We start from the raw sequence: 64,624 nt of genomic DNA on the forward strand, positions 1-64,624 counted from the left end.
GATGATCTGTGGTTCTCTGTTGAAGGAGTGTCCTAAAAATCCTGTACTAATTTCCGTTTCTGTCAGCCCCGTTCTGATGATGAGTGATATGGGTTGGTTCCCAGGTCACAAACCAAGGGCGGGGAGCAGAAGTGCTTTTGGAGGAGCCTTTGCCATTGGAAACAGCAGGAGAACCACCGAGCTTCAAGCTGGAGCCAATGGAGACTGAGCGAAGCCCTGGCCCCAGGCTGCAGGAGCTGCTAAACCCCAGCCCCAAAAGGGACCCCCAGGCTGTAAAGGAGAGGGGTGAGGGACAGTTATCTGGGCAGGTGGGAGGGAGGAGTGGCTTTGGGGGTGCCCTTGACACTAGATAGAATTGTAGTACAGGTGCCAAGGAGAAAGAATTTCTGAAGTCAGAGTTCTCAGATGTGGCCGAAAAAAAACTAAAAATAGTGGTATGGGTTCTGCTGGGGGTGGTGGGTGGGAGGAAGAAGGGGAGTCTCTTAGAACAGCCTTTTTTTTTTTCTTTTGGAGACAGGGTCTTCCTGTAGTCCCAGCTGACCTGAACTCACTATGTAGACCAGGCTGGCCTTGAACTCACAAAGATCCACATGCCTCTGCCTCCCGAGTGCTGGAACTAAAGGCGTGCGCCACCACGCCCAGCTAGAACAGCCCTTTTTTGTGCAGAACTGGCAGTTTAGAGCTAGATCAATGATGAGAGGTTGGAATACTGTTGGCTAGGGTGAAAGACTGCTCACTTTCCTTTGCCATGACCCTGTCATTTTAGATATCACCTTATTATACCTTCTGCCATTTTTTGTTTAATGTTGATCCTAAAAGTTGAGACTGGGTGTTGGGGAATATATATTGTGTTGTAATAACCTGTGGGTTGCCAAGATTTAGGGTTACCGTTCTCATTATGATTTCTGTCACCTTCAGCATTATCTGCTCCCTGGCTCGCTCTCTTCCCTCCTGAAGGGAACATGGAAGACAAGGAGATGACTGGGTCCCAGGTGATGTGGAAGTTGTCATTTCTCTCCCCAGCATCCTCCTTTTTTCCCCTTTTTGGGGGGCAGGAAGGGCTCTTCCGTTGCTAGGAGGATCTTTCCTCCCTGATCAGATGTCTTCCTCACTTTCTTTGTCTCCTACACCCATCACTTAAATGCCTGGGACCCTTCTTCTCCCATGATATATGTCCTTGGTATCCCTGGGTTTTACCCCTTTAACCATGACTGCTTAAATTGTTTTTGTTGATGCTAAAGGAGATCTTGTGCTATTTCAGTTGCCCGAGAGCTTTGAGGACATGGCAATGTATATCTCCCAGGAGTGGGGGCATCAGGATCCTAGTAAGAGAGCTCTCTCAAGGGACACGGTGCAGGAGAATTATGAGAATGTGGGCACACTGGGTAAGAACTTCTTTTTCTGGGATCTTGACTACATTTATGTCCCTTGGACACATACACCTTCTGAACATGGGCTATGAGTTTGGCCAAGAAACCTCTCTTTGGTCTAAAGTTTCCCATACTTTAATCAGTTAAACATCTGCCAAGTGGCATAATTGACATACTTAAAGGCATCCCTAGACTATATCTCTGGTTGCTATAGTTGAACTGTAATGAACTTTTTTTTTTTTTTTTCATCTTTTTGAGACAGAATTTCCCTGTTGCCCCAGCTGACCTGGAACTTGCTATGTAGACCAAGCTGACCTTGAACTTACAGAGATCTGCCTTCCTCTGCCTCTCAAGTGCTGGGACTAAAGGCATGCACCCCCAGCTTGTAAGGGCATCACCATCACACACATTCAGTGTTCTTTTTTTTTTTTGAGACATGGTCTCCCTGTAGCCCCAGCTGGCCTTGAACTCACTATATAGACCAAGTTGACCTCAATTTCACAGAGATCTGCCTTCCTCTGTCTCCTGAGTCCTAGGGTATGCATTACCATACCCAGCTCCAAATTCTTAATCCATTGCACTAGAGATACTTACTCTTCTGAGCTCACTTATGTTTTCTGTGATCCTTTAGTGTTTCTAGGCTTTTTTGTCCAAAAACAAAGTTCAGGGGTACTGGCATCAACATACCAGTTTATTAACTGTCTCAGCCTATAGAAGTTCAGGAAAAGAAGAGGGACTTGTGGAAATTTGGAACAATATATACATGCAAAGTAGGCTAGGTAATATTTTTATTTTATGTGTATGAGTGTTTTGCCTGCATTTAAGTGTACCTGTGTCATGCACAGCCCACAGAAAGAAGAGGGCCTCAGATATACATGCAAAGTAGGCTAGATAATATTTTATTTTTATTTTATGTGTATGAGTGTTTTGCACTATATTTAAGTGTACCTGTGTCATGCAAAGGCCACAGAAACCAGAAGAGGGGATCAGATCCCCTGGAACTGGAGTTACAGATAGTTGTTAGCCACCATGTGGGTGCTGGGAATTGAACCCTCTGGAAGAAACCAGTGGTCTTAACCACTGAGCCATCTCCCCATTAATTGTAGCCCATCTGTGTATTGAACAATTACACAAAGATTAAAAAGGACGCAATGAAATATGACAAACCAATAGTTGAATTTAGGTGGAGAACATGTAGATATTAGTTCCTCAGCTTTTCTGTATATGTGAAAATTCTCTTAATGAAAAACTGGAAGTCTAAAGAATGTGCAGTGTGAATGGTTACATTGACGCATACACCAGTAAGAAATCATACCACAATTTGTTTTCATCCATCATGTTTGTGTAAAGAGAATGAGAGCTATGAACTCATTTGTACTGACTGTGCAGACTTAGTGCTTGCTTGTATTTCCACCTCCATATTTTCCATCATTTTTCGATTGCCTATGTTACCTAAAGTAGAACAACTCTTTTGGTGAGTGTCAGAAATGGAAAGATCCTATAAGTTTGTTGAAACTGAGCTTCTGTTTGAGTCTACTCATGTTTGCTGGAGATAGAGTGAGGTGTTCATTTTTCTTTTTAGCATAGCACAGAAAAATTTATAAGATTTTAATCTCATGGTTTTCTAAGAGTCCCTGGTTCTTTTCTGATTGTGTATCATATTATAATTTCCTTCTTCTGGAGTTCTCCACTTAAACTTAGTTCAGTTTCATATTCCTGTGTAGTCAAGGCTCTTCTGTTATAAATTGATTCTCAAAGAAGCGGCGACACGACCCAGAATATGTTTATTTTATTGTTCTTTGGATTACAAGAGTATACATTCTCATTGCAAAAAAATCAAATGCTTTGAAAATATTCAAAACCATAATCCTCCCTTAATTTCTTTTTCTAAAGTAACTACTGGGAATAGTTTAGTGTCTATTCCAAGTAATCAGTTAGACTTAAGGATTTATCTCTTCACTGCTGGCAGAAAACAAGACTGTTTCCCCTACCTGATAGAAGAATATAGTGATGCAGCAATCTGTTTCTTTCACTGTGAACAGAATCTTGCATTCCCAGTCAGGAGGTCCTAAGCACTGAGGTGGAACAAGGAGGGAAGCCATGGGATCCTAGTGTCCAGAGTTGCAAGGAAGGCGTGAGCCCCAGAAACCCAGTTCCAGGTAAGTAATAAAGATAATCAGTTGTTCAAGAAGGTCCTAAGGTGGTACATCTGAGGGTTTGGGCATATGGCCAGTGTACCATGGCTGTTACAGAGGTACAGTTTCCTATGTGTGTCTCCACTGCACATTCTCATCCCAGTGAGGCAAGTGAGGAGGGTTTAAACTGAGGCACTTCTCTTAGACCTACTTGACACTAGTGTCAGTTCTGCTCCCTCCCATCCATTCCAGAAGGATACAAGCCAACCAAAAAGCAGGTGTAGGCCTTAGGGAATTCCTAAGCTAGTCTGAAGATTGGTTTATTTTTATTTTATGTGTGTGTTTTGCCTGCATGTATGTGTACCTGGTGCCCTTGGATGCCAGAAGAAGGATGATGGAGCTGCCATGTGGGGTCTAAGAGAGCCAAACCCAGGTTTTCTGAAAGAGCAGCAAGTGCTCTTAACTGCAGAGCCATCTCTCAAGCCCCAGAGTTTTCTTTTTTCCTATGTAAAAATAATGTAGAAGTGTTTATTTCTTTCTCTACCAGGGGTAGAGAAGCTTGAGAACCCAGAAAGAAGTGCTCAGTCTGTTTCTCCTGAAAACACCCATCCTCCAGCACTGCTGCCTGGCCAGGCCAGACGGGAGGTACCCTGGAGTCCTGAGCAGGGAAGACCTGATGACAGAACAGAAGGACATTGGGAATCACCCCCAGAGGACCAAATGGAGGAGTCCTTAGTGGGAACTACAAGTTATAGAGGACTAGGACAACCAAAGGAACAGCCGAAGAAACTCCATTTGTGCCCCTTGTGTGGCAAAAATTTTTCTAATAACTCAAATCTAATTAGGCATCAGAGAATACATGCTGCAGAAAAACTATGTATGGATGTAGAGTGTGATGAAGTCTTTGGTGGGCACCCACATTTTCTGTCACTACACAGAACATATCTGGGAGAGGAAGCCCATAAGTGCCTTGAATGTGGAAAATGCTTCAGTCAAAATACTCACCTAACTCGCCATCAGCGCACACACACAGGCGAAAAGCCCTATCGGTGCAATGTTTGTGGAAAAAGCTTCTCTTGTAACTCTAACCTCCACAGGCACCAGAGGACACACACTGGGGAAAAGCCCTACAAGTGCCCTGAGTGTGGGGAGATCTTTGCTCACAGCTCCAACCTGCTTCGGCACCAGAGGATCCACACTGGAGAGAGGCCCTATAGGTGTGGTGAGTGTGGGAAAAGTTTCTCTCGGAGCTCACATCTTGTCATTCATGAAAGAACCCATGAGAAAGAGAAACTTGACCCCTTCCCTGAGTGTGGGGAAGGCATGAGTGACAGTGTCCCCTTTCTTACAAACCATGGAACCCACAGAGTAGAGAAGAAACTCTTTGAATGCTCAATTTGTGGGAAAAGCTTCCGGCAGGGCATGCACCTTACCAGACATCAGAGAACACACACAGGAGAAAAACCATATAAATGTACTCTTTGCGGGGAAAACTTCTCTCATAGATCCAACTTAATCAGGCACCAGAGAATTCACACAGGAGAAAAACCATATACCTGCCATGAGTGTGGAGACAGTTTTTCTCACAGTTCCAACCGGATCCGTCACCTGAGAACCCATACAGGAGAGAGACCATATAAATGTTCAGAATGTGGAGAAAGCTTCTCTCGGAGCTCACGCCTTACAAGTCATCAAAGAACTCACACAGGTTAGAAACAGTGGGATTTTTTTCCCCCCTCATTTTATGTGGCAGAAAGTTATCAAGAGCTGGTATTCTTTGCCCAGCTGGAGAAGTACTGTGTTTTGCAAATAATTAATATAAAGAGCAAATTGGACTTATTTCAAGGGAGGTGCAGAGGTAAAGAAGGACTAACTTAGAACTAAAGGAGTTCTGTCTGCAGTAGTAAGAATTCAAGTTTTATGAGGTAACCTTCTCAGGGCCACTTTTCTATTAAATCCATCTTGTCTCCAGGTACACTCACCTCTTGGTGTATTTAACCAAGGTGTGGTTGGGGTCCAGTGTTTATCCAACAATTTTGGGAATACATGTGATCTTATTTAGGACAGTCAACAGGAGTGTTTGGACTCCTGTGGCCCTGAGACCAAAGATGAGGGGCCAAGTCTGGGAAACCAGCTGATGGTTAACAGACTGATTGTAAGTTACATCTGTTTGAAAGATTGACTGGGGAGTCCTGGGAAGTCTAGGTCAACCATCACAGCACCCTTCTCAGTATTTTAGCAAGTGTATTTACTGGCATATAAGCCTGACCTCAGACAAAAAGGGAACTGGAGACCTAAGGGAAATCACAAGATAGAACTTTCATTTGAGTCCAGAACCTAACAGATTAAAAGTAGGTATGTGGCTATAGTCTACCTTTCCAGAGATTGAAACTTCCTTCTACCTGCCAGGAGTCAGGCGTTTCTAGGTGGAGGGTTCCATGATTCCTCAGGAAACATTAAAAACAGATCCTACAGAAATTAGGAATTATGTCTTTCCCTGTTAAAAATGTTTGGAAGATAATAAAATCTTCAGGAAATATGAGTATGTGTGACTCTTCATTGAGGACCTTTGTGTTGATATATTTTTCTTTGTGGGCTTCAAGGGTTAATCAGGAAGATTGAAACAAAGGTAGCAACAGATTGGCTGAGGCAGGGCATGGACTCTAGGTTGAACTGCTCTGTGCTAACAGGGTTAAGCTGAAATGAATGGTGGCTGGGATGGTCTAGGGTCTGCAAAAATTCTTCTTTCCTTCTCCCTTTATAACAGCAAAGATGTTTGCAACTCTGTTTAGAATGTTTATGTTTCTCTGAAGCAGGTCCCTTTTTTTTTTTTTAATGTTTTAGCTTAGCCTATAGAGTAATGGGTTTTATCATAGGATCTGTACAGATAAGGTTTGTTTGTTTGTTTATTTATTTATTTATTTAGGTCTTTTTGAGACAGGGTCTCCCTCTACCTCCAGCTGTCCTGGAACTTACTATGTAGCCCAGGCTGGCCTTGAACTCACAGAGATCTGCCTGCCTCTGCCTCCTGAGTGCTGGGATTAAAGGCATGTGCCACCATGCCTGGCTTTTTTTTTTTTTTTTTTTTTAAAGACAGGATAGTTTGGTGTTGCAACTGGTTCCCAGGAGGTCTTGATACAACATTATGTTGATCATTAATGGTGGGGAGATTAAAAAGGGCAGCATTATTAGGAGGAAAGCATTGTTGTAGAATGAGGAATTAGAATAGGAATACTAGGGATTGTCTTTGAGAAAGCGGTAGAATACCAGATGTTCTAAGAGTAGGGGATCAGATGCCAGGAGACTGTCCAGAGGAAGATATCTAACTAGCTGTTTGGAAAAGATGGTGGAACATCTAATAGCAACATTCTGTCAGTTTAGTTTGTGCAAAACTTGGTTTTCAGAGCCAAGTTTTAAGAGTCATTTTCTCATTTCTCTCCCTTTTTCTTATGGGCTATTTTCACAGGAGGAGAGCAGTGATAGTGTGAGGACTGAGGGGCAGAGAAGAAAGGTGAGGATAATTGAGATTAATGTAGGATCTACATGGAGCAGGTCCAGTGGGGTGAGGCAGGGTTGATATGACTGCTGGTGCCTTGAATTGGGTGGAGTGATGTGCAGTTGCTGTTCTACTACTAAGCACTCTGGTTAAGGTGGCAGTTCAGAGATTGTTACTCTGATTGTTATTCTCATCCCTCTTCCCCCTTAAGATCATCCATGTAGATGTTATGTGGTCCAACTATTTTATGGCATTGTTGGGTGACTTTTCCTGAACAGTGTGAACAGTTTATTCACCCTATATAGGGCACTAATGGCAGACCAAAGAAAGGATTCCACCCAGTCAAGCTTGTTCAGCCAGTGAGTTTATTGGAGTTACTTAGGGGAGCAGAACTTTCTGAGCTTGAGTTTCTTTAGCTTTGGGGGGGCGGGGCGGGGAGGGGCTCACCAGTTAGGCTAGGCAACCTCTAGGGGTCTGTCTGCCTCCCCTGTGCTGACATCACACCTGGCTTTTTATGAGTGCTGGAAGTCAAAGTTGGGTCCTGTGGTTATTTTTAGTCTTTCCTTAGCTTCTTAAGTCTTAATCAATTTCCATTCCCCTCCAGGACAGTGTTTCAGTAAGGAAATAGCTCCTTAACATGTTCTATTTTGAGCCTAAAGCTATAGCATCTTCAACTTCTTCCACAATTTCTTCTACTGACTTGAAAGTGAAGAGAGGGAAGCAAATTAGGGATAATTACTTGCTGTCATTCTAGACCGATCATAAAAACATCTTATCGAGCTAGCTTCCATAATGCTATAAACTGAGCCAAGCAAGTTGGAATTAAAGATGAAAAGAGCAGCCAGTGGTAATGTTATTTTTATTTTCTGTAAATTCTATATAAAAAGTCTAAAAAGCAAAATTCCCTACCCTCTTAACATTAAGACCCTGATTTCTTAGAGTGTGACCCAGTGACTTGTAAGGCCTTATACAAACAATTAGAGCCTAACTTCTCTCATGAAATTTGGGCTGACCTTGAACTTGATAGTAGCTTAAGGACTGAATTTTTCATCCTCCTGTCTCCACCTTTGAACTGCTGAGACTACAGGTATGCATCACCATGCCCAGTTTATGCCTAGGATTGAACCCAAGGCTTCAAACATGTTAGGCAACCACTCTACCAGCTGGGCTACATCCCTATCCTGGAAAATCTTTTCTGGAACTGCCTAGGAACTGAGAAAAGGGGTGGAGGGCTGATAGGTATTCCTAATCTGTTTATAGGTTAAAAGACTTTGTGGCTCCCTCAGAGTAAACTGTGCCAAGGAACTGAAGTTGAGACCAGGTGACTCCTGGCTGTATCTCTCAGGAGAGCCTTTGCTGCCTCCTGGGAAGCTTTTATTAGGAAGCGTAGTGTTTGGACATCACACAGAATTTACATATGATAAATGCTCAATCAGTGCAAAACAGTAATTTATCACTGTAATAAGGAAACAGCATGGTGTGCTCAAGACCATGGCAACTGGCCCAGTAACAGACCTCCCTTGCTGCATGTTTAAATAGGGTGAGGGTATTGGCAGCCTGATCCTAGCGTTCCAGGAGCCTATGTCTATCAGCCCATTCCCAGCAGGAGCAGGCATTCCTTCCCTTAAGTTTCTGTATCAGCAAAGCCCTAAGAAGTCTGTTAACTCTTAGTGAGCCAAGTACCATCCCCCTGAACGGACAAAAGAGGCGGCTACAAGGTTTAATTAAGCAGGATTCTGGAGATGGGAGGGTTTTATTAACATGGGATATTGAATAACATAACTTGATAGTAAAGAGGCCTTAAGTAGTGGGAGACAGGTGTACATGTTGATGGTAATAGTTGATATCCCTAAAACTACCATCTTGGAGCTTAACCTGTAATCTGGAAAAATAAATAGGGATCTCTTGAACACCCCCCAAGCCCACCAGGCTTGGATCTTCAACAAGAAGGACACTCAGGCAAAAGTCTGAAGTTATGCGAGGAATTTATTAAAGGGAAGGCAGGTACAGGTCAGAGAGAGATCTCCAGAAGGAACTGAACTGTGGGGTCCCACAAGTCCTTTTTGTCTGACTTGGAGTTGGGGTTACCTAGGTGATTTTTACTAACAGAAACAAGTTACTATGGATACAGCAGTAGCTGCATCTTCCAGAAGATCTAGTTTATCATACAGGAACAGCCTGTCAGCTCTGACCGCTGAAGCAGAGAGCTCGGAAGCTCTTAAAGTGGCACTCTTCTAATTTTCAATGTTCACGTCAAGCATGGCTCCCGACATTTCCCCCTTTCTTTTTATATTTTTCAAAGCTAATGTGCATGCCAAGACCAGGATGGAAAGACCGTGCCTGTTTTAGGTCGTCCTCTGCCAGAGTGAAAGCCGTTGGGGGCAGCTGGCGTCCCGCTTTCCTCTGTGAGGATCTTACTGGTCACTAGCTAACCGGCCTCTGGAAAGCTCCCGTCAGTTGGCCACGGCCTTGGGGAAGAAACAGGAAATAACGCACGGTGCCGCTGAGATAGAAATTTGAACTTTGGACCAAATTTGAATCGTTGGATTGCATTTTGAATCGATGAATTTTGGACCGAATTTGAATTGTTGGATCGCATTTTGAATCGAATTGTGAATCAGCATGCGGGCACTGCTGTGCTTACTGCTGAGCTTAGGCTGAGCTTAGGCTGCATAAGCCTAATTCCCCCCTCCAAGCGTAAAACAAAAGGACCCCAACGTGGTGAAGGGAAATGGAAGGAACTAACAACCTAAGGGCACATAGAGGAACGGGAAGACGGAGACAGGATCAGAACAGTGGTGCATAAATCACGGGAAAAATCGATCAAGGAGGGTAGTGAGGCATCATAGCCAAGGTCCGCAGAAAAGTCCAGGCGAAAAACAGTCCATAGGAAACGCGAACAGAGTCCAAAAAAAACCAGTCCAAGAAAATTGGGAACACAGGGTGCAATGTCAGTGGGTGCAATGCAATGACACAGGTGGCGTAGAGTCCGGAGAGTCCGCTAATTGAACGGGGCATTCAGGTACACAATGTGCAGTGTCAGCATCCTGTGGAAAAAACAGAAATATGCCCTCTCCCCATGCCACTACAGAGTGGCCATTAGCAACAGAGGAGGTACTGTCATTGGAAGAGCCAATAAGGCAGGGGGCTTTTGTCAACGATTACTGGAGAATGCCAGGAATACAGGCAATAGTGCCTCGTTGAAGGAAAGGTTGACGGATAGAGGGAAGGAAAACTTGATTAGGTCAGGGTATTGTGTCATGTCTGTAAGTTATTGTCTACTGTAGCTTAGGTTGTGATCTCAGCTATGCTAACCCGTAATCGCAGCAACGTTTTTCTTTTGAAAATGCAGAGCAGAAAAGATAATTGCGGCAGCCCGTTTGTGAGCCTGCTGCTGCAGACAACGAAAAACACAACAACCACCTACAAACAGTATGTAAAGAACAATCATCAAGGTAATCAAAGAAAATCCAGAACTATGTAAAATACTCTGAAACCATCTACGAGGATTGAGACCAGAGAGAGTATTTGCTAAAGAAGTAGCTATCTGATCAATAGAAGTAGCTGAAGGCAGTTCTTCCAAAAATGCTACAAAGGTTTCTTCCTGTAATTGCATCTCATTAAATGTTGCGTTATCCATTTTTTCCTGAATATACAGTTCTAAATTATGCCACTCATAAAGAGAAGCGTTAAACTTACATGGAGTAATGCAAACCTGAGTAGAATTCCAATCACATACATATTGTACAGTTTTCTGCAATTCTAAGAGCTTACTACCTAACCAATGAAATCCGCTTTGTAAAGCCACGATTTCATCTTGTAAGTGAGCATTCACCTGAGCTTGCTGTGTCCAAAGCTTATGGGAGTTGTCATGCCCATGCTCGACAAAAGTCCGTGTGTCAGCGTTTGAGCAGATTTCTGAAGTGTCACACCAGCAGTAGTAGCAGTAGCAGCCAAAGCAATAAGTCCTACAATAGCAGTAATAATCAGGCCAATCATGCATTTACCATGCCTTAACAACCTTTTGAAAAATCTCAGAATCAGTCCTTGAGTAGGACTGCTTTCCCAGGAACAATGCATTTTCACAGGAATCCATAAAGAATTTCTTTGAGTCAAAATCAGAGTCAAAAGCTGGATCAAAGGCTGTAGAGTTGTTAAGACAAGTATACAAACAAGTTTGACAAGTTAAATTCATGTCCCAAATGACCACATGTCCAATTAAGATTACTAGAGGAAAGTGGACACAAGCTGAAACATTGTAATTTTTAACTTTAGTAAAGTCATAAAATACCTTATCATAAGTAATAGAAAAAGTTCCATCAAAGATTTCTACTGGCTTAAGAGTAGCTAGCAATTTCTAAATGTGCATTTGAGGGGGATATACTGTCTTTCCTCAACTGAGGTGGAGGATTAGCTATGCCTCCATCCACCCAACTCACAATATTAGCTGTATTGAATTTATCTTTCATGGGAATAACATCATGTAGATCACACTTAGAGACAAATTTCTTATAATCTGCACAATCTTGTAACCAATTCCCTACAGGACCCCAATCAATCCAAGTATGATTCCAGGACCTATAAACTTTGCCAATTAACCCTTTACAATCTTGTCATATCAAAGATTGTCATTCAGAAATCTGAGCATAAGAAAACCTTTTACACTCTGGGACAGATGGAGTAGCTGCAGTCTCATATTTAGTCCAAGTAGAACCTATTGACTGAGCAGAAAATTGTAGCACATCTGGATGACTACAATTCCATCTACCTTTCGGAACAACCCAATGTTGCTGTTTTCTAGGATAGCAAGGAGGAACTCCAAAGCACATAATTGCAGTAACGATGAATTGAGTATAATTAAACTCTTCCTTCTTTATCAGGAAAATCCGGCTGACCCATTCCATAAGGAGGTGACAAAACATTCATAGGAAAAGTAGGAACCACAATAGTAGGCTCTTTTTAAGTATAAGGATGAAGAAGAGGATTAGGTATATGAGCCCAATAAATGTGTTTAGTTTCAACAGCAGAAATCGAAATGAATAGAAGACATGTGATGAAAAACAGGTTGCCTTTATGGGAGGAAGACATGGCTATAGACGATAGCAGTATTAGTGGATTCCAAGAGCAGAGCAATAAAGCCCATAAGACCTAAACGCAAAGTAAAACGTTAATGTTAGCAGTCCTAAAGAAATGTAGATAAGGTTAACTCGAAACACTATAATAAGACAAAGTATGAACAATCTCTGGGTTAAAGTTGTAAGCTGTAAGGGAAATATGAACGTGAAAGCATGCTCCAAGGCGTACTCACCAGGAGTGGAAGCTAAGTAATGATACCTGTGCATGAAAGAAGAACTCTATATACTACAAAGTAACTAAGGTAACAGAAAACAAACACAACCCATGGAAATGTACCTCAAGGAAGTAATAATATTGTCATGGAGATATTACTTATCAAAAAGGAGGTTTCCTAACAACACAATATAGGTTTTCAAGGTAACGTGAAACAAACATGAAAAGAACAGCTTAAAACAAGTATTAAAAGAAATGACTTGAAGTTAAACTTAAATGTAATAAATGTTACATGTCAAATTTATCTTTAGAGACTGTAACTGCAAGTGACATGGTGAACAAGAAAATCAACGGTGCAGGTTCTGGCATCTACTCTCATTGTCTTGAAGCTTTGGGTACCAGGTACCTATAGACTCTGTAAATAACCTGAAAAGAGAATATTATGTTAAGAGCATCATGGAGAATTTCCTGACTTTACTGGAGAAGTTTAATTTTTCTGTTGAGAAGGACCATAGGGTTTGCCACACTGACAGTATTGTTTCTTTGACTGTTGTTGAAACATGTCATGAACTGGGCTGATGTTAGAACAACGTCTGATATAATCAGACAAGGTTTCTTTCTTTCTATATGCTTTTAGAACTGTCTGACAGATAACATTTGTATTTTTATAAGCCAAACGCTTCAAAAAGCCTAGACACAAAGTCCTGATATAACTCATTAGGACCCTGTTTGATCTTAGTCAGGTCCTCAGTCTGCCGTCCAGTAGTGGGTAGCTCGTTCTAGGCCTTTTTTGCTGCAACATTAGTTTGAGCATAAATGGCATTAGGGAAGTTTAGCTGCTGTGCCGTCTCCTTATATTGGCCTTTACCTGCAAGCATATCAAACGTAACAGGAATATGTAGATGTCTATTTAGGTCAGCTGTAGCCAGACAGAATTTGCTAAAATGCGACCTCCATATAAAATATTCTTCCATTGACAGGCAATCTCTGGCCAGTGATTTTCAATCATTAGGAGGCAACAGTTCAGTAGGCAGGGAATCTAGCACAGCCCGAGTAAAAGGAGCTGTAGGGCCTTGCTGCATACAAGCAGATTTAAAGGTTTGTAAAGACTTGAACTGAAACAGAGTATCTCCATTACCTTGACTGTCATTAGGCTCCATGATTGACATGAAGCCCGAAACATCCTCTCTAGCAGCAGTTGCCTGCTGCACAATCTTTTGTAATGGAGACATTGAAGATGATGTACAAGACACAGGATTGTATACCATAGGTATAGCGACAGAGTTGCCTTGCATCATCTGAGAAGGCACACAGACCTCAGTGTGAGTAGGTGCAGGCCGTATCTGGTTGTTCTTTTCAGGCTGTATTTGTACTATGGAGGAAGACAACTTAGCTTGTAACTGTAAGGCAGAAGCCTCAGTAGAGGACTTAGAGGTCTCCTCAGGGTGGTCTCGCAAGGTATCAGACAACCCCTGAGACTTCTCTGGTTTATTGCCTGCAGAAGACGGAATAGGACAAGTTAATACCCCATGCTCAGCAAGTTTTTTTCTTTTTTGGCCCGGACATCAAGCAATCTCGAATGAGAGTCCAGAGCGTGAAAGTCTCCTCTGGGACCTGTAACGGCCCTTGCTTAGTATAATACACCTGTAACTCTGCACCCATTTTATGCCATACATCCAGTGTCAAGGGACCCTGGTCAGGAAACCAAGAACAAACTTCCTCAAGCAAGTCCACAAAATCATTTATTTCTTGCGATCTAAATATCACACCTTGTTCCTGAAGTGTATGTTTGAGCCATCCCATAGTCCTGGGAAAAAAGAAAGATGTTGACCTAGGAAGCGGAAATATCCTAAAAGGAAAAAGTGAATTAAAAATCGTTAGCAAAGGTGGAAGGGAAAAGCGATGTTAGCAAAGGTGGAGGTGTTTTCTTACTCGTCCTCCAAAGTCTGAAGACAGTGAGTCCTGTTGAGCGAAAGAGGTACGCATGTACCAAGCATGGGTCCAAGGTAACATACAACAAACAAAAAGACATTCCTGAGAGATCTAGAAATAGGTAGGCAAGGATGACACAAACATACACGATGGGTTGTTAAGGTAACATAAAACATATCCATGGAACAATAAGGTGACAACTTTTATGCCATACATCCAGTGTCAAGGGACCCTGGTCAGGAAACCAAGAACAAACTTCCTCAAGCAAGTCCACAAAATCATTTATTTCTTGCGATCTAAATATCACACCTTGTTCCTGAAGTGTATGTTTGAGCCATCCCATAGTCCTGGGAAAAAAGAAAGATGTTGACCTAGGAAGCGGAAATATCCTAAAAGGAAAAAGTGAATTAAAAATCGTTAGCAAAGGTGGAAGGGAAAAGCGATGTTAGCAAAGGTGGAGGTGTTTTCTTACTCGTCCTCCAAAGTCTGAAGACAGTGAGTCCTGTTGAGCGAAAGAGGTACGCATGTACCAAGCATGGGTCCAAGGTAACATACAACAAACAAAAAGACAGGAGAGGGAGGACACACACCTCGGTTCTAGATACATCCAAGAGTAACACAACATAGGTTGTCAAGGTAACATAAAACACATCCACGGAACAATAAGGTGACAACAGGTAACCATGGAGACACAAACAAACAACAGTTGAAGTAAAACAAGTCAAAGAAAAATTTATAACTGATATCAGTAGCCTAATATTAATTTTTAAAGTGCGCACAATATTTTTGACGTCTTTTGAAAAATAGTGGAATCTAGAAAAGAGTAAAATAGGTTCAAGAGTTCATCACGAGTGATTCCTGCCACAAATCACCTGTTCATTATTACCTGTAGCTCCTGCCACGAACTACCTGTAGAGCTCCTAGACCCATCATAAGCAGCTTCTGCCACAAGCCACCTGTTTAGAGTACTCCTCATAAGCAACTTCTGCCACAAATTACTTGTTTAGAGTGTTCAGGATGCCACCTCACATACCTGAGCCACCAACCTGTGCTGTCAGGAAAAGAAAGACAAAGGAAGGTTCCAAAAATGCCATTTTCCAAACAGAGCCATGCCAGGCTCAACATGAGGGAAATTTGTTTAATGGTACCATCAAACCAAATTGAAACAAAACATGTTGGGAATGGCACCCAACACAGATCTGCAAAAGGCACAGTGTCGACATCACATGGGCATGCCAGATTTACATCCCAAAGCATCGCTGTGGACAGCCCTGGTCAGCATCCTGAACAGCCCTCAAACTGTTCCCCATTAGATTAATCACAGCGGAATTGTATTCCTATGCCCGTGTCCACAGGCTTCTCGTATGATTAATCTGGATTAAGTCACCCTTTCAGGGACCCAAGGAGACTGACCCCTGAGGTGGAAGCTTTTATAGCCAGAGAAAATCCTGCATGCCAAGGCACTAAAACATGTAAGCTGCTCTGTTTCTTTCACGGAGTCAGAGGGTCAGTCTGAACTTGGAAAATTCTTGAGAAGTTTGTGGGAACTAGCATGAGTCTGAGCAGAAAGGACCAGTTCCTGCCCAGAGTCAGCTTCTCACATTTTTAGCCTATACTACATTAGTTTGAAACAACAAGCAAGAGATATCAGGCAGAAAACATCTTTAACAGGACAGTCCATTTTTAACATCTAGGTCTGATTTTCTGCACCAGAATTTAAAGTTAGCCATCTGTGTCTGCTTTTTCCCTGAACTCTGAATGCCGGGAACTGGGTAAGGAGGAGGAAACTCTGAATAAAAAACTCTGCAAACTTGCTCTAAGACTTTACGCCTCACCTCCTCATGAATTCCATAAAGATTAATCGTCTTTCTAGATGTATGAAAAAACTGGCTTGGAAACAAGCTCCTTGGACAGTATTCAGCAAACACTCTAACAAATGTCCAAGCAGCCCAGAAGTCAAGTGAAACTGCTTCCCCTGTCTGAGACACCTTTTTCACTTTTTTCCTGACTCTGTCCCCTACTCTAAAATCTAAAAATCTCATACCAAGAGCCCATAAACCAAACCCTGGAACTTGCAACCTATAACTATAAAACATACTGAAGGAAAGGAGGGAAAAGGACACACTCACCTAACAAAAGCATACTTACCCCCCAAAAAAAAAAATTTCCTCAAAAAATCTTTCTTGGGCAGCCTGGTGCCAGGGGTCTTTGAGCCCCACGTTGGGCGCCAATTGTCGAATGCCCCCAAGCCCACCAGGCTTGGGTCTTCAACAAGAAGGACACTCAGGCAAAAGTCTGAAGTTATGCGAGGAATTTATTAAAAGGAAGGCAGGTACAGGTCGGAGAGAGATCTCCAGAAGGAACTGAACTGTGGGGTCCCACAGGTCCTTTTTGTCTGACTTGGAGTTGGGGTTACCTAGGTGATTTTTACTAACAGAAACAAAAAAGTTACTATGGATACAGCACATAGCTGCATCTTCCAGAAGATCTAGTTTATCATACAGGAACAGCCTGTCAGCTCTGACCGCTGAAGCAGAGAGCTCAGAAGCTCTTAAAGTGGCACTCTTCTAATTTTCAATGCTCATGTCAAGCATGGCTCCCGACAGGGATCAGACAGAATAGAATTAAAGTGAAAAGCTGTCAACAGGAATAAAGAATAACAAGTCTGGACTGGAGAGGTGACTAAACAGTTGAGTGTGCACTGCTCTTTGAGAGGACTTACATTGAGCAGCTCATAACTGCCTATAACTCCAGCTTCAGGAATCCATCACCTCTGGCTTCTGTGGGCAGCTACACTCATGTGCACACACATAATAAAAACTAATAAAAACCTTTTAAAAAATGACAAAATTCGTGGCTGGAGAAACGGCTCAGTAGTTAAGAGCACTGACTGTTCTTGCAGAGGATGCAGGTTCGGTTCCCAGCACCCACATGGCAGCTAACAATTATCTGTAACTCCAGTTCCAAGAAATCTGACACCCTCTTCTGATTTCTGTGGGCAGTGCACAACACGGATGCACTTACATACACACAGGCAGTACACTTATATACATTAAAAAATGTTTTTAAATAACAAAATTCATAGTGTTTAAAATGATACTGTAGGGTGATTTCATGAAGACAGTAGATGTGGCAGTGCACACCTTTAATTCCAGCACTTGGAAGGCAAAGGCAAGTAGATCTGAGATCAAGGCCAGCCAGGGCTACATAGTGAGACTCTGTCTCAATAATAGTGATGATTGTGAAGATAAAGCCCTATGCCCTGTATAGAAGCCCAGTGATACTGAAGTGGGTGAAGATGGGAGTTATAACTCAGGCAAATGATGACCTCAGTCCATAGTTGTAGCCCCCCACACACACACACTTGACCAGTGCTGAAATACTGAGAGTAAACCAGGTATCCCCTGGCTATGCTGCTCATGAGCAATTTCACTGCCCTTCTGAGAGCATTTTTATTGGAAGCTCAATGTTTGAAGTTCACAGAGTTTGCATGTAAGTGCTCAAGCAGTGCAAAACACATAGGAATTTTCACAATGTAACAAAAGCACAGCATGCCCAAGGCCATGACAGTAAAAGACTTCCTTTGATGTATGCAGAAACATAAAGGGGGGGGCTACCCACCTTCCCTGGTATCCCAGAGACAGCTGTCTAATCAATCGGTCTGCTTCCTAGCATCCTGGGAACAGACTGCCCTTTCCTCAAGCCTCTATATCAATAAAGTCCAAATGACAGGAGCCTGCTAACAGTGAACAGAGTGCTGTTTTCCTTAAGGGACAAAGGTGCTCACTACACATGGCTACTCATTGGAGTCTGGAGATGTTTGAAGGTGGGTTTCACCTGGATCTTGCCTGAAGAGATGGAGATCTCTAAGAAGTTCACAGGAATAGCTGTTTGAACTTCTGAGGGGTTGAAGAGTCTTAACTTTGGACAGATGAATCCATGATAACAGACCTTATATATAAACTACAGTTGGAGATGTGAAAAGGCCTTAATAGGGTACAATCCAGAGAGCTTCCAGTAGCCTTTAATCCTACAGGAAAGTTTTAAGATAGACCCAGTCTCCCTGGTTAATGTGAGGTGATTCTAAAAAGGTGGAGTGAGGCTTGGGATTGTACTTGTCCTGGTAGTGACAGCCTGCATTGTCCCAGTGACATACTGAAAAAGGTAATAAATTTCTGGATCTAATAAGTCTGTCTAAAGGGCTTTGAAGAGGCTAGGGGCTGAGGTGGGTTATAGACTTGAGAGTAATGTGGGATCTTTGGGAAAAAAATTTTTTTTAATTTTTACGTGTATTTGTGTATTGCCTGCATGTAGGTAAGTGCACTGGTCGTGCAATGCTGGTGGAGGACAGAAGAGGTTGTCGGATCCTCTAGAACTAGAGTTACTGCTGTTAACTGTCTTGTGGGTGCTGGGATTTGAACCTGGGTCTGCTGCAAGAACAACCAGTGTTCTCAACCGCTGAGCCATCTCTCCAGTGCGATGGACCAGCCCAGACCAGGGCAGTTCAGTCCGACGGGAACAGGGTCATCGAGAGAGTGGACAAGGAGTCAGCGAGTGACAAACAGACAGACACACATGATCTTGGTGAAAGTCTGAGTGTAATTTTTGCAGCTGCAAGGTTTGAGATATATACAGCAAAGATAGCAAAATTTCTTCAACAGAAACCGCAGAACAGTCATGCTAATATTTACAATTCCAGAGATGAAAGTAAAACAACCTTGCTAACCATCATGTACATCCAAAACACATTTCTCTATCTTATCAACCTGGTACTAGGCAGTAAGTTCCTGCTTTACTGTGGTTTTTACTGCCAGCCTTTCTCACACACTTAGGATTCTGCTCAGCTTTGTAGTTCCAGGTCAGAATGACCTTAACCCACCAAGCACTTTCAACACCAGCTGTGCCTGATTGATAATACTTTTTTAACTATTTGATAATATTCCTTGCTTATTTGTAGTGGGCCATAGGGCTTCTAAGTTATTTTTTTAACTCCATAGGTCCCAAAAAGGCCATCCCATGTTAGGGATCCATGAAACCATCCTTCTGTCCTATCCTACCAATATTCAAATACAGTTTATATTTGCTCTTTAATGCTCTCTTATTGATTTTTTGTCAAAAGACACCAAGGTGGTCTTGATCTTACCAATTTATCCATAAATTGTAATGAATACCAAGAAACCCTTCTTCTATTTTTATCCATCTATGTCTCTCTTCCAGAAATCTGTTATTCCTGGACTTTCCAGCATTGTTGGGGGTCTTTGTTGTGTAAAGTAGAAGTTTCTTCATGTCCGGATAGCTCACAAGCTCGGAGCCATATACAGAGACTCCTTTCACAGCAGGGCGTCTTCCCGGCATTTTTCCTGACTCCTTTGTGAAGTAGCAGCCACAGGAATGTAGCCTCCGGCTCTGTAACTATTAGGCTCTCCTGTGTGATTTTCAAGCAGTTTGGCAGCCTGGCAGGAGCCCATTTCCACACGCAAATGAGGCATCCCCAAAGTACCTATCAGCTGAAGCTTTTACCACTACCCCCACGGTATAAAGTTCCCTGATAGAAGCGGAGCTGGAGAAGGAGCTGGAGCTAGGAACTAGAGCTGGGATGCTGAATAAAGAGCTGTACCACTGAATCTGACTGAGCTGAGTCTGTGTCTCCTGCCTGCAATCTAGTCTCCCCGGGGGGCAGCATTCCTCCGTCATCGACTCACGGATCCCAGCTTCAGCCGCCCCATACTTTCCAGCGTGGTCCAGCGGCCGGTGGAATTCGCATATTGAGGAAAGTACACAGGTGAAATAAGGGCGGGACACGGCTGGGCAAAGCCCCCAGCAGCAGAGAGCCACGGAAGATGCAGGGAAGCAGCAGAGAAGCTGAGACCCGCTGCCACAACAGAGACGCAGAGCCGCAGTGCTGCGAGACGTTCAGCACCTCAAGCGGCAGACAGCGCAGGGGACCGATCCCCACGGGACCGCGCGCCCCATACAGCATTAATTCTGTTTAGCTACTTCTTACCACATCTAAAATAGCTTTTATTAATAATGGTGCATCTGGACTAGGATGATTAAAGGATTTTCAATAAAGGCGGTGATAGCGGTGCCAAGGACACCAGGTGTTTTCCGGGCCCCCAGAAAGCCCAAGATACAGTGACAGAAAGATAATAGCAAGTAAAAGCATGCCAAGTACACTGCATGTTTTTTAGCACAGCCAGTTCCAAGAGGCAACCTTCCTTGAAGTTCCAGCCTCAACCCACGGAGGATCTCAAGTGGGCTTCATTGGAGATAGTGTGACACTCCAGCCTCTGAAAATATTTTTTCTATATGTTATTCCTCTCTCTCTCTCTCTCTCTCTCTCTCTCTCTCTCTCTCTCTCTCTCTCTAAAGGAAGGTCAGAGAACAACTCTGGAGAGTCCATTATTTTTGCTATGTCTACTGTGAGTTCTGAGGCTTGAACTCAGGTCATCAAGCTTGGCATCAGGCACCTTTACCCATCTGGCCAGTCCTTTTTACTTATCCGTTGACAATTTAACAAATGAAAGGGGGGAATTTTGATCATACTGAACCCCACTCTCCCCTTCCAGTTCTCCAACCCCCAATATGTCTCCCCTCCCATCTTTATGTCCTTCTGTTTTTTTTTTAATAACTGAATCTAATTAGTGCTGCCAATACACACATAGGTATTGGGTCATCCACTGGAACATGGGCAGCCTACCAGTGACCACCCACACACAAAATGTCTACTCTCCAGCAGCCATAACCTACATTTAGCTCCTCAGCTAGGGGTGGGGCCTGCTAGCTCCTCCCCATCCATGCTGGAATTTTGACTGGCTTGATCTTGTGCAGGTCACTGCAGCTGCTGTGTGTACAAGAGTAAGTCATGTCCAGAAGACAGCATTTCACAGCACACCTGTCATCCTCCAGGTCTTACATTCTTTCCACCCCCTCTTTCATGATGTTCCTTGAGCCTTGGAGTGGGGGAGTGTTGATACAGATGTCCCATTTAGGGCTGAGCATTCACAGGTAATGTGTGATCTTAGAGGTGCAATTGGGAGGATGGTGGACCAAGACTGTTGAGTGTTGTGAGTGCAGTCTTAGTGATACTAGTTAAGAGCCTGACAAACTCAGTAGAAACTACAATTAATTATCTTGAAAAGCATAAACTCTGTTCTTCATGCACTTCCTAAAACAACAAAAGAAGCTCATTTTAAAGCTTTCATAAACCTTGTGATATATTTTAGCTTTCTAGTTTTATCCTGATCCTATTTTTTTAACAATCCTTTAGGACAAACAACCGTACAAAATCCTTTCTCATTTAAAAGTACTTTTTCTTAGAAATGTGTTTTCATACCTATAACCTTTCATATCTTTCTCACATTTGCTTGTTCCTTTTGTAAAATTCCTAATTTAGGCTTTGCTCTTAAAGCTATAAAGTCCTGGACATAGGCCATATTTATTTACTTTTTGTCTTTTATAAAGCAGATCTAGCTAGAAAACAGGCTAAAAAAATTATTTTTTTTTTGTCTTTTTGATACAGGTCACCCTGTAGTCCTAGCTGGCCTGGAACTTGCTTTGTAGACCAGGCTGGCCTTGAAAATCACAGAGATCCACCTGCTTCTGCCTCCCAAGTGCTGGGATTAACAGTGTGCACTACCATGCCTGGCTAAAAAAAAAAAAATTTTTTTTTGAAACATGATCTCTCATGTCCCACCCTGGGATACGTGAAACAGGTTTTGCTTGTTTTTTTTTTTGAGACAGGGTCTCACTGTAGCCCCAGCTGGCCTGGAAATTGCTATATAGATAATCCTAGGCTGACCTTGATCTCACAGCAATCTGCTTGTCTTTGCCACTTGAGTGCTAGAATTAAAGACATGTGCCACTATGCCTTGCCAAGCTTTTATGTTTTCTGTGGTGAACACATTAGGGTAATTCTTAATTCTGGGGACTGAACCTAGGTCTTGGTGTATACTAAATAAGCACTGTAGTATACAACTACATGGTAGAATTTAAACTACTGCTTTTCTCATAGCCATTCCACTTTAACAAGTAAGTAAAAGATTCAGTTTGATTCTTCTAGAGGGGAAAAAGTAGTCAAAAGTAGGTCTTCATTTTGAAGTCATCATCTGTACGAATTCTTCATAGTTGACTTGTCTGTTGCCATCAACATCTGCTTCTTGGATCACTTCATCTGCTTCTTCATCTGTTAGTTTTTCTCATAAGTTTGTCATGATGTGATAGTTCTGCTGCACTGATATAACCATTTCCATCCTTGTCAAAGACTCGGAAAGCCTCACGGACTTCTTCGCTACCTGTATCTTTCACTTTTCTAGCCATCATAGTCAAGAACTCTGGGAAGTCAATAGTGCCATTCCCAACAGCATCCACTTCGTTGATCATATCCTGCAACTCAGCTTCTGTTGGGTCTTGACCCAGTGACCTCATGACAGTACCAAGTTCCTTCATTGTAATAGTACTATCACCATATTTATTGAATAGGGAGAAAGCTTCCTTGAATTCAGTAATCTGTTCTTCAGTCAGCTGACCGGCCATGGTACGAGCAATGGAGAAGTGGGGTGGGCGAGGGGGGCTGCACCAGCACAGAGCTGTGACAGCTGTGGAGCCTCTGATGCTGCTGCTAAGGTACTGGCTGTGATGAACGCTGAACTTTAGTTGCCGCCTGACTGCGAGTAATGGCCTGGAGACACGACTCCCTTGTCATAAGTAGAAAAAAGAACCACTATTCATACATTTAGAGAAACACAAATTTATTATTTTCAAACTATTTTACAACCTATAAATGGGCATAGATATGCAAAAGGTTTGATTAAATGACAGTTCACAGGTTTACATCATATAGTTATCTTTACAATTATTAGAGCCAGAAGTTGAAGGCATGCATATTGGAAGTATCCTTTATATAATGAGGCCTATTTTTCAAAAAGCTACCAATTCATGGATGGATTCTAATCTGGAACTCTTTCTTGGCTATTTCTTGTTGCATCTCTTTTAGTGTAAAATGGAACCTTTGAAATTCAGGTGTGGCATCAACAAAGTTAAGAAGGTAGTCCAAACTGTCTCTTACAGTAGATAATTTAAATTCAGCAGTCTGCTTTGCAGCTCCTCCTTTTTGGACAGTGTCCTTTATTTTGTCTGGTTTTAGGGTACAACTCTCTTCTTCATCTCTATCTAACCACACCATATCATCATTCAGTTTGGTTTCTAACTCTCCACATTTCTCAAGAATTTCTCTATTACCCCCATGTTCTAAGCCTTGAAGATAAGAGTCAGGTTCCTTTCTGTAAAGATTTTCCCAAGCATTTGCTATTGTTATTTGTTTTACTTCATCCCAACTTTTTGCCCAGTTAAAAATTGCACTTTTTACATTGTAGATTTTAATCTTGGAAATTTCCTTTTCTCATTTATACTGCTCATCCTCACTTTCTCCAAAAATTACAAGACTCTCTTCAAGTTGCTTCCATCTATAAAGCTGTTTGCAGCTCAAGATCACACCTTGATTCATTGGTTAAATCAAAATGGAAGTACCATGGGGAAAGAACATGCATTTTATTTGCCCATCCTCACCGGTTAAATGATTCAGCAGAAGGGTGAACTGGAGAACTGTCCAAAAGTAGCAATGCCCTGATGTTCTTTTCATGAAATCTTAGAACGTTACGCTGAAAATGTCAAACCTCAGGAACAAAATTTTGAAAGAACCATTCTGAAAATAATTCTCTTGTGAACCAAACATCTTGACTAGGTTTATATATCACAGATAATGTACTTGTGTCCTCTTTCACACTTTTAGGCACCTTTACTTTTCCAATAATGACTGATTTTAACTTATGAGTTCCATCTGCATTTGCACATAAAAGAGCAGACAACTGCTGTTTATCTTCCTCCCTGATAGGCAGATATCTTTTCTACTTGCCTGAGTGTTCTCTGGCATTGATTTCAAAGAGGTCAGTCTCATCCCCACTGTATAGCTGAGCTAAATGTAATTTCTCCTCTTTAATTATCATAGACAGTTTTTGCCAAAATGGCTCAACATTTTCTGAAGCTGAACCTAGGATCTGTTCCCCACATGCTTTTTGGTTCCCAATTGCATGCCTATTTCAAAATCTAAAAAGCCAACCAGTGCTAGCTTTGAAGCCTGTTCACCCAAAATACTTTACAAATCTCTCTGCAGCAGCCTGAAGCTCCACACCTCTAACAGAGACACCCGATGAGCATTTCTGTTGGTACCACGTGTAGACTGCATCATCTATATCACCATATTTGGCTCCTGTTGTCCTCCTTCTTTTTTCAGCCCCTACTAATGGCATATCCTGCTTCAGAACAAAGTCCAAAATCAATTTCTTGTTCTTAATATCGTAAAACATTGATTTACTGATACCAAATTCATCCATTACAGTTTTAAGAGATCGTCCAGCTTCAATCCTACTTAGAACTTTCATTTTCTCCTCCAAATTCAGTGTAGTATATTTCCTTCTCTTGTTCATTCTGAATTTGACTTCAGACAACAGAAGAGAAGGGGAAAGCCTTAGTGAACTGGGAAAAAAAATATTTTTAAACAACAGAAACTAGCTCAAAGCCCCAGAAGGCCACAAACATTTGTACTAGAAGATACCTGACTGAAAAGAATAAGAGGTCATGACCTAAGAGCTAAGCTAGGAGTAAAGGTCTTATTTACACAAAGCTGTCACTGTACAAGGACCATCTCATTCTCGCTATTGCAAAGCATAGGAAATCAGTTTTCAGAACCTTACTACTTATTCTCTCTGAATAGATATATCTGCCATAGTCAGGAATGACAGGGATACCTGCATATCATGCCTAACTCAACAGAGAAAAGGAATAAATAAAGGGAGCTAATGAGAGATATTCCCACAAGAACAGATCTAGATAAGATGTCAATAAAAAAAGAGACGCTTGAGAAAGAAGTGTGAAAGAATCAAAGACAATGATATGGGTAACCCTGTGTAGCAGAGGTGCAGTGTTAGCTTCTCCCGTTACAAAACTACTTGATCTTACCTCACCATTAGAAAATGGTGTTCATGTTGTTTTAAACATAGTATTTGCTGTTTAACCATTCATTTGTATAGCGAGGCCTCAAGCCTCAAGGACCATGACACTGGAAGTCTGGATAGCTAGAATTTGGAAACAGTTGTGCAGTCTTTAAGCAAAGGAACATTAGATTTTATTGTACATGTGAATGCAATCTAACTCTTATTTTGTTCAATATAGTAGTCTCAAAAAGTGGCCTTTGTCACTAAGCTGCCCAAGTGATCTGTAAATATGCAAAGAGTTTGTTCGTAGCACTTTTCCACTCAGATCTTCCTTGGATATTCTTGATCTCAAGTGGTATTGTTCACTGAAATGGTTTAATATTTAGAATTTTAACAAGTTTCATAATTATGGCAGTTCTTACCCAGAAGCCTAAAAGCTTTGGAAAACATTTTTCCAGAGAGAGTGTGTGTGTGTGTGTGTATCCTTTCATTTGTAATCCTAAATTTATATGAAGATGTTAAGATCTATGTTTCATATTTCAGACTTTGAATTTTCTTCAGTGTAGATTTTATTTAATTTGAATCAAGATCCATTGTCTGACGAATCCAAATACTGGTGTTTCTGTTCAATTGTTTCCTGTAAGTTCTTCTATTCACCTATAGTTCTATGCCCTCAATATTCCTCCCTCTCAGGTTCCTCTGATGCTACTGATAGCCATTCCAGGTCTTTCGAAATGTCTTGCTCTAGATTTCATGGTTTTCATTCCAGATACACAACTTCACCAGAAGAACAAAAATTGCTACTTTAATCCATTCTGGGTGCTAAAAAGGGGGGGGGAATATGACAAAGAAATGAGGAAATAATTAGCACCACTGTAGTAATTAGCTGCCACTGTGTAAGGATTACCTCTCAGTTATTCTTTCTCTCCTCTAGGTTAGAGCCTGACTGCCCTATTTATTTTCCAACTACATAGAATTCTCTTAATTGTCTCATCTAGAAACCGAGAGTCCCAGCATTGCTTTATACTAACATGTGTTCAAAGAGACACCAACTTTGAGTAATGGAGCACTAAGATGGCCATGAAAGAATGTACTATTTATGGTATGGAGTCAATTCATAGGTGAAAATAAGCCCTCTCCTCCCCACACACTTCATTTGAGATAGGGTTTCTCTCTATAGCTAAAGCTGGCCTGGAATTCACTATGTAGCCCAGGCTGGTCTTGAATACATGACCACCATCTTGCCTCAGCTGACCAGGCATTGGGATTACAGGGATGTACCACCATGCCCAGCTTTGAAGCAACTTTAAAAAAAAAAAAAAGTATTATTTTTATTTTAGGTGGCTGACTATATTGTCTGCATGTATGTAAGTACACCTGTGTCATGCAGTGCCCACGGAGGCCAGAAGAGGGGATCGGATTTGCCTGGAACTGGAGTTATAGACAGTTGTTAGCAGCCATGTGGGTGCTAGGAATCTAACCCAGGTCCTCTATAAGAGCATCTAGGACTCTTAACCACTGAGTCATCCCTCAAGCAACTTTTTAAAAAGCAGTTATAACTAAAACAATTATTAAATATCTATTACAAATGGGGGGGCATTTATTAGCCAATAGCACCATTAATAGCAAATAGTCACCCAGCAAAACATTCAATCTCCTATAGCAGTTGTATGGGTGTTAACTCAGTGTATTTGCTTTCATTGTTTCCTAGCTGCACATTCATTAGTTCTAAAACAGTGCCCAATCAGAGGAAGGTAAAATCAAAAGACTCTAGAGGTAACTATTGCTGGTGCCACAGGAAGGTAAGCAAGTATGTCACCGAACTTTATACAGTTAAAATCATCAGTGGCCTATTCATACTGCCCCCAAGGTCTCTTTACCACCTTCTCCCTTTAATCAACTTTCTCCTTATGTTAGTAATAACTAAGGCCTGCTAATGACATCTAAGGGTACTACTTATACTTGAGCATTTCATTTATCAACTAATACATTTTATTTATCTGCTTAGCACTAGGCAAGGCAATCATCACCTTAATACTAAAGGCTTTGCTGCCCACTAGTTCTGAGTCTGGGAATCATAATTAGGTTTGAAGAAATTAAGCCACAATCTGATTGAGATTCTAAGGAGAACCTTCTTTGACACCTTCAAATGATAGACAAATGCTCATTATTATTTTCTGTTTAATCTCTATTGCTTAAGAGGGATTAAGAACTGTGCCTGGGAGTCTTACACCATGCTATCCCAGAGCAAAAATAGCAAAATAACCTCTCATCTTCATACCTTAAACTTACCTCCAGATAAACTTTTGTAGAAAGAAGCTCCATCAAAAACCTTTAAATGTTGCTTGAGGTGTTTTTCTTTTCTTTTTGGAATTACTCTCTTAAATGGCAATTTCCTCATTCCCATTCAAAGGACTCCACGGAAATGTCCACAAAAAAACAAACAAACAAAAAAAAAAAAACCCCTTTTTAACTTCTTAAACTCTTCCTCTATGTGTAGCTCAAGGAAAAACGGCACTCTCAGTCTATTGCACTCCTGCCAGCTTTCAAGCGTCTAAGTTTTCCTTCCTTTGGCACGTGTCCAGAGTCCACTGTGGGTAAAATCCTTCAAGGCCTTTTATAATTTCCTCAACCCCAAATCAACTTTTTTTTTGGAGTTCTCACACACACAGTTCAGTTTATGCCTTACTGTTCATTGCCTTGTGTGACTGGTAGTCACGAAAATTGGTCCATTCCTTTAACTAGATTGCTAAAGAACAGATTTATTCGACATAACATCCCTTTGGCATTCTCACATTACAAAAATTCGGAGATCACCAACAATCTCAAACGTTTAGCTCAGTGCATATATGTATGGACTACTTATGACCAGTGACTATGCTTGGGGCGTCGCCGGAGACAGAACAAGAAAACGATATTCCCTTCTAGAGGGCGCACACTAATGGAAAAAGACCGACCGTCTGACTACAGGAAGCCTACATTCTGGTTTAGCAGGTGCCATTGATAAAAATGAGGAAATCGTTTCTTAGGTCTCAATTTCCTCTGTCAAGGAGAAATATAAACAACCTACTTCACGGGTTCAAACCTAAAGAAAACAGAAACGAAAACTAACGGTTGAGGAAAGCAACTCGGTAAGCATTCAAAACCCTCGGGGCTGTCCTTCCTGAAGGATGCTGCAACGGGCACCAGACCGCAACAGGAGCACGACCGCGGCTGGGGCACCTCCGAGCGGCCCGGCGAGCACAGCCTTACAGCGCAAGGATCCGAGTGGCCAGCCGCCCCAAAGCGCCGCGGGGACCGCCAGGAAGCGAGGCGGCGGGCGGGCGGAAACACAGGCTCCTCTAGGGGAATAACTGACGCCTCCTGGACGTCACTTCCGCTTCCGGCCCCACACGCTCAAACTCTCATTTAGGAGCTGTGAGTGGCTCCATTAGTCTCCGGGCAGTCGCGTCGCTCCTTTCGGAGCTGCTGGCGGGCTGGCGGGCTGGCGTCTGGCGGGGCTGGGGAAGAGCTGCGCTGCTGAGGGCGGCGACTCGCAGGTGAGCTAATGGAAGGCGGCTTCCACGGAAGGCTGGCTGTTCCATGTAACCCGGACGCTGTGTGTTCCCTTGGTGGCCGCTTTAGGCGTGTGGGCCTGTAGGAGAGTTAGCAATCCTTAGCTGTAGCGCCCTCCTGGACACCGCCGTCAGGTCGCGAAGCCCTTGCGCTGGTTCAACTCTGGGCCAGCTCATCTGCTGGGTGCTGGCTCTGGGAGGGGCAGCACAGCATCTACCGGTAGCCCAGGAGGAACTTTCCCTCCTTCTGCGACGTTATATGCCCGGCCACTGCTAGCAGAAGAGGAGGTAGCCCCAGAAATAACTTATGCAGGGGCTGGAGAGATGGCTGACAGGTTAGAATTAAGAGCACTGACTGCCCCTGCAGAGGACCCTGCGTCAGTTCCCAGCACCCACACGGCAGCTAACAACCGTTAGGTATAAACCTAGTTCCAGGGGGATCCAGCACCCTCTTCTGACCTTCAGGGTCATTTTTACACATGTGCGTTTACATACATGTAGGCAACACACAAAATATAAATTAAAAAAAAAATAGCTTATGCAGATACAAAGTCAAGACAAACCGTGCTTCCTGAGTCTGGGTGGATAACACGAAGCTGCCCATTTCTTTCCCATAGCATGCTGGACAAAGTTTTGGCTCACCTTAGGGAAAGGGAGGCACATGAAACTCTCTTTAAGTCTCAGTTGCAGGTCTAAATGATTCTCGAAGAAATACAAAAATCAGTAGCATGACACATAATCAGCTCTCACTTAAAAAAACAATATTCTGTAAACAGAACCCTTTTTGTAGCTCAGATAAATATAAAGTGTATATAAATCACCTGCATAGTGTTTATAACTGTCTAGTTGCTTCATTGTGAGGAGATGCTTTTTAAGAATATGGCAGGTTTTTCCTTGTTTTTCTGGTACATTGGTCTCAACATCTCAGCTCTGCCTTTGTTAATAGAGTGGAAAGTAGATGAAAAGTTATTAAAGTACCAAGACAAGAACTGGGGTGACTTGTTAATTTTAATTTGGGGGGGGTGTCTTTTTGAGATAGGGTCTTCCCTGTAGCCCCAGCTAACCTGGAACTCACTATGTAGACCACACTGTTCTTGAACTCACAGACATACACTTGCCTCTGCCTCCCTAGAGCTGGTATCAAAGGCATGTGCCACCATGCCCAGCGACTTAAAATTTAAGCGAAACTCAGAATGTTCTTATTTCCTCCCTTTTTTCCCTATGGGGACATGGAAGCATACAAATCAAGTCTCTGGATAATCCCAAAACTCCTTTCAGCCAGTGCCTGTCAATATTCCAAACACCTACCATTCCTGAGTTAAGAAAAAGGTGAGCATATCAGTTGACATTTGTCGTTCTTAAGCTGTGTTGCACTTTGAGTAATCAAGGGAAGAGAAACAGGCCTAGTAGTTTAAAGGGAGAGGCAAGCCAGGACCTTTTCTATTCATTTTTCTGTCACAATGAAGGAACACGTCTTAAAGTTCATGTGTCTTTTTTATTGCATGTTCCTCTCCCTATCACCTCTGTCTTCAGTGCCCTTGGAAGAAGATACTTCCATTGACTTTAACATCAGGCCAGCCTGGACCTCAGTTGTCAAAGGTGTTGTCAATAAAGACATAGAAGCAAAACTGGTATAAGAGCAGAATGATCATGGTGAATCTGAAAGTGGTGGAGTATTTGGACCCTCAGATCAGTGCTTTGTGGGAGACAGAGGAGCCTGTGACAGAGTGGTCCAGTCAAAGTGAAAAATCAACTCCCCAAACAGACAGTTTTGAACCTCAGAGCTTTTGCTGGCACTTCTGGAACTTCAGTTATCACAAAGCAGCTGGACCCCGTGAGGCTGTCAGCCAGCTTCAGGAATTATGCCGTCTGTGGCTGAGACCAGAGATCCACTCAAAAGAACAGATCTTGGAACTACTTGTGCTAGAACAGTTTCTGACCATTCTGCCAAGGGAGATGCAAACTCAGATACAGAAGCACTGTCCACAGAGCACCGAAGAAGCCGTGGCCCTGGTAGAGCACTTGCAGAGGGAATCTGATCAAATAAGGAATGGGGTGAGAAGAAAAATTACTGACGTGTACAGTGAAATAGGGTGACAATGGCTATAATGGGGTGGGAGAAGTTAAATTTCAAATTATTAAGTCATTTTATATTGTTCCTTTAGGGTACTTAAGGTGGAATGAAGCATAATAAGCATATAGGAAAAGTCAGTCCACTTGTCAGGGATCATGGCAGAGACTGCCTTCACTTGAGAAAAAAAGATGTTTTCCCACTTTGGAACCATGATGAATTGAGAGTAATGGTCTTGGCTAAAGAGCTAGAAACTTTTTTCAGTGCTAGGGGATTGAACCCAAGGCCTTGGGTATGCTAGACAGGCTTTCTGCCACTTAGCTATACCCCCCTAATTTGTGTATATGTGTCACCTCTGCATGTGGAAACCAGAGATAAATGTCAGGTGCTCACCATCTTATGTTTTTGAGATAGGATTGCTCACTGAATCTAGAGCTCACTATTTTTGGCTAAACTGGCAGTGGTGTGAGTGCCCCCTGCCATCCACCTGTTACCAGCTCTGGGATTAAAGACACAAGCCGCTATGCCTTGCTTTTATGTGGGTGCTAGGAATGGAACTCAAGTTCTTATGCTTGCATAGCAAATACATTACCCACTGAGCCATCCCTCCTGCCCTATTTTTAAATTTTTATTAAACTTGTTCTTTGACAAGTTCTTACATGAATATAATACATTCTAATTATTATCACCCCGTCCTCTCCCACCCCTGTCAACACCCCTTCCTCCCTGCAGATCTCTTTACCATATCCATATCTTTGTTTTGTGACCTACTGAGTTCAATGACAGCTGTCTGTGTGACCATGGATTTAGAACTATCTATTGGGGCCTTTCATTTTGATATAGGGTCTCACTATGCAGCCCAGGCAGGCCTTGAATGTGTGATACTCCTGTTAGCCTTTCATGTAGCTAAGATTATAGGACTGTGCCCACCATATCAAACAGAACCAAAATTCTTAGAAATAAAAGGCAAGGGACTGGAGAGATGGCTCATTGATTAAGAGCACTGTCTGCTCTTGCAGAGGACCCAGTTCCCAGCACCCACGTGGTGGCTAACAACTGTCTGTAACTCCAGTTCCAGAGGATCCAACGCCCTTTTCTGACCTCCATGGGCATTGTACAACACAGGTGCACTTATATACAATACACTCATACACAAAATAAAAACAAAATATTTAAAAAAAATAATAATTAAGAAAATAAAGGGGAGGGGAAGTATCCAAAATAGAGGATTTAAAGATGGATGGAGCCCAAGGACAGTAAGAGAGAACTAGTAATCAAACAACTAGGTAAAGATTGCACAGAAAGAGTAAAAAGTAGGACAAAAAAAAAAATGTTAGCAGCAGGATGTGGTGGTACAGGCCTTTAATTCCAGCACTGAGGAGGCAGAGGCAGGTGGATCTCTGTGAGATCAAGGCCAACCTGATATGCATAGTGAGTTCCAGGCAGGCTGGGACTAGGAGACCTTGTCAAAAAAAATAAACAAAATAGGGTAACAGATTGGAAAGAAGGGAAATCTCAATAGTAGCTGTGAGATGAAAGATTCTGATGGTGTTCTGTGTACTGTAGATGAGCTCCACAGCCCTTCTAGTGATTAGCCATCTTCCTTTAGGAACAGTAGGTCCAGCCGCCTTCTGTTTTGTAGCACCATTTCAGCTATGGAGTCGACCTGTTTCCAACTGTCCAATGGAGTCCTGTAGATGTCTGATGTCTCTGTCTATCTGAGGGCTTAGAAGCCTGAAATTTTTATTACCCATGACTAGGGTGGCAGCACCCAAGGCATTGGAACCTGTGATTCCTGTTCCCACAAGCAGGGGGACAAGGATGGTGGCAGGACTTCTCTTGGGCCTTGAGAGACCTGGGTTAAAGTGGAAGTCTTCCTTCTCTTCCTCTCTGCTATAGAGATAAACCTGGGGAGAACATGGATTATATGCACATATCTCCATGGTAAGAGTCCCACTCTTGGTTTTCTACAGTCACACACTTATTTAGACCAAAGGTGCATGCCCAACAGGTGGTTTCAGGGACTTGAAAGAAAATCTGGGCTTCCTGAGAATTGTTAGTCCTAATTTGGTGACTACACAATTGGGCATATGGAGAGGTCGCCAGTTGGAAGGCTGAGGATATCAAACAAGGTCCCTACCATGGAGGTCCCCCAAAGGCAACCTGGCCTTTTTCCAAGCTGCAAGGAGATCAGACTGCCAAGGTTGTAGTAGGGGTAAATGATAATTTGGCCCCTATCCCCACATAGTAAGGGGGTCTGTGGTAACATCACTCTTCTTTTTTCTCTATCTGCGTTCTCTGAAAACTTTCCCTGACACTAGAGAAAATCTGACCAACAGGAAAATATTTATTTCATTCCTTAGTTTTAGAGCAAATGAGAAGATTCCATGGAAGTTTTAGAGCAAATGAGAAGATTCCATGGAGGGAGGAAGGTTTCATATGGCCTCACTCTTCCCTGAAGATCTATCCACAGTTAATGTTTGATGGAGGATGGAGAGACCTTTTCTTTAGTGATATAGCCACTGGTAAAGTACTCATGCTCCTGTAAACAAACTCATCCATGGTCTTGTAAGCAATCCTAATGAAAGTCATCAGTCATCAAAAAAAAAAAAGCAAAAAAAAACCCACAAAAATAGAAGAGGATAAGAAAATGTCAGGAGGGATTGAATATGATTGAAATACATCATGTACATGTATTAAAATATAATGAAATCAGAGGGCCGGAGAGAGGGTTAATGAAATCAGAGGGCTCAGTGGTTAAGAGCACTTGCTGTTGTTCTAGAGGACCCAGGTTCAGTTCCCAGCACTTACATGGTGACCAACAGTCATCTGTTGTGGTATACTTATATATGAGCAGGTAAAGCAAATTTTTATACACATAGAATTAAATAAAACATTAAGTATAATAAAATCCATAATGTATAATTAATATATACTAATAACTTTTTTTTTACCAAAAGAGGAGACAAATAGCCACTAGTTAAAGGGATGTAAGTACAGAGAATCTGCTAAACAAGGTGTATGAGAATAGATGGGCTGTCCAACATGCCAGTGGCCTGAAGTCTACTATATGCAGAGGGGTGAAGGATATTGTGTTGAGGAACAGCAATAGCTACAGTTTAGTCCTCTTAATTCTCCCAGGTTTGTGGACAGTATTTTTGTGGAACATCAGTAGCCCAATGTGATGTTTCTTTAGGTCCTTTATTTCCTTTAGTGTCTCATACTTCCTGTAGTTTGGGATATAAACTTGTTCTCCTGCCTCTACTTCCCACCTGAATTAAGTCCTGTGATATTATTGTTTGAAATTCTCAATAAAAATACTTTAGGTTCCGTGATATTAAGGATAGGGATTATTTCTAGATTGTAATCCATGACCTGAGAAAGGATGAAATGCTTTTGAGAGAAACAACAGGTTCTGAGCTGAAGCCATCAGAGTCTCAACCACAGGAAGTATCTCAGGATGAAGAATTTTGGAGTACATACCAGGGTCTACCAGAACAACTGAGCAGGCGTTCTCATAAAGAAACTGAACCATTACATGAGAGTGGTAAGGAACTTCATAAAAAAATTTTTCTGAATACTGTGATAGTAATTTGTTGAACCAAAATGTTATGTATACCCAGCTCACTGGAGCTATAAAAGTATTCATGATGATAATTACGATAATTATGAAATCATCCCCTCAGGTAGAATATAATACTATGGGCAAAGTGGGATTTGGCCTAGGGTATAAAAACATCTAAATTACAGAATGCTGGTAATAAACTCTTGAGCTCTGTTCCTTAGAAAGTGGAAAGGAAGGAAAGAAATTTCCCAGGAAGGTTTGTGGTCACCCTGTTCTCAGAAAATGCAGAAGGAATTGGGATCTGAATTGGCTCCTAGAGAAAAGAAATGGGCCATTAGTGGCAGAATGTGAGAACAGTTATCTGCCAGAAAGAAAAAGACTTTGTTTTCTAAAGTATACTAGAGTTCCCTGAGTACTTCAATTTGAAATACCTTTAATTTCTGCCCAACTCAAAAAAAGGAAGAAAATTTAATAGAAGTTTGTTAATTTTTCATGACAACTAAGGAAACAACTGGGAAACTAGTTTCAAGAGCTTGTAGATACTTGGTTCTTATTTACAAGAAAGCTGGGCTGGAGAGATGGCTCAGTGGTTAAGAGCACTGACTGCTCTTGCAGAGGACCTGGGTTTGATTCCCAGCACCCACATGGCAGCTACAAACCATCCTTAACTCCAGTTCCAGGGGAATCGGAAGCCCTCTTCTGACCTCCGCGGCATTGCACAGCACAGGTGTACTCACATACATGCAGGCAATACACTCATACACATAAAATTTAAAAAATTAAAAAAAAGAAAGCCACTTGCACAACCTATTACTTGTAAAAATGTCACATCTCTACAGGAAAAAAAATCAGGACCTATATTTTATTTTATTTATTTATTTATTCATTTATTATGTGTATGTGTGTATTGCCTCCATGTCAGTAAGTACACCCATGTTGTGCAATGCCCAAGGAGGACAGAAGAGGCTGTCAGATCCCCTGGAAACTGGAGTTACGGACAGTTGTTAGCTGCCATGTAGGTGCTGGGATTCGAACCTAGGCCTTCTGCAAGAACAGCTAGTGTTCTTAACCGCTGAGCCATCTCTCTAGCCCCAAGACCTGTATTTTAAAAATGAGCCCAGGATGTTCATAGAAATGAGAAATTTCCTATGGTTCTTTTTCTACCCACAGCTGTGCCTGATCAACAGAGTCTAGCCTTTCCTGAGCAGATAAATAACAAAGACTGGACAGTGGCTCCTGAGCTCATTTTGCCTGAGTCCCAGGTGAGCTGTGCTTTCTAGCTGTTTTAGCTACCTTTCTCTGCTGCCCATGATTCAGATTGTTCAGGTAAGCTCAGAGATGTGTTAGACCCAGTTATTCTCCACCTAGGAGCTGGATGCCTCCTAGGCTAATTCCTTGCCTCCTTCCTGCCTTCTCGGTCTTTAAAATGTACTCGTACTTAACAATGGAGATATTTTCTGAGAAATGTATAGTTGATTTTTTTCATCATTGTACATATGTAATTTATGCTTAAAAAGGGGTGTAAGTCAGTCATTTGATGAGGATAAGATTGTGCTTATATAAGCTTAAATGGTAGAAGTCAATCTCTTGAGAGGCCTCTAAAGTAATAAAATTAGTATAGCATAGTAAATATACAAACCAATAAATTATTTAAATATAATACGCTGTATATAACTTTGCTGTACTCTCATAGGGCTACTGTTGCAGGTTTGTTTATATCCGTATCAAACATGAGAAATACATAGCTCAATTATGACACTAAGCAATAAAAATTTTACAGAGCCTGTCTGTATAATCTTATGGAACCACTGTCATGTGGACTTTTGTTGACCAAAACATTCTTATGCAGTGTATGAATGTAATTGCATACTCTTAATTCCTTCAGTGTCTGGCCTACCTCACAGTTTGTAGCCATGTGGTTGGGCTGCTTCTGTGGCCACAAGTACTGAATTGAAATCCATTCTGTTCTTCAGAGCTTGTTAAAATTTGAAGATGTGGCCGTGTATTTTTCCCAGGAAGAATGGGAGTTATTGGATCCCTTTCAGAAGGTTCTCTACAATGGTGTAATGCAAGAAAACTATGAGACTGTCATCTGTCTGGGTAAAGATTCTCTCTCCCTTGTGTAGAAGTTATATAATCTACCCTTTTGACTTACTAAGAATGAAGTCCTGTGAATTTCACTTTCAGTAGCTGGCTAGTTCAGAACTAGATGGTGATAGGGGTGCAAGGGAAGATATGTGCAGATCCCTGGGGAGCTTTCCCCAAATGACTATGCCATTTCTTATTCTAAAATGCTTTATCTCATCTATACCTCTTCAGATTTGCTCTTCCCATGTCTTTTTCTGTCTTGATAAAAGGCACAACCACTTAGTATCTCAGGCTGAAAAATTTGTCACCCTTCGCTTTGATCTTGCTATCATCCATCAGCCATAACTAATTAGATGATGTAATGATATTAACTCTACTTTGAAAATACAGCTTGGATACAATCATGTCTCGACCTCTTCCACTATTATGATTCTAGTCAAAACCAGCAATATGTTAAATCAGATAACTTTCTGGCTAACACTCCTGCCTCCACTCTTCACCCTTCCATAGCTCTTTTCTTTTTCTAAAACTTTTTGCAAATTTCATACCATATATTTTGATTGTCTTTAGATCCCCGCCCCTATCTGCACCTCCTTACTACCCACAACCCAATTCCGTGTACACGCACACATACACACACAGACAGACAGACAGACAGAAAGAGACAGAGAGTCAAATTTATGTCCCTGAATGCCCTTTGATGTGGGGTCATCCACTGGAGCCTGGTCAACCTACCAAGAGTCTCACCTTAAATGACGCTGACTCTCTCCCTCCCAGTAGCCATCAGTTGCCAATATTTCCTCAGATGGGTTGGGTTAGGATTTCTGATCTACTTCCTCATGTCTATGCTGGGATTCTGTCTGCCTTGAGCTTAGGTGGGATTTGTACGTGGAGTTATCATTGTTGTGAGTTCATGAACTGTAGTTCTCTGTGTTAATCATCATCTGGTGCATAAGGAAGCTTTTTCAGTCAGAGCTGAGAAATGCATTAATCCACGGGTATAAGGTATAACTTAAGTCCTTATGAATCAGTTTAATACAATATCTATTTAGCAGAATAATAGTATTAGACTCTTCTCTATCATGTGTGACCTGTCTAAGCATCAGGTTCCTAGGCCTGTTATCAATGTCAGCTATGGGCTCCATCCTATGAAGCAGAACTTAAATCCAATTAGGAAGTGATTGATTACTCCCATAATCATGCCACTATTACACAGGTGGGCATATCCTCCAAGCCAGTTGTAGAATGCAAGATTCACAGCTGTGTAAGGGTCTTGCTAAATTTTCTGTTCAGGTACCCTGCATAGCACCTTTGTGTACTGTGAAAGCTAGCCAGTAAAGATAAAGCTTTGAAGTCAACATCAGCTTGATTTCTCCTTGTTTCTACAGCTCATGTGTATAGTGTCTTCAGTAATAGGGTCTTACTTTGGGTAACCAAGAGCAGGATCAATGGTCAGTATTGTTTGAGGATCTGTGGGACCCCCACTCAACAGTTTCAAAAGAGGGAGTCCATTACTGGCGTTTAAATGTTTTTATTATTTTTATTTTATGTGTATGCGTGTATTGCCTGCATGTAGGTAAGTGCACCTGTGTCATGAAATGCCTGTGGAGGACAGAAGAGACTGTCAGATCCCCTGGAATTGGAGTTATGGACAGTTAGCTGACATTGGGTGCTGGGATTCGAAGCCAGGTCTTCTGCAAGAACAGATAGTGTTCTTATCCACTGAGCCATCTCTCCAGCCCTGGCATTGGGCTTTTTACTTTGCTAGCCTATGGTATCTAGTAGGGACAATGTCCCCCTGTTACAAGGTAACTTCTTTTAATCTCTTTTTTTTTCAAAGAGGACTTTTTCTTTTTATTTTACGTGTATGCATGTATTGCCTGCCTGTAGGTAAGTGCACCCATGTCATGCGATGCCCACTGAGGACAGAAGAGGCTGTCAGATCCCCTGGAACTGGAGTTACAGATAGTTGTCAGCGGCCATGTGGGTGCTAGGATTCGAACCCAGGTCTTCTGCAAGAACAGTCAGTGTTCTTAACCACTGAGCCATCTCTCCAGCCCCTTAATCTCTTATATATATATATAAAGAAGCTTCTATAATGGTAGGTTTCCACATGGCTTTTTCTAAAGGCCTTTAGTGTGAGTTATTCCTCCCCATACTTCCTCCTCTTCCCTGCTCTCCCATTCCCTACCCCATTTAACCCTTTCTACTCTATTATTCCCCTTTTCCTCCTTTATATAACTGCATTCTACCTCCCCTCCCAGGAAACACCCCTCCCATAGCTGTTTATTAGTTTCCTGACCTCTTTGGGTTTTCAAATTGAAACATTCATATCTAAGATTTCAAAGCTAGCATCTAGGCAATTGCTTTATTTTTTTTAATTTACTTTTATTTTATGTGTATGCATGTAGGTAAGTCCACCCATGTCGTGCAGTGCTGCGGAGGACAGAGAAACTGTCTGATTCCCTGGATCTGGAGTTACAGACAGTTGTTAGCTGCCATGTGGGTGCTGGGATTCAAACCCGGGTCTTCTGCAAGAACAGTCAGTGTTCTTAACCACTGAGCCATCTCTCCAGCCCCAGGTAATAGCTTTTTAAAAACATCACTGGGCCAGGTGTGGTGGCACATGCCTTTAGTCCTAGCACTTGGGAGGCAGAGGCAGGCAGATCTCTGTGAGTTCCGATGAGCCTGGTCTCCATAGGGAATCCAGGTTAGCTGTGGCTACAGGGAGATCCTCTTTTTCAGACAGGGTCTCCCTGTAATCACAGCTAACCTGGAACTTGCTATATAGATAAGACTGTCCTTAATCTCACAGAGATCCGCCTGCCTCTGCCTCCCAAGTGCTGGGACTAAAGGCATGTGCCACCATGCCCCAGTGATGTTTTTAAGTTCCTGTGTTGACTTCCTATATTCAATATAAAATCCCAACTCTTTACCATGACCTCCACATCCTCATGATCTAGCCCTCCTCACCTCTCTGATGTCATCTGCTACTCGTGCCCTTGCCCTGTTTTCTTTAATCTCACAGTTTCAATGGTTTCAGTTCATCATGAGGGTGAGGATACTGGGCAGGAGAAGAGTTCACATCATGGCAACTAGGAAGCAGAAGGAATATACCTATTCTAGATGGCATTCTCCTTTTTTGCCTTTACTTCATCCCAGCCATCAGCCTATGGAATAGTGCCACCTACACTGAAGACAGATATTTTCCCACTTAGCTAATCCTCCTTGGAAACACCCTGACAGACTTAGAATTATGCTTTATTCTCCTACTGGCATATCAATCTGATTAAATTGAGAAGACTAACTAGCAAAGCAAATGTGGTGGCACATGCCTGTTATCTTACCACTAGGGAGGCTGAGGCAGGAGGGTTGCCAAAAATTTGAGGCCAGCCTGGACTTCAGCATGAGGAACAGGCTAAGCAGGGCTTCCTAGCAAAACTATGAATGAATGAATGAGTGAGTGAATGAATGAATGAATGAATGAATGAAAAAAAGAACTTGGGGGATATGGCTTAGTGGGGCAAGAACAAGGACTTGAGTTTGATCCCCAGAAACCACTTAAAAAGCTGGGTATGGTGGCTCATGCTTATAATTCTAGTGCTGGGGAGGCAGAGACAGGAGGATCCCTGGGGCTTGCTGACCAGCCAGTCTAGCCTACATGGTGAGCTCCAGGCTAATAAGAAACCCCTGTCCCACTGGGAATGGTGGCACACTCCTTTAATCCCAGCAGGCAGAGGCAGGTGGATCTCTGTGAGTTCAAGGCCAGCTTGGTCTACATAGTGAGTTCCAGGCCAGCTGGGGCTACTGTCTCAAAAAAGACCAAAAAAGAAAAAAAGAAAGAAACCTCTATCCCAAAAGTAAATAAGAAGTAAATAAATAAACAAACAAGGATGTCCCCTCAGGAATAACCCACAGGTGGTTCTCTGGTCTCCATACGTACATGTACAAATACACATTATCACATGTCATCTTGGATGTTCTTTAGACAACTAGGCTTGCCCAAGAGATTAAGGCTATGCTCTGATTCCTTAATTTCTTTCTTTCTGCTTTCTCAGCTTAAAAAAAAAAAAATGGTCATTGGGGCGGGAGAGATGGCTCAGAGGTTAAGGACACTGGTTGTTCTTGCAGAAGACCTGGGTTCAAATCCAGCACCCACATGGTAGCTAACAGCTGTCTGTAACTCCAGTCCCAGGGGATCCGACAGCCTCTTCTGACCTCCAAGGGCATTGCACAACATGGGTGCACTTACCCACATGCAAGCAATACACGCATACACATAAAATAATAAATAAAATTTTTCTTAAGTTAAAAAAAATTGGTCATGTACCATCAATTTCTTCAAAACCTGGCCTACTATGCAGTTCTTATCCAGTTAGTAATGGCAAATAATAAACTGAAGTCCATTCTCTTTAGAACTTGTTGATGTTTTCAGAAGTAGCCAGGAAGAATGGGAGTTATTGGATCCCACTCAAGGCTGTCTTCTACAATGATGTAATGCAGGAAAATTGTGAGACTGTTAATCTTTCTAGGTAGAGGTTCAGCTCTTCTTTTGTGAAGTTGAGTGATCTCATTTTTTTCTTATTGAGAATAAACCTCTCTGAGTCCCACTCTTCTGTTAGTTGGCTGTTTCTCAGGTAGTGAAGGGGAAGGAGAGAGATGTATCCAGATTTTCCCTATGTATATGCTCATTTATTAGCTTAAATAAAATTAATGATCCATTCCATTTCTTTTAACTCTAAATTTGTTCTTTCATGGCTTTTTCATTTGGTAAAGGGCATCACCATTTCCCAGTTACTCAGGGCAAAAAATGTACAGTCATCCTTTAGCCTTACCTTCATAGCCTCCTAATAACCAAACAGCAAGTTTTATTCTACTTTCATGTTATATCCCGAGTTCAACCATGTCTCAACTTTATAAGGGGTAGAAGTCTATTCTTGTCCTGGGCTTAGAGCTAAATAAGTAAAAGAAAAATAAGCAACTATAATTATGACAGTAAGAAACTTAATGAACTGGCCTAAATATCGTAATAAACCAGATTTCTATTTTTTAAATATTTTGTTATTTTTATTTTAAGTGTATGAGTGTTTTGCTTGCATGTATACGTGTACCACGTGTGCAGTGCCCACAGAGGCCAGAAGATGGTGTCAGATTCCCATGAAACTGGAGTTACAGACATTTGTTAGCCACCATGTGGGTGCTAGGAATTGAACCCAGGTCTCCTTGAAGAACAGCAAGTGTTCTTACTGCTGAGCCGTCTCTTCAGCCCCCAAACCAGATAGATTTCTAACTGGCACCACTGTCCACTCTGTTTTCTTCCTAACACTGTCTGCTATACAGCATCTAGAGTCATCTTCATAATACCTTATGATTCCTTGCTTCAAAATCCACCATTGATTTCTTTTCTTTTAAATTATGTGTATATTAGCGTGTCTATATGTGGGTTTGTACATGTGTGAATGCAGATGCCCTCAAAGTCTAGACGAGTTAGACATAAGTGGAGTTACAGGCAGGTGAAAGTTACCTTACCTGGGTGCTGAGAACCATTTTCAGGTCCTCTGCAAGAGCAGCAAGTACTCGTAACCTCTGACCCATCTCTCTAGTCCCATTGTATTGCTTACTTTAAAAAAAATTTGCCGGGGGTGAGGGGCTAGTTTTCACAGTGTAGTCCTGATTGACCTGGAACTGGCTATGTAGACCATGTTGGCCTCAAACTCACAGAGATCCACTTGCCTCTCTGCCTTCTAAGTTCTGGGATGAAAGGCATGCACCACCACACCTGGCTGTGTTGATTTCTTAAATTAATAAAATTTAGATTCCTACTGGGTGTGGTGGTGCAGGCCTTTAATCCTAGCACTCGGGAGTCAGAGGGAGGCCGATCTCTGTGAGTTCAAGGCCAGTCTGGTCTATATAGCGAGTTCCAGGCCAGCTGGGGCTACAGGGAAACCTTGTCTCAAAAAGACCAAAAATAAATAAATAAATAAAATTTAGATTCCTTACTAGTATACAAGAATCCCCTATGGTCTGGCTTATCTCCTATATTCATGACCTTGCTCAGTCTTCTTTAGATATATAATGTTTTCCTGAAGTTTCCTGACTTGCTATGCTCATTTTTACTTTATCTTTTCTTCTTTATAGCATACTTTCAGCTTTCTGTTCAAATACTACTTTCTCAAGGAAGAAGTCTATAAAACCGTATCTAAAATAAGCTTCAAAAGAGCAAAATATCAGAATTCATCTTGCCGTGTTTAGTTTTCTTCATACTACTTTCTAACATTTTGTTTCTAATGTATTTCTTCATGATCCTACTAGAATGTAAACTTTATGAAATCATGGAACTTTGACTTCTTCACTACTATATCCTCAGCCTATAGTGAAGTATCTAGCACATCATAACCACCTAATAAATATTCATCTGTATTTGATGCTGAGTATTGAAACCAGGACCTTGTACATATGCTCAACCACTGACTTAACATTGTCCAGTCCCCTCACCCCAGTATTTATGGACAGAATGAATAATCCAGACATGGTGATTCATGTCTGTAATTCTAGCTCTCAAGAAGCTGGAACAGGAAGAATGCTGCAAGTTTGAGGCCAGCCTGGGCTACAGTGTGAGTTCCAGAATAACATGGGTTACAGTATGATACCCTGTCTCAAAAGAATGATGACAAATACTTCCTATACTGGATAAACTAAAAATAGTCCATCAAGTGCTTTTGGTGTTTTTTCTAGCTGGATATCAAAGAATGAGTTATAGTGGGTGGCCAACAAGGTGGATCAGCAGGTCAGGGTGCTTATTACAAAAGCCTAACAATATGAGTTTGATCCTCAGAACTCACATAAAGGTGGCAAGAAGGAACTGACTCCACAAAGTTGTCCTCTGACCTCCACATGCTTGATGTGTTAGGTGTCACCCCCTCCCCAGTGTAGGTACAAAGTAATTTTTAAAAGAAAATAAAAATGAGTTAGTTATAAGGGGTAGAAGTCTGTTCTTGTCCTGGGCTTAGTGCTAAATAAGTAAAAGATAAATAAGCAACTATAATTATGACAGTAAGAAACTTAATGCACGTGCTAATCAGCTTATTCTCTTTCACACTGACTCCTCTATACCTGGTCTTCAAGATGAATCCTCTTAAGGAGTATTTGGAACCAGCCTATATTTCTTACAACCTCTGGAATTTGGTTGAACATGAGAATGTCTTGGTGGCAGAAGAGGGCAAAGGCACTGTATTCTCATAGCCCATATTATCCTTTTCATTGATCTACATTGGGATCATTTCAAAATCTCTGCCCTGCATATACTTGTTAATGCAGTGGAGTCTAAACAAGATAGTGGGTATAGAAGTCTGTCCATTTATTCATTTGCAGCAACACACTACAAAAGGGTCTTTCAGCCAGGCATGGTGGCGCACACCTGTAGTCCCAGCACTTGGGAGGCAGAGGCAGACAGATCTCTTTGAGTTCAAGGCCAGCCTAGTCTACATAGTGAGTTCCAGGACAGCTGGGGCTACAGGGATACCCTGCTTTAAAAAGACAAGAAAAAAAAAAGGGGGGAGGTCTTTCTTTCTGAGTAGTCTAGATTTAGCTAATTCACTGTTAATTCACAGCCCTCAAACTAATTTTTTTCATTTCACAGCATTATCTGTGCTCCCCAAACCTAAAGTGATTTCCTGTCTGGAACAAGGAGAAGAGCCATGGGTTCAAGGATCCTCAGATTTGAAAGACAGTCCCATAGTCTCTCCTGTAGGTAAATCACACAAAGGGGAAAGAAGAGACATGCCTTGATGTGAATCCTTACAAGGACTTAACCTTTAATATTTTGTTCCTTAAGGGGGTGTGTTTGTGTATTGTTGCATATATTTTAATCATATAATTTTGCTTTCTATTCCTATGTTTTTTTGTTTCTAGAATACAGATGACTGATTCTATGTTTATTCTAACAGGATTAAAGCAAAAAAATGACACTGAAAATCATCAGCTTGTATATCATTCTGACTTGGAAATGAAAACACCAAGTGTAGTATCAAAAAAGTCCAAAGTAAAAGTTTCCCAGAAAGCAACAGTAAAACAGAAATGTTGTGATATGCACAGAGTCGGGAAACGTCAACGAGATTGTCCAGTGAAGAAAAGAAGGAAATTTTCAACATGGAAACAAGAGCTGCTAAGACTTATGGATCTTCACAAGAAAGACCAGGCAGGAGAGAAGCCTTTTAAATGCCAAGAATGTGGGAAAAGCTTCAGAGTTAGCTCTGACCTTATTAAGCACCAAAGAATTCATACTGAAGAGAAACCTTATAAATGTCAGCAGTGTGATAAGAGGTTTAGATGGAGTTCAGATCTTAATAAGCACTTAACAACACACCAAGGAATAAAACCATATAAATGTTCATGGTGTGGGAAAAGCTTCAGTCAAAATACAAATCTTCACACACACCAAAGAACTCATACAGGCGAGAAGCCTTTTTCATGTCATGAATGTGGAAAAAAATTCAGTCAGAACTCCCACCTTGTTAAACACCAGAGAACACACACAGGTGAGCAGCCTTATACATGTAGTATATGCAAGAGAAACTTTAGTCGGCGGTCAAGCCTTCTTAGACACCAGAAACTCCATGGATGAAGAGAAGTTTGTTCAGTGTCCTCATTCTGAAGAACATCATCAAATGAAGCTTGGTTCTAAAGTCAATGAAAAAATGCAAAATTATGAAGCATGAAAAATTTTTGATCAGAAATTTTGGGGCTATAAACATGCTTCACAGAAATCAAGATTTGCTCTCTAGGGAATAAGTTAATTGTACTTCCTCCTATTTTTGCTTCTACCATCAGGGAATTCCTTAGCAAAACAAGTGTTTTAAGATCACTCTAAATAAGGGGAAGGGCTGTTTTTGGATTGTATCTTGGAAAATAGCAATTTCAGCTTCAAAAGCAGATGCAGCCAATTGGTAGTCTCTGGTCACAGCAGTCAGTAATAGTTTTGCACCAGTTTCGATCTTGGAGCAGACAGAGTAGAAATACTTGGAGCATAGACTTCTAAAACAAAACATTAACATACATTTATATGCAAACCATAGTGGGGCAGGGATAAAATCTAGCAAAATTTTCTAGAAATTAGGATTTCTTTTATCTTTGGACTGTGTTCACAAGGTTGGACATCATTTGTGTTCTTAAAGTTTAGCAACTTCGCTTCTTAAGTTCTGTTAGCACAATTCTTACTGTGTTGAAATCATATTTCAACCCCAAGAAACCTGCCAGATGCACAATTTTATGCCTCTCATTTGCGGTGTTTGGAAAATGAAAAACATCCTTAATGAGATATGAAAATAGGTTGGAATTTGTAGCCATGAATATAGATTAGATGTAAAGAATTTTATGTAATTTAAAAAGTCTAACACTATTTCCTTACTTTTATAATGCCAATAGGAAAAAACAGCCATGAAAATTAGCACTTAATCAAGGCATGCATGAAAACTAGTGGGAATTTAGAATGAACTCCTTACAGTTTATGTGTTTAACTTTTAATGTGGCTTTTGTTTGTTACTGAGAACAAGACAATTGTATAAGAACTATAATATATTTATGCTCTAAGCAGAGTTTGTGGCTTAGTTGACATGGAGACCTGAGTATCTAGTTAGCAGATTATGTTTCTAAAAGAAAAGGTCTGAGAACTGATGTTTTAGGCAAGTATGGGAAATTCCACATCAATGTTTTATTTCATACTCAAAGTTCTTAGACTTTGTCTACCTGTAATCTTCAGCACAAGTATTTTAACAACCACCTCAGGTGATATATTTTATAAATTGCTAATTGTATGTATAGCCCGCAGATTTCGGGTTTCATAATTCAGCTTTTTAGCTACCAGTGGCTTAGGTATAGTCGTAGTAGAGCTTTAAGGTATATCAGGAAAGAGATTGAAGAGACGGTCTCTTCTAAATCTGTTCAGAAATTTGTGTGTGTGTGTGTGTGTGTCTACCTGTGCACCACGTGGAAATAAAAGGACAGCTTTCAAACACAGGTCATTAGGTTTATAGGTTTTCAGAACAAGCTCTTTTATTTGCTGAGCCATCTCTCCAGCCTTCTTATAACTTACAATTGAGGACATTGAGGCTCAGAGCCGTAAGCATGGATTTGTTCCATACACCGTCACTAGAGGGTTTATTGGTTATCACGTAGCTTAGGTATAAAAGAAAGTTTAGTAGGAGCAGCATGTTATCCCTGATCAATCAACCTGAGTGACATTGTATCATGTTCATTTCTAGCTTATAAAACATTGCTATTTCTTGATTGATTCCCAGATAAATAATTTTATTTGATCTGGTTTGGTTACTTTTTTGAGGCACGGCCTTTTATAACTCAGACTGTCCCCAAACTTGCTCTGTAGCTAAGACTGTCACTGAACTGTTGATCCTTTTCTACCTGAGTGCTAGGAGTATAAGCATGTATCAACATGCCTAGATTTCTTTACTTTTTTGACATTGATTATGTTCCCCCAGAGTGGTCTTGAACTCTTGCCTCAGCTTCCTGAGCAATGTGATTATGGGCTTGTGCCACCATGCCTGACTTGAAATATTCTTTTTAAAAATTTATTGCATGAATGGAGGTGTGTGCATGCCACAGTGCATGTGTCGAGGTGAGAGGACAACTTTTTGAAGTCCGTTCTCTCCTTCCACCTTTATGTAGAGATCAAACTCAGGTTACCAGGTCAGCTTCTTGTGTGGCAAGTGCTCTGCCAACTCAGCCATCTTGCTAGTCTAGTCCCCTGAAATATTGTCTGTACTTTTTTTTTTACCTTGCTAAAGTATATTCTTTCATTCCTTCATTATAGTAAGTAAATATTTTCTTTGTTCAAAGCTGTTTATGCTCAAAGAAGCTCATATTGCCAGTTTTGTTGATAAATAAGGCTCCATTCACCAAAGCCCTACATTGTAAATTAGAACTTTCACAGTGCCCATCCTAAAGTTAATCCAGTGGCTCCCTCTTCCCTTGCCTTTCTCTCGTACTAATAGATTATAAATTCTTATCACCCTGAGCACTATTTTTATTTCTTTTGTAGCATGTTTGAACAACCTAGAGTTAATTGTTTTGTTTACTTTGGTTTGACTCTTGTCTCCCATTATAATGTAGACAATCAAGAGAGAAGATCTGCATCTGTCTTGTAGTCTTCCCCCCAGTGTTGAGCACAAGCCTAGCACAAGAATAAAAATACCTGTCAAACAGAAGAAACTGATAAGGCCACTTGAGCTTTAATTATGGTCACCCCTCTTAAGGTATCAGGTGTTTAGTGGGTTATATATATGATGGTTGTGACTCCTGGTCTTGTTCTTTTGTAGACAAGATAAGAGCATGTAGGTCCTGTGCAGGAGCACACTGAGGATTCATCTGCTGAGGACATGAAATCCTAAAACCATCATTCCAAGTGTGTAAACTTCCAAGACTATAGTTTAGCTTTATTCTGGAATACAAAAACCAGATTCCATATGCACCTGGGTTCATTATCCTGCCAGCACCTTTCCCACAATGTCTGCAATCCAGGACTTAAAAGTAGCAAGGATCTGAATGCTGACACAGACTTATTAGACTTGCAAGTGTTTGGACCCTCTCTTCCCACAGTCTCTGAAAACTAAGACATACACAAGAATCTGGGAAGTTCTCTGGACTCTTACCTCTTCAGTTGGTTCCAAACTGGTCCTCAGAGAACACTATGAGATGTTCAGAAGTGTATCAAAAAATATTCCAACACCGAGGTATATTTGGTAATAGTGAGTTTAATAAGATTAATGTTTTGTTATGGAGGGAATTCTCAGATCACTTGGTACTTACTCAGTTCTATGGCAAAGTCTCACTCTGTAGCCCATTCTGGGCTTGAACTCATCCTCCTGTTTAAGTTTCCAACATACTGAGATTACAGACCTGCACTACAACTCAGAGCATTTATATTTAAATGTATAATGTGAAACTGAGGGGTGGGGTCAAAGAAGAGTGTAAGAGTGGTATATTTGCTGGCTTTATTTATCCATGGAGGCGCTGGTGTAATGATATGTGTAATGTCATACCTCAGATCTCAGAACGGTTTTTGTGGCGCACCACTTGGGACAATGTTGACCTAATTCTTTCACTGCTGTAGGGAATCAAAGAAAGCTAACAGAACAAAACTGCATCCCATTATCACCTGATTCATTAGAATGTTCTTCCACCATTCCTCACAGCTGCTCAGTGGGTGACAGATATCACACAGAAAGTGGAAGTTTGAGATTCCCCTGACATTACTGCTGGCAGATACTAGAAACTGTACCCTGTCTTAAAAGAGGACACAAAGACTTGCCCCTCAAAGACCAATTCAGAAGGACTCACTTCTCCAAGATTAATACAAGTAATTCTTAAAAACATTGTGTGGGTATGGATGTGTTTTCGTGCTACAGTGTACATGTGCAGGTCCAAGCACAACTTTTGGGAGTTGGTTCTCCCTTCCTACCATGTGGGTCCCACCATGTTGACTGAACTCAGATCACAAGGCTTGGCAGAAAGGTCCTTCATTGACCAAGGTATCTCACGTGCCTTTCTTCCTCTCTCCTTCCCTCCCTCCCCATCCCCTTTCTTTTTAAGACAGGGTTTCATGTAGCCAAGGTTAGCTTGAAACTTGAATGTAGATGAGTATGACCTGAAATTCTGATCTTGCCTGCACCTCCCAAGTCTTTGGATTGCAGGTATTCACCACAATTCCCAGTTTATATGGTGCTTTGTATTGAACTCAGGGCTTCTTGTATGCTAAGCAAGTACTGTACCAACTGAGCTGCATCCCCAGGCCTCTCCTCTGTCTTAATAACTCATTTTAGTGCTAAATAGTATTTTATTGTCTGGATGTATCACAGTAGAATCATTCACTTATTGAAGAATACATTGGTTACTTCTAAATTTTGGCAACTATGAGTAAAGCTGCTGTAAGTATCCTTGTGCACGTTTTTTTTGGGGGGGGTGGGATTTTTGGAGTTTTTTGGGTTTTTTTTTTTTTTTGGTCTTTTTTGAGACAGGATCACCCTGTAGCCCCAGCTGTCTTGGAACTTACCATGTAGACCAGGCTGGTCTTGAACTCAGAGATCTGCCTGCCTCTGCCTCCCAAGTGCTGGGATTAAAGGCATGCGCCACCACGCCCAGCCTCGTGCAGGTTTTGTATATGCATCAGTTTTCAGATCATTTGGGTAAATACAATAAAGCATTTATGTATTGCATTTAATTTTGTCAGACACTGCCAAACTTTTCCAGAGCGGCTATTTCATTTTGTATTCTACCATCAAAGGGTTAGAATTCATGTTGCTTCCCATCCTCTCCAGATTTGGTGTTGCCAGTGTTTATGTATCTTTGCTTTTCTAGTAGGGGTGTATGGTATTTCATTTTCCTAGTGACATGAGAAACCAAAATCTTTTCATATGCTTATTTTATATCTCTGTCTTTGGTGAGTTGTGCAGATCTTTTGACAGTGTTTAAATGGGGCATTTGTTTTTTATTTTAAGTTATGTGTATGTGGGGTGGGGGGATATGTGCATGTGAGTGCAGGTACCTGAGGTAGCTGAAAGGGATGTTAGATCCCCTGGTGTTAGAGTTATAGGCACTTGTGAGCCACCCCATGTGAGTTCTGGGAATTGAACTCAGGACCTCGGCAAGAGTAGTACATGGTCTTAACCACTGAGCCATCTCTTCAGTTCCCAGCATTTTTTTTCTTACTGTTGACTCTTATGAGTTCTCTCTGTATTTTGGATAACAGTCTTTATTACACATACTCATTCATGAATATTTTCTCCTAATCTGTGCCTTTTCTCATTCTCTGGACAGTCTTTTTCAGAGCAGATTTTTTTTTCATTGTACTTTGTATGGTGTGTGTGTATGCATACACACATGCATGTGTGAATGCGTGTATACGTGCATATGTAGAATGGATATCAATATCTAGTGTGTCTTCCTCAGTCACTCTACCTCATTTTTTGAGACATGGTCGCTCACTGAACCTGGAGTTCACTAATTCAGCTAGACTGGCTGCCCAGTGAGCTCTAGTGATCCACCTGTTTCTGCCTCCCCAAGTGCTGGGGTTACAAATATGTGCTGACGCTTCTAACTTTTCGTGTTGGTGCTAGGGATCAAACTCAGGTGTTCATACTTATGGAGCAAACACTTTACCAACTGAACCATTTCCCCAGCTCCAGAACAGTTTTTAATGTTTATTGATCCTTTTGAGATTTTATACAATGTATTTTAATCGTATTCAAACTCCCCTACAACATCTCTCAGATCCACCCCACCTTCCTATACCCCCAACCTTCCTCTTTTTAAAAAATATTTAATGTCCATCAACCTACACTGGGTCATACCCACAGGAAACTGACTCTCCCTCTCCCAGCAGCTATCAATTGCCAATAGTTCCTCAACTAGGGGTGGGGCTTTCACGCTCACCTCCCCAGTCCATACTGGAATTTCGTCTGGCTTGAGCTTATGCAGGTCTTCTGCATGCTGTCACAACTTCTGCGAGTTCATATGTGCATCTGCTCTATTGTGTCTGGAAAACAAAGTCATCCACCACCTTTGGCTCTTACAATCTTCCTGCTCTTCCACAACAATCTGAGTTTTGGAGGGAGGTGTGTGATATAAATGTCTGAGTGCTCCCAGAATGAGCACTCTGCAGTCTCATTCTCTGTATGTTGACCATTTGAAGGTCTCGTGTTAACTGTCATCTGCAGAAAGAAGCTTCCCTGATCAGAGTTGAGGTGGATATAATGATGTTCTTAGGAGTCAATTTAATTCTTTGTCCATTTAGCAGAAAAATAGTAACCTCTCCCTGATAGCCTTACAATGTGTGCACAGGTTCTGGGCCCCACTAATGGTATTAGGTATGGGTTACATCTTGTGGATCAGGTCTTAAATCCAGTCAGAAAGTGATGATTGGTTACTCCCATAATATTCGTGTTACTATGGCACCAATGGTCACATCTTGCCAGGCCAGTAGTTATTGTAGCTTGAAAGGGTTCACAGCTGGGGAAAGATGATTACTTTTCAAGTAGCATGCATAGGGCTTTCCAGGACTATGAAAGTTAACCAGTAGGGATGAAGCTTCCAACTCTGTACCAGCTTGATTTCTCCATGTTCTGTAGCTTAAGTATGTAGTGTCTTCAGCAAAAGGGTCTTACTGTTACGTTCTGGATGGTAACTAAGAGCAATGACAGTAGCCAGTAATGTTTGACAGTCTATGGGAGTTTCACTGCCCTAGCCAACAACTCCAAAAGAGGGAACTCATTCCTGGCACTGGGCTTTTTATTTACTAACCTGTGGTTTCTGGTAGGGGCATTGTCCCCCCATTATAGAGTGACTATTTAAACGTTTTATATATGTGTATGTCTGTATTTTAGGATGCTTCTATAGTAGTAGGTTTCCATATGATGTTGTCCCATTCTCCTTTTCCTCCTTTATAGCATTGCATTCCATCTTCCCTCCATTGAAAGCCCTCCCCCACTTGGCACCTTACTAGTTTCCTGATCTCTAGGGGTTCTCCAAGTGAAGCACACATATCTAAAGATGCAAAGTTAGCATCCACGTATGGGAGACAAGATGAGATTTTTGTGTCTGGGTGTGGATTACCTCGTTCAGGATGATTGTTTCCAGTACCATCCATTTACCTGCAAATTTCATAATTTCATTTTTCTCAACATCTGAACATTCTTAACACATTCCATTGTATAAATGTACCACATTTTCACTCCATTCATCAGATGATGGACATCTAGGTTATTTCCATTTCCTGGCAATTGTGTAAATGAACAAGTATCTCTAGTAAGATTGTTCCTCTTTCTCCACATCTATGCCAGCATTTGTTGTCATTTTTTATCTTCACCATTCTGACTATATAGGAGACCATTCTCCAATATAGGAGGTGAACAATCCTTTTATATATAGCTGTCTAAAAGTCTTTGAAAGGATGGGCTGGAGAGATGGCTCAGTGGTTAAGAACACTGGCTGTTCTTGCAGAAGACCTGGGTTTGAATCCCAGTACCTACATGGCAGCTAACAACTGTAACTCCAGTTCCAGGGGATCTGACAGCCTTTTCTGACCTCCATGGGCATTGCACGACATGGGTGCACAGTCTACATGCAGGCAATACATGCATACACATAAAATAGAAATAAAAATTTTTTAAAGTCTTTGAAAGGAATTCTCAAGCATACATGAGAGTAGCATAAGGACTCTTCAGTAGGCCTCAAAATTTATATTGACATGAGACTCTGTCTCAAATAAAATTACCAACATTTTGCAGCCTCATTTATCTTCTTCAGTGTTTTGGTTTTAGTCTATTGTGAGAGTTTTTTGCTTTGTAGTATTTTAAAGCAAATACCAGACATACACTCAGTCATCAATAGTTCAGTTTGTAAGAGAGAAATTATTGGCAGTCTCTGCCCTGAACGTCTTTTAGAAGATCCCACTAGGTAGACCCTCTGTCCCACAGGGGCAAGATTGAGAACAAAGGCAGCCTTTCTTTCCCCTAGAAAGCAACCAGACTTGACTTTTAATTTCTCAAGATGGCTTTGTAAGAGGACCCTCTTGACCTCTACCTGGAGTATTCATTTATGAGAACCCCAGGCATCCTAAATGCCTCATAATGAGGGTATTCCAGAGGGGATACTTGTTGCCTATAATGATCACCAGAGGAACCTATTTAAAAACTTGAAACTACATGATCTCCTGTTACACTTTTAACGAGCCCCAGAGTGATTCATTGATTAGTTCAGTGGCATCAGTTAATTGTTGGTTTCCTGGAACCCTAAAGAACAAAATAATTGTCCTCCAATGTATATTCAGCAATTCCCTAAAGCTCCATATGCACTCAGAATAAATTCTCATTTATCTACTTGCACTGACTTTAAATGTCTTAAATAATGTGTAAATGAGTATTTAAAAATCAAAGTTTCATTGTAATTAACCTCCCTCTTAGTATTCCTGGTTGATCTTACTTCTTTTTAATTAACATTCGCCTGTCACTTTGGGGTAACTTCTAAAAAGGAAGATGACATTTAGTATCTTTATCCTTTTAAAACTTAAAAAAAATTTTTTTATGTGTATGAGTGTATTGCCTGCATGTATATGAGTGCACCCATGTCGTGCAATGCCGCGGAGGTCAGAGGAGGGCTTCAAATTCCCCTGGAACTGGAGTTAAGAACAGTTTATAGCCGCCATGTGGGTGCTGGGAATCGAACCCGGGTCCTCTGTAAGAGCAGTCAGTGCTCTTAACCGCTGGGCCAACTCTCCAGCCCCAAAATTTATTTTTATTTTATGTGTATGGGTGTTGGGCCTACATGTATGTAAGTGCACCACATATATTCAATACCTGCAGAGGTCAGAAGAGGGTGTTGGGTCACCTGGAACCAGAGTTACAGATGGTTGCTAATCACTATGTGGATGCTAGGAACCAAAGCCAGGTCGTCTGTAAGAGCAGCCAGAACTTTTTTTTAGCTTTTAAAAAAACTATTGAGAATTTCATACATGCATATAAGGTGTTTTGATCAAATCCATGCCCACTCCCCTCCAATACCTCCCATACCTCCGCATCGCTTTTTTTTTCTTTTTTTATTTATTTTTATGGAGCTTTTGGCTACTCTAACATTGCCCCCTCTGAAGAGGTAACCCTAAAATCTTTTAAGGATTAGATACATGCTCCCAAATACTTTTGACATTTTTGGCCTTTGGAACAGTATGTTGCTAACAGGCCCAAGGACATTTTGACTTTTAGCCCAGAAACTGGCTACAGTTCTTTGGGGTCTTTTTACCCTAATTGCCTAACCAATTCCTACCTCCTGTTCTTATTATGCCATCCTCTGAAGAGGTTACCCATATTACCAATAGGGAATTGGGATGAAGACCGCTCTGAGCAGCCAGAACTTTTAACCACTGAATCATCTCTCCAGCCCTCTGATTTTTTTTTTTTTTAGTCTTTTTGAAGTAGGGTCTCCCTGTAAGTCCCAGCTGTCCTGGAACTCACTATGTAGACCAGGCTGGCCTTGAGCTCACAGAGATCCGCCTGCCTCTGCCTCCCAAGTGCTGGGACTACAGGCGTGTGCCACCATGCCCAGCCAATATCTTTATTCTCAATAAGGAACTTTCTTTTGATTAGTGTCCATTCCATCCCTTAAGCCTTTCTGAAGTTATTCTAAAGTATTCACTTGAACTTTAACACCCAGTGCCTCACTAGTCAAGAAGCATGGTACAAACTACACTGAAAGATTCGTTATGACCAACCACAACTTTCCACAGTTTATTGTTTGTCATTTGTAAAAATCTACTTATCCAAGAGTTATTTGCAACCAGAATTCCTGGTGCTATAAGCTATTTATAACCTGTAATTTCCAAATTAATACATACTAATTTTTGCCCGAGACTTTTTTTTCTTGCTTTTGTTTAAGGAACTAGAACTTTCTGAAAGATATGTTATCTATAGCTGATTCATTCGGTATTCCAAAAATATACTGAGCACCTTTTAGGCATTGTTTTAGATATTAGGACTTTATGTTTACAAGTATTGTGGGCCTTGGGTTTTTGTTTGTTTGTTTTGGTGATTTGTTTTTGTTTCTAAAGAAATTTTTTGAAAATTTTTTCCAAATAAAAAGGACAGTTCCTAAGCTTCATTATGCTCTTAAACAGTAAGTACCATATTTGTTCCATTTTCATTTGGCCAATGATTGGCTTTCCTTGGTCCCTTTTCAATGCTGCCTATCTTCAGTTCCAGTTCCCCCAAAATGGAAGAAAAAGCATCTCTTTCCAATTTTACATATGCACTATTCAATTTTAAAAGGATATGAAGGGGCTGGAGAGATGGTTCAGTGGTTAAGAGCACTGGCTGTTCTTGCAGAGGACCCAGGTTTGATTGCCAGCACTCAATGGCAGCTAACCACCATCCATAGCTCCGGTTCCAGGGGAATTCGATACCCTCTTCTGGCCTCCATGGGCATTGCATGACACAGGTGCACTTAGGTACATACAGGCAATACATTCATACACATAAAATATTTTAAAAATTAAAAGAATTTAAAGGACATGATTTAATTGGATTAGACTATACCTTTAAAACTTTTTATGTTTAGTGAGTGTGTGCGGGGGGTGTGTGCACATGCATATGGAAGTCAAAAGACAACTTGTGGGAGCTGGTTTTCTTCCACCATGTGGGTTCTGGGAACTGAACTCAGGTCATCATCCTCAACAGCAATCAACCATTTCACCTTCCTGACTATCTCTGAGAATAGACTTTAAGTATTCCTGTTTGGGAGTCATCCTGAAATACTTGTAAAAAGATTTTTTTTTTTAAATTCTTGCCGGGGGGCCTGGAGAGATGGCTCAGCAGTTAAGAGCACTGGCTGTTCTTGCAGAGGACCTGGGTTCAGTTCCCAGTACCCACATGGTGGCTAACAACCATCCATAACTCCAGTTCCAGGGCATCTGACACCCTCTTTTGACCTCCACAGGCACCGCACAACACAGGTGTCCCTACCTACATGCAGTCAGTATACTCATAAAATAAAAATAATAAATTTTTTTTAATTTGTGCAGATACAGACACAATTAGATTATTAAAATCTCAGTAAGACACTGAGACACAAAGCAAACTCTTAAGAAAGTTGTAGACACTTAACCTATTAAGCAGCTACAGTCACATGTCCCTTAACAATGGGGATACATGCTAAGAAAAGCATTTTTAGGTGACTTTGCTATTTTGTGAACATCAAAATGTACTCAACAAACAAATGTGGCTTTTGTGTGGCTGGGCTATATAATCTTAGGGGTCACAATCATGCACATACTCTGTGTTTGGCTGAAATGTCATGTGGTACATGACTGTATTCTGTGTGTTTTCAAGTGTGTTTGTTACAAAACTTATATGTAGCCAGTGTGCTCATACTAAGAAGCAGAGGCTAATCAAAGGTAATTAGACCACGAAGGCTGTTCCTACATGGGATTAGGTCCTTATGAAACGTCACAAAATCAGAAGCTATCTTGCCCTTCTGCATTCCACCATTCAAGGATACAGCATTCCTTCTCTCTGGAGAATGAAGCATCAAGGTGGTATATCAGAAGCAAAGAGAAGCCCTCACCAGACAACCAAACTACCTGGCACCTTGATCTTGAGTGTCTCAGTGTATGGAATTATGAACACATCAATTTATGTTGTTTATAAATTACAAACATTAAAATAGCCTGTTCAGCACACCTTTAATCCTAGCACTCAGGATGTAGAGGCAGGCAAATCTGTGAGATTGAGGCCAGCCTGTTCTACATAATGAGTTCTAGGCCAGTTGGGGGGGGGGTACTGGGAGACCCTGTCTCAAAAAAAAAATCCTCTTCATCAGAAGATGGTATTTATTTTAGCCTGTGTTCCAAATTTCTACTATAATAGGCCCCCAAATGATGAGGAACTTCGTCATAAGCAGCAATATTTAAAATTAGATGATGGGCAGGGGATGTAGTTCAATGGTAGAGTACTTGCCTAGCATGTGCAACGCCTCGGAAAATAAACTATGCGACAGCACTGGGGAGACAGAAGCAGGCAGATCTCTTTGCGATCAAGGCCAGCCTGGTCTACACAGCGCGTTCCAGGCCAGCTGGGACTATAGGGAGACTGTCCCAAAACAAAAACAAAACCATATGAGCTGGTCCTGGGAGTGTATGCTTATAGTATCTGATTGGGAGGATGAAGCATGAGGATCACAAGTTCAAGGCCTGCCTAGACTGCAGAGTGATTTCAATGCCAGGATCCTTCCCCACACCCCCAAAATGAGGCCAGAGATATAAGTCAATGGAAGAGCGCCTGCCTAGTATGCTCAAGGTCCTACGCTTAAACTTTAGTACCACAAAAAAAACTATTTGAAAGACTGTAACAATAAAAATATAAGCTGATTTTCCAAGGGAAAAAATAGCTGAATAGATTTTAAAAAGTAATAAAATGGAGGGGGGGGCGCTGGAAAGATGGCTCAGAGGTTAAGAGCACTGGCTTCTCTTGCAGAGGCTCTGGATTTGGTTCCCAGCATCCACATGGCAGCTAACAACCATCTGTAACTCCAGTTCCAGGGGACTCTGACACCTCTGACCTTCATGGACATTGCACAACATGGGAGTCAATACACTCACAGACATAAAAATAATGAGCCAGGCATGGTGATGCACACCTTTAATCCCAGCACTAGGAGGCAGAGGCAGGCAGATCTCTGTGAGTTCAAGGCATCCTGCTCTAAATAGCAAGTGCTTAATGTTCATGAGGAATACCACTAAATGTCTCCTATGCATAATCTCATTTAACATAAACAGAATGAATTGCCCGGTATGGTGGTGCATGCTTTCAATCCCAGTATATGAGAGGAAGAGGCAGGCTTTTTGAGATTGAAGCCATCCTAGTGTATGTAGCAAGTTCCAGGCCAGCTGGGGCCACAAGGAGACCCTGTCTCAAAAAGATCAAATAATATATCTTTTCTTTAAAATTTTTAAAAAATATATATAAATTACCAATCAACACATGGAAAGAAATTCAAAGTTATTAGCCATCAGGAAAATGCAAATCAAAGCCACTGAAACTTCACACAAACTAGGACTGTTATAATAAAAAAGATTAAAAAGTGTTGGAAAAAACCCTCATACACTCCTGGCAGGAATATAAAAATGGTTAAAAAACAAAAGTTTGACAGCTTAAAATATTAAATATAGGGATTGAGATGTGGCTCTGTAGTAGAACCCTTGTCTATCATGCATGAAGCCCTGGGTTCTATGTCTAACATTGGGGGGAGGGGCAGAGGGAAAATCATGTAACTATAGAATTGCCTTGTATTCTACCCCCACTATTCCACTCCTAAGAAATAAAAACATATCTACATAAAAATGTGCCTCCAGGGCCGGGCGTGGTGGCACATGCCTTTAATCCTAGCACTTGGGAGGCAGAGACAGGTGGATCTCTGTGAGTTCAAGACCAGCCTGGTCTACATAGTGAGTTCCAGGACAGCTGGGGCTACAAGGAGACCCTGTCTCAAAAAGACAAAAAAGAAAAAAAAATGTGCCTCCAAAGCTGGCCATAGTGGCTCACACCTATAATCCCAGCAAAGCTTAAACCCCATCTGTCATCTAGCAAGGACTCTGTATGGCAGGCTCCAACTCTTCCTGTCTCCTGACTGTGGTCAGTGCATCCATCAAAGCTCCATTCATCCCCTTCCTTCCAAGTGACCACAACAACCTAGTACCTCTTGATCAGTGCAAACACTTGCTCTGAAAGAATATGTATGAGCTAAATAAATAATTTATCCAGTGACCTAGCTCCAGATGTGCAAGTCCCAGTGTAAGAGCACCTAACCCCTCCAAACACTATTAATCTAACAGTAATGGCTTTCAGTGAGAGTGAATTAGGTGAAATCACAGGGGAAAAAAAAGTTAAAAGGATTATAAGTATATTCCAAGAAATCAAAGGAGAAATTAAACTATTGAAATAATCCCAAGAGAATAAAAGCAAACCACTGAATGAAATACGGTTGTTGATACAAGATGTAAAAGGAGAATCCCATAAAGGGATAGAAATACTGAAGAAAAGCTAAATGGAACTCCTGGAAATAAAAGTCATAAGTCATTCTGTGGAAAGCTTCACCAATAGAATGTATGAAGGGGAGAAAAAGAAAATCTAAGCTTGAAAGGTAATTTAGAGGAATTGAACCATTCCAACAAGGACAAAGATAAGACGTGAGCTAGACTTTCAAGATAGTTAGGACACTATGAAAAGACAAAATTTAAGACAGGCATAAAAGAGGTGAAGAATTCCAAAGATACAGAAAACATTTTAAGTGAGATTACAGCAGAGAGTTTCCCTAAATTAGGAAAAGAGATGGCTGTCTAGATACAGGAGGCATTTGAAACCCCAAAACAGACCAGGAAAACTTCTGCTTGTCATATTATAATTAAACCAGTAAATAGTCAAACAAAGAAGTTATATTGAAAGTAGCAAAAGAGAAATACCAAGTCACAGATAAAGGCAGGCCCATCAGAATAACAGTATATTTCTCAACAACTTTTAAAGTCAAGAGGACTTGGAATGATGTTTTTCAAGTTTTGAAAGACAACAGCTGCCAACTGAGCCTGCTATACCCAGCAAAGCTGTCTTAAGTGAAGATTAAAGGAAAAGTTTCTATGATAAAAATAGGCTTAAGGAATTCATGACCACAAAGCCAGGTCTATGGGTGATACTTGGAGGAATTCATCAGACTGAACAGAAAGATAAACACGTCCATGAAGTCACAGGGAAGAATAACCCACTCTTTAATAGTCAAGCAAGAGAATAAGAAAACACTAAACACTACAAAACCAACAGTGACAGGAAATAACACACTTTTCAATAATAATTCTAAATATTTATAGTTTCAATGTCCTAATCAAGAGACACAAACTTGCATATTGGGTTACAATGCAAGATCCATCTATTTGTTATCTCTAAGAAACACTTCGACATAAAAGACAGACACCACCTTAGGGTGAAAAGATGGAAAAACATATTCCAAGCAAATGAAACTAGGAAACAAGCAGGAATCACTGTTCTAACATCTGACAGAGTAGACTTTAATCCAAAAATTGAAGAGGAAACAAGATTACTTCTTACTGATTAAGGGAATAATCCATCAAGAGGATATCACTGTTCTAAATACATGCACCAACACAGGTGTACCTAATTACATAAAACAAATACTACTAGAGGTAAAGTCACACATTAACTCTAGCACAATAATGGTGGCTTCAATAGCCCACCCTCATCAATGGATCATCCAGGCAAAAAATAAACAGCAAAACTTCTGAACTATATTATATCATAGATCAAATAGATTTAACAGACATCTGCAGAAAATTCCATCCAAACATGACAGATTGCACATTCTTTTCAGCAACCCATAAATACCTCTCTAAAATAGATCGTATATTAAGAGCATAAAGCAAGTCAACAGGTACAGGAAAGCAAATGATTCCTTGTATTCTATCTGATCTCAATGGACTAAAAATCAACAGCAGGAAAAACTATAGAACATTCACAAACTCCTGGAGATTAACACATCATTAAATACAAATGGGTCATTGAAGAAATCAAGAAGGAAATTAAAGAATTCCCAAAAAATGAATGAAAATGAAATAACACTACAAACCCTAGGGGATGCAATGAAAGGAGTTCCAAGAGGCAGTTCATAGCTCTTAAGTGCCTACATTAAGAAATTAGAAAGATCCCAAATAAAGAACTTAATGATATACCATAAGACTTTTGAAAAACAAGTCAAACTCAAAATCAATAGAAATCATTACAGAAATAAATGAAATGGAAACAGCACAAAGAATTGATGAAACAGTTTGTTCTTTCCAAACATAAATAAGATCAATAAATCCTTAGCCAAACTAACCCACCCCCCAAAAAGAGAGAAGACTCAGTAAGATTAGAGATGAAAAGGAAGCCATTATAACAAATACTATACTAACGAAATTCAGAAAATCACTAAATCTTACCTTAAAAAATTATATGTATACATATATATATTCCACTGAATTGGAAAATCTAAAAGTAATGAATTCTAGATGCATCTGATCTATTAAAATTAAATCAAATTGAGATAAATAATTTAAGGAGATTTATAATAAGCAGTGAAGTTGATGCAGTAAAACCTCCTCCAACTAAAAAAAGTCCCAGCTTAGAAAGATTCACTTCTGAACTCCACCGTAGCATCAAAGAACACCAGTGCTTCCCAAACTATTCCATAAAATGCGAAAGGAAGGAACACTACCAAATTCTTTTTTAAAATATTTTATTATTTTTATTTTCTGTCTATGCATGTATTGCCTGTATGTAGGTAAGTGCACCCGTGTCGTGCAATGCCCAGGTCTTCTGCAAGAACAACCAGTGTTCTTAACCGCTGAGCCATCTCTCTAGCCCCCCAAATTCTTTTTATGAAGCTAGTATTGTCCTTATACTAATACTGGATAACGACAAAATGAAAAAAAAAAAGAAAGAAAGAAAGATTCTAGACCAGTCTCCCTGACAAGTAGATCCAAAATTTCTCAACAAAAGACTTTTCAGCCGGGTGTGGTGGCACACGCCTTTAATCCAAGCACTTGGGAGGCAGAGGCAGGCGGATCTCCGTGAATTCAATGCCCGTTCAATGCCAGTGAGTTCCAGGACAGCTGGGGCTACAGGGAGACCCTGCCTCAAAAAAGAAAAAAAGAAAAAAAAAAAAAGAATTTTCAAAGCAAATTCAAAAAAACAAAAAAAGATCATTCATCACAATCAAGTAGATTTTATTCCATGGACACAGAAATGATTCAACACGAAAATCAGTAGATGTCATATAACCTATAAATGAACTCAAGGATAAAAATCATGTGATCATTAAGCTAGATACAGAAAAGAAATTTGAAAAAAGTCACTATCCCTTCATGATAAAAGTCCTGGAGAAACTTGGAATACAAGGAACATATCTCAACATGACAAACCTAGAGCCAACATTTATATAATGGAAAAAATTCAGAACATTTCTAGGACAAATCCAGAACAAGATAACATGGTAAAATTCTCCACTCTTATTCAATGTAATGCTGGAAGACTTAACTAAATAAGGCTAGAGAAGCAAATAAAATGACTATATATAGGAAAAGAAGTCAAAGTATTTATTTGTAGATGATATGATTCTATTAATAAAAGACAAGAAAACTCTTAGATCTGATACACAATTTCAGCAACATGGCAAGATGTAAAATTAACATGGAAACATCTTTAGTCTCCTATATATACCAATAACAACCCTAATGAGGAAAAAATCAGGGAAATAAACACATTCAAAATTGACTTTAAAAAAAAATCATCTTGGGGCCTGGAGAGATGGCTCAGCAGTTAAGAGCACTGACTGCTCTTGCAGAGGACCCAGGTTCAATTCCCAGCACCAACATGGTGACTATGAACCATCCTTTATTTCCAGTTCCAGGGAAATCTGAAGCCCTCTTCTGACCTCCGCGGCATTGCATGACACGGGTGCACTCACATACATACAGGTAATACACTCATATACACTAAATAAATAAATAATAAATAATAAAATATTTTCTTAAAGTCATCTTGGAGGGGGCTAGAGAGATGGCTCTGTGGTTAAGAGCACTGGCTGCTCTTGCAGAGGATCCAGGTTTGATTCCCAGTACCTACATGGCAGCTGACAACCATCCATAACTCCAATTCCAGGGGAATACGATGCTCTCTTCTGACCTCCATGGGCATTGCACAACATAGGTGCACTTACATACATGCAGGAAATATATTCATACACATAAAAATAAAATGTTTTTTGAAATATTAAACTAATACTTTCACAGAAATAGAGAAAAAAAATCTTAAAATTCATTTGGAAGCACAAAAAACTTGGATAGCCAAAGCAACCCTGAGCAAAAAGAGTAAGGCTGGAGGTATCACCATACTGATTAAAGCTTTGCACTTACACAAAACCAGATGATAGATAGATACATAGATGATAGATAGATGATAATAGATTGACAGCTAGATGACAGATAGATAGATGATAGATAGATAGATAGATAGATAGATAGATAGATAGATAGATAGATAGATAGATGATAGATAGTAATAGAACACCCAGACATAAAGCTATTCATCTATAACCTGATTTTTGACAAAGATGCCAAAATACTCATTGGAGAAAAGATAACCTATTTAACAAAAGGGAAAAGTGGATATTCATATGCAGAAGAATGAAACTAGATCCTTATCTCTCACACAAAAATCATCTCCATATGGATGAAAAACCTAAAACCACTAGAGTAGGAAAAACACTTCAAGATGTAGGCATAGGTAAGGACTTTCTGAATAGGACTCCAATTACCCAGATAATAAGACTAATTATTGACAAATGAAACTTCATGAAATTTAAAAAAAAACTCCTGTACAGCAAAGGATACAGTTAACTAAGTGAAGACACAGTGTATAGAATGTAAAAAAATTGTTACCAACTATACAACTGACAGAGGATTACACCTAGAATATACAAAGTACTCAAAAGACTAAACTAGAAGGAAAAAAGACCCAATTTTAAAAATGGGCCAATTGGGGTGGGGAGCCTGGAGAGATGGCTCAGTGGTTAAGAGCACTGGTTGCTCTTGCAGAGGACCTGGGTTCAGTTCCCTACCCCCACATGGCAATTTACAGCCATTTGTAACACCCGTTCCAAGGGGTCTGTCGCCCTCTTCTGGCCTCTGTGGGCATTTCATGCACAGGCACACAGTTCAAGGGATCTGCCACCCTCTGGCCTTAGCAGGCATTGCATGCACAGGTACACAACATGCAGGCAAAATATTTATATACATAAAATATAAATAAATAAAAATCCTTTTTAAAAGGGCCAAAGAGCTGAATAGAAAGCTCTCAAATGAGGAAGTACAAATGACAAATAAAATTTTTTAAAAAGTGTTCTGGGGCTGGGAATGTAGCTCAGCTGATAGAGTGCTTCCCTAGTATGAATGAAGCCCTAGGTGATCTCCAGCACTAAGTCAGGCATGATGATACATGCCTGTAATCCCAGCACTCAGGAGGTAGAGGCAGAAGAATCCAAGGTTCAAATTCATCTTCACCTACATAGTGAGTTTGAGGCCACCCTGACCTATATGAAATCTTGTCTCAAAAAAAAAAAAGTACTCAAAATTCTTAGCCATCAGGAAAATGCAAATTAAAACTACTTTGAGACTTCAGCCCAGTCCAATCAGAATGATTATAATCAAGAAAACAAGTGACAACAAATGCTGGTGAGGATGTAGTGTAAAAGGAACCTTTATTCACTATTGGGGAAAGTGTAAACTGGAAATCAGTATGGAGGTTTCTCAGAAAACTAAAAATAGAACTATAATATGACTCAGCAATACCACCCTGGGCATATAATCAAAGGGCTCTATATACTACTACAGAAATACTTCCATTTTCCATGTTCATTGCTGCTCTATTCACAATACTTAGGAAGTAGAATCAACCTAGATGCCCATCAGCTGAAGCATGGATAATGAAGGAATGGTGCATTTACACAATGCGAAATTTTTTTAACCACTTAAAAAAAAA

At 40.9% G+C, this 64,624-nt stretch overlaps 3 protein-coding genes across 8 annotated transcripts in view; 2 read left to right on the top strand and 1 right to left on the bottom strand.

Moving 5' to 3' along the window:
• Positions 1-11,129, top strand: part of Znf263 (zinc finger protein 263) — a 12,711-nt gene extending 1,582 nt beyond the window's left edge. Inside the window, exons 2-7 of one of the 2 annotated variants that reach the window (XM_008846044.3) lie at positions 105-285; positions 919-992; positions 1,262-1,385; positions 3,413-3,529; positions 4,053-5,213; positions 10,354-11,129. In XM_008846044.3, the coding sequence (XP_008844266.1) occupies positions 105-285; positions 919-992; positions 1,262-1,385; positions 3,413-3,529; positions 4,053-5,213; positions 10,354-10,367 (1,671 nt within the window). In that variant the 3' untranslated portion in view covers positions 10,368-11,129. Of the gene's footprint in view, positions 1-104; positions 286-918; positions 993-1,261; positions 1,386-3,412; positions 3,530-4,052; positions 6,048-10,353 lie in introns of those variants that run through there. The other variant, XM_008846051.3, reaches the window with a different exon arrangement.
• Positions 11,130-22,057: 10,928 nt separating this feature from the next.
• Positions 22,058-28,338, bottom strand: LOC103744287 (calmodulin). Its single transcript, XM_029570080.1, is given in 4 exon segments — positions 22,058-22,442; positions 22,444-24,755; positions 27,506-27,628; positions 28,326-28,338. Coding segments are annotated over 2 exon segments (444 nt in total). The 5' UTR covers positions 22,758-24,755; positions 27,506-27,628; positions 28,326-28,338; the 3' UTR covers positions 22,058-22,312.
• A 272-nt stretch (positions 28,339-28,610) lies between these two features.
• On the top strand, positions 28,611-49,474 carry Znf75a (zinc finger protein 75a). Of its 5 annotated transcripts, XM_008846024.3 has the most exons (8): positions 28,611-28,752; positions 30,301-30,822; positions 34,199-34,385; positions 35,574-35,665; positions 36,377-36,503; positions 44,131-44,241; positions 44,438-45,028; positions 47,822-49,474. In XM_008846024.3, the coding sequence occupies exons 2-8, from the start codon at positions 30,412-30,414 to the stop codon at positions 47,860-47,862; spliced, it is 1,560 nt and encodes a 519-aa protein (XP_008844246.1). In that variant the 5' UTR covers positions 28,611-28,752; positions 30,301-30,411; the 3' UTR covers positions 47,863-49,474. The 5 variants fall into 5 exon arrangements, with proteins under 5 accessions (XP_008844246.1, XP_008844242.1, XP_017656888.1 ...); XM_008846020.3 differs by lacking the exon at positions 47,822-49,474 and having other exon boundaries at positions 44,438-46,804; XM_017801399.2 differs by lacking the exon at positions 47,822-49,474 and having other exon boundaries at positions 44,131-44,237; positions 44,438-44,633.
• Positions 49,475-64,624: the final 15,150 nt, after the last annotated feature.

Source organism: Nannospalax galili, unplaced genomic scaffold (assembly GCF_000622305.1).
Source record: "Nannospalax galili isolate Female #2095 unplaced genomic scaffold, S.galili_v1.0 scaffold471, whole genome shotgun sequence".
NCBI classification, from domain to species: Eukaryota; Metazoa; Chordata; class Mammalia; order Rodentia; family Spalacidae; genus Nannospalax; species Nannospalax galili.

Bases quoted from the DNA above. Each gene is read 5' to 3' on its own strand.
- Znf75a (XM_008846020.3), top strand. From the start codon at position 30,412: ATGATCATGGTGAATCTGAAAGTGGTGGAGTATTTGGACCCTCAGATC. The intron at 34,386-35,573 runs GTAAGGAACTTC...TTCTACCCACAG, and splicing joins TGAACCATTACATGAGAGTG to CTGTGCCTGATCAACAGAGT. The intron at 36,504-44,130 runs GTAAAGATTCTC...TTCATTTCACAG, and splicing joins TGAGACTGTCATCTGTCTGG to CATTATCTGTGCTCCCCAAA.